At 44.7% G+C, this 72,089-nt stretch overlaps 1 pseudogene; it reads right to left on the minus strand.

Moving 5' to 3' along the window:
* Positions 1 to 2,696: 2,696 nt before the first annotated feature.
* LOC119921347 lies at positions 2,697 to 36,323 on the minus strand (annotated as a pseudogene).
* Between the last annotated feature and the right edge of the window lie 35,766 nt (positions 36,324 to 72,089).

Here is a 72,089-nt window from a genome sequence, read left to right on the forward strand (position 1 = left end):
TGTTAAGCTCTTACTATGTGACAAGCACTGTTCTAAGCACTAGGGTAGATACAAGATAATCAGTTTGCATGCAGTCCCTATCCCATATGGGGCTCACAGTCTTAATTCCCAGTTAACAGATAAGGTAACTGAGGGACAGAAAAGTGAGCCCCCTCCTTCCTCTCCCCCTCCTTCCCCTCCCCATCCCCCCCACGTTACCTCTTTCCCCTCCCCACAGCATCTGTATATATGTATATATGTATATATGTTTGTACGTATTTATTACTCTATTTATTTATTTATTTTACTTGTACATATTTATTCTATTTATTTTATTTTGTTAATATGTTTTGTTTTGTTGTCTGTCTCCCCCTTCTAGACTGTGAGCTCGCTGCTGGGTAGGGACCATCTCTATACGTTGCCAACTTGTACTTCCCAAGCGCTTAGTACAGTGCTCTGCACACAGTAATCGCTCAATAAATACGATTGAATAAATGAATGAATGAATGAATGAATGAAGTGACCTGACCAAAGTCACACAGCAGACCAGAGGCAGAGACAGGATTAGAACCCAGGTCCTTCTGATTCCTAGGTCTGTACTTTATCCACTATCCTGCAGCTTCTTTAGCTGCCCCATCTGCCCCTACACAAACACACGTATGCACACACACACACACACACACACACACACACACACACACACTCCACAGCCCCTTATGCAATTGAAAGAGTTGATTATGATGGCAATAATACTGTCTGTTACACCCTTACTGTGCGTTGACCACTCTTCTCAGATATGTATAATCACTTCAGATACAGTTCCTGCCCCATGTGGGACTCCCACTCTAAGAAAGGCAGTTTTCATTTAGTAAGAATTTTCTACTGCTCAAAATTTTGTAACTACGATTTCAAGAGAATTATTTCTCATCTGAAAATCCTTTCTGAATTGCTTATTATTTGAAAGTTGTTATTTTCAATACTCAATATTTTAAAGTCATTTTTAGTAACAGCATCTCTATGAAAATTCTCTCCCATCTCTTTCATGTAGGGGATATAAGCAAATTCATGGCGCTCAGTTTTATAATGAATTGTCATTACGATCCAATCTTGGTCTCTTGCTTTGATTCTGAAAAGTAATTCAATTGAATTTCACTGGAATTTCATCTTATAGAAATTGAATTTAATTTCCAACATTTAATTTGGTGTCTTTCAAAGCGTATTGCTTGGGATTAGTGAATGTTAAGTAGTTATATCAAATATCACAAACTCTTCTTGTTTCAGTGTTCCTGGTTGACAAACAGCTGACTTTTATTAAAATTCATAAGTGAAAATTTTGACCCTAAAACTTCCTAGGAAAATTCTAATGCCTTGACCAGTTCCTATATTATATTCACATACTCCATTATGATTTGGCTTAAAATTTTTCAATGTTAACATTTTTGTCTGTTTCTGTTTTTTTCCCACCACTGGAAAAATTTCAGGTCACTTCACCTGTGCTGAATTTGACCAGAAACTTTTTTGGCAGCCCTGAATTTCTGGTCCAGTCATCATCATCATCATCATCACCATCATCATCATCATGGTGCTTGCTAAGCATTTACTATATGCTAAACACTGTAATAAGTGATGGAGTAGATACAAGATAATCAGGGCCCACAGAGGGCTCATAGTCTAAGCAGTAAGGAGTAGAATTTATCCCCATTTTACAGATGAGGTACCTGAAGCCCAGAGAAGTGAAATTACTTGCTCAAAGTCACACAACAAACAAGTGGCAGAACCAGGATTAAAACTCAGGGCCTTCTGATTCCATGTCTGTCCTCTTTCCACTAGGCCGTACTGCTTCTCATGCTGGTCTGCCCTCGCACCCTGCGTGGACATACAAATTGATTAATTTAAGGCCGGACAACATAGTGCAATTGTCCCAGAAGTTGGAACCAATGCAGTAAGGATGTTGCCTTCCAGAGGTGTTCCAGACTGCCCTGCCTGTAGAGTAAGAGATATCCATCAATTCATAAGTCACAGGAGCAAGATGACTTTTCCCAAGGAAACTGCAGTGGGGTTACTGATAGTTGTGGAATTTATTAAGAATTTATTATGAGTCAAGCCCTAGGGTAGATACAGAAAAATAAGATTGGACACAGTCCCTTCCCACCTGGGGCTCACAGCCTAAGGGGAAAGGAAAACAAGTATTTAATCCCAATTTCATCCCTATTTTACAGATGATGAAACTGAGGCATAAAGAAGTAAAGTGACTTGCCCAAGGGCAAATAGCAGGTAAGAAGTGGAGCTGGGACTAGAGCCTAGGTCTTCTAACTCACATTCCTGTGCTCTTTCCACCAAGCTATGCTTATCCCTACCTTTTCCAAACAGTGGTAGGAAATTGGGCAGGCTTCTGTCACTCCATTTTACCTCAAACTGAGAGGAATATGTCTGGGCAGAAGGCAGAGATTGAGAGAAGATTTGAATATTCTGCTCCTTACTTGACTAGTGCCCTTTTCTGGCCCAGGATGAGATAACAAAGTTCTATTTTCATGTGAAATACCTAACTGACTGGAACATTTGGAAATGAGTGAAAATTCCTTTTGATGTGGTGCAAATTGTTGAGCATGGACTTTTCTAATTTCCTAGCTTCATTATCTGATCTTTATATTAAAAGGAAACAGTCCAGAGATGTTTTTAACAGGATTTTGGTATTATTATTTTTTATTGAACAGATTTCAGGATTTCAGGAGTTTGAAATGTAGCGAACAAGCAGTGAAAGTTCGTTCCAGGGCCTCCTTCACCTCCCAGTTCCTCAGACTATAGATCAGGGCATTCAGCATAGAAATCACCTGGATGTAAACACGGAGGTCATTTTATCTGTTTCAAATGAATGACTAGCTGGTGGCCACAAGTACATAAAAATCAGAGTCCCATAGAGCACAGTCACCCTCACTAGGTGGGAACCACAGGTAGAGAAGACTGCATCTGCCTTGGGCAGAACGGATCTTAAGGGTGGTAGACATGATGAAGATGTAGGAGACCAGGACAACGAGAAGGGAGAAAATCCAATTGAAAGTAGAATCCCCCCAAATGAAATATTCTACGACATGTGTGTCAGAGCAGGACAACGCCAGTATGGGTAGACTATCACAGTAGAAATGATCGATGATGTTATCGCCACAGAAGGGCAATCGAAACGTGAAGACTACCATAAATAGGGCAATAGCCAAGCTGTAGATGTAGGGAATGGCAACTAACAGAGTGCAAACTTTCTCTGAGACGATGAGCTTGTAGAGCAGAGGATTGCAGATGGCCGTATAGCGGTTGTAGGCCATTGCAGACAGGAGGGAAAGTTTGGTAATGATAAAAGTAATGAAACAGCAGAATTGCATGGCACAGATGTAGAAAGAAATGGATTTTCTCTCCTCCAGCAAATTGACCAGCACTTGCGGGCCCACAATTGTGGAATGGCCAACATCAACCAAAGCCAAGTGGCCAAGGAAAAAGTACATAGGAGTTTGAAGTCGAGAATCAGTCCTAGTCAGGAAGATGAGGCCCAGGATCCCCACGACTGTGGTACAATAGATAAGCAGAAACAAGACAAAGAGAGGGATCTGCAGCTCTGGAAGGTTTGTGAGCCCGATGAGAATGAACTCAGTTAGGAATGATTTCCCTCAGTCATGATTCCCAGGCTGGGTATCTGTAGCTAGAGCAAAGAGAGCAGTCTAAGTATTATCCTTCACGTTTTAGCTCACATTCATTCAGGAAGGAGAGGTAAAAGGCATTTCTTTAGAGCACCTTCAATTTAGATATCTTTTTTCACCTTAAAAGTCTCCAGACTGTGAACTCATTGTGGACAGGGAATGTGTCTGTTGGTTGTTGTATTGAACTCTCCCAAGTCCATAGTACAGTGCTTTGCACGCAGTAAGTACTCAATAAATACGACTGAATGATTGAATAATCCTTCTTGGATCTTAAACAGTTTGAGGTTCCACACCTTTTTATTTCACCTTGTTCTTTAGCAGGTTATGGTTAACATACAACAAGTATAGAAAAAATTAATGAATAGCTATCCCCACTCTGGTATATGATGTGGAAAAAATTAGGGGCCTGTGGTCAACAGGTATCAGTGGTAGCATTCACAGAGCACCCATTTGGTGTGGTTCACTGTATTAAGTGCTTGGGAAATGCAGACTATCAAAGTGACATGTTTCCTGCCCACAAAAAAGCTTACATCCTACTGGGGGAAGCAAACATAAAAATGTAAAAACAGGCACGGAATATTTTTTTATAATTTTGCATGCCATTTAAATTTATTAATAAGACAGCATTTCCTTTCTACTTTGATTAAGGCAGTTACTTTATATGCCTAATAGGTGGTCCTCAGAATAAACAGACATTTCTTCTTGAAAAATGTCAACTCATCAGATAATCAAGACTCTACTGACCTTGGTATCGAATAAATGCAGAGTTCATAACAGAATGAACATGGTTTTGTGAGTTCTTAGATGAGAATTCACCAATAAGAATAGATTCATCTCCCTTCTCATGTCCGACAATGATTCTCCCCCACTTCAAAGCCTTATTGAAGGCACATCTCCTCCAAGAGGCCTTCCCTGACTAAACCCTCCTTTTCTCTTCTCCCACTCCCTCCTGCATCACCCTTATTCCCTTTATTCATCCCAATTCCTAGCCCCACAGCACTTATGTACATATCTGTAATTCTGTAATTGAGAAGCAGTGTGGTTCAGTGGAAGAGCACAGGCTTGGGAGTCAGAGGTTGTGGGTTCTAACCTCGGGTTTGCCACTTATCAGCTGTGTGACTTCGGGCAAGTCACAACTTCTCTGTGCCTTAGTTACCTCATCTGTAAAATAGGGATTAAGACTGTAAGGCCCACGTGGGATAACCTGATTACCTTGTACCTACCAGTGCTTAGAACAGTGCTTGGCACATTCATTCAACTGTATTTACTGAGCTCTTACTGTGTGCAGAGCACTGCACTATGCACTTAACAAATGGCATCATTATTATTAATTCCCTTATATTAATAAGGGAAGCAGCGTGGAAAGAGCATGGGCTTTGGAGTCAGAGGTCATGGGTTCAAATCCCGGTTCCGCCAATTGTCAGCTGTGTGACTTTGGGCAAGTCACCTAACTTCTCTGTGCCTCAGTTATCTCATCTGTAAAATGGGGATTAAGACTGTGAGCCCCCAGTGGGACAACCTGATCTCCTTGTGACCTCCCCAGCGCTTAGAACAGTGCTTTGCACATAGTAAGCACTTAACAAATGCCATTATTATTATTATTATTATTATTATTATTATTATTATTATTATTATATTAATGTCCATCTCCCCCTCTAGATTCTAGGCTCACTGAGGGTAGGGGGATGTGATGGTTTATCATTAAGTTGTACTATCCTAAGTGCTTAGTGCAATGCTCTGCACATTGTAAGCCTCTAGAAATATGGTGGACTAACTCAAGTCTCAAGATAAATTAGATCCTTAGATGAGTGAATGTAAAGCACATGCAAAGGGCAGCCCATTTAGTTAACATTAGTGCTAATATGTGGGGTGAGCACAGATGTTTGGTGTAGGCATCATGCTGGTCAGCCTCTTTGGCAATCAATTTCCTCACTGGGGTACAGACAAGAGTTTCCCTTTAGAGATCCTTTGAGGGATGGTGGGGAGTGAAGTTAGTGACCACATGCCTCACTAAAGAAATAGGTAGCATCAAGACAGGGGGCAACAGTGGCTGCCCCAAAAAGCTTGCTAGGAATAGTTGAGCCCCAAGAACAGGGTTCCTTTTTATTGTCATGCCCTACTGGAAAGAGAATGGGCCTGGAAGTCAGAGGATGTGGGTTCTATACCTGGCTCCACCACTTGTCTGCGTATGGCCTTGGGCAAGTCACTTAACTTCTCTATGCCTCAGTTACCTCATCTGTAAAATGAGGATTTAGACTGTGAGCCCCATGTATGACAGGGACTGTGTCCAACCTGATTATCTTGTATCTACCCCAGTGATTAGAACAATTATTGAACATTGTAAGCACTTATCACTTATGAAAAATGTTATTATTATTATTATTATTATTATTATTATTATTATTGTTATTATTATCTACCAACCATAGCCCTCATGCTGACCTCTGTCCACCTTTTCTCAACCCATACATAACTTAGGCTTGCGGACAAGGGACATGCCTATCAATTCTGTTATACTGAACTCTCCCAAGCACTTAGTACAGTGCGCTGCACACAGCAGTCACTCAAGAAAAATACTTATTATTTTTCTTAAGCAATTATGCTCTAGCACTGTGCTAAGCATTGGGGTTGGTACAGTACAGTCAGATCGTACACAATCTCTTTTCCATATGGGGCTCACAGTTTATGAAAGGAGGAGGGAAAATAGGCATTTTATTCCCATTTTATAGATGAGAAAACTGAGACACAGAGAAGGTAAGTGAAGTTAAGTCTATTGTCACACATCCGGTAAGCGGTGGAGTTGGGATTAGAAACCAGGTTTCCTGATTCCCAGCCCTGTTCTCTTACCATTAAGCCATGCTACCTCCCTGCCCTAGAGCTGACACTGATCTTAGATATCTTGATTTGCCTTTACATCATTTCAGTCCCAAATAAAATCAAGGATTTCCAAATGACTTTAGGAGCATCTCAAAAAAATCCCCAGTGAGATTCATAGATAAAATAAAATCCACAAGCAGAAAAGCAATTCCATAGGCCACAAGGATTGGGTCTTCTAACTTTGTTGTACTCTTTCAAGTGATTAGAACAGTGCTCTGCTCAAAAGGAAGATAAGATTACCCTATCAGGACTGAAGTAAGGGGTGAAAATATGAGGGTCTAATGACAATATTAGAGGAAAAGACTGGGAGAGACAACATATATTAAGGTCAATTAGAAAAAGAAGACAATATGAAGTATTGATAATAATGGTATTTGTTAAGCACTTACTATGTGCTGAGCACCGTTCTAAGCATTGGGGTAGATACAAGATAATTCATTACCCCCAACCTCCCAAACCCCTGGTTTCAACACAAGGATTGAGAAGCAGTGTTTTCTAATGGAAAAAGCACAGGCCTGGGAATCGGAGTACATGTGTTCTAATCTTGGCTCTGCTACATGTCTGCTGTATGCCTTGGGCAATTCACTTAACTGCTTTGCACCTCAGTAATCTCATATATAAAATGGAGATTAAGACTGCGACCCCCATTTGGGACAGGGACTGTGTCCAACCTGATTACCTGGTATCAACCCTTGCACTTGACACACAGTCAGCATTTAACAAATATCACATTTAAGGATTTTAAGGTTGATTAAGTGATTAATCAAGTTGTACAGTAACAATAATAAAATACAATAAAAATATGGTATTTGTTTAGTACTTAGTATGTATCAATAATTATACTGTGTTGAGGTATATACAAGTTAATCAGGTTGGACACAGTCCCTTTCCCGAATGGGGCTTACAGTCTATGTAGGAGGGAGAACAGGTATTGAATTTCAATTTCAAAGGCACAGAGAAGTTAAGTCACTTGCCCAAGTTCACACAGCAGGCAATTGGTAGAGCTGGGATTAGAATTCAGGTCCTCTGACTCCCAGGCCCCTATTCTTTCTACAAGGCCATACTCATTCTCTAATATGTAAAATAAATACAATACAAAATATACATATAATGTACATTCACCCTGGGGGAAAATTCAGATATTTCTTACAATATTAACATTTAATATTTTATGATAAGCACTTGACCAAGATATCAGTAAACACTTGGGGGAATACTACTTTACTCCAATGCAATTGTTAATTATTTGATGGTAGAACTGTCAAATAGTACATAGTAAGTGCTTAATAAATATCATTAAAAAACAACTATTGCCCTGCTCAGAGGACACTTTACTAAAACACCTCTGTTTTCTTTCTCAAGCAGATGATGCGAACAGAATATATGGCAGAGAGAAACTATGTGACTGAGTTTGTTCTCTCAGGAATCTCAAACCATCCAAAATGGCAGATTCCTCTCTTCCTGGTGTTCCTAATAATCTATCTTATTACAGCAATAGGGAATCTTGGGATAATCACGATTACCAATATAGATTCTTAATTCAGTTCTGATGCATTTTGCTTCCGGCATTTGGCTTTTATCAGTCTAGGTAATTCCACCGCCATTGCCCTGAAAATGTTGGTGAACTTCTTAGCAGAGAATAAAACCATTTATTATTATAGTTCATGGAAAAAATAAATGTAGCCCCAAAGATAACTCTGAGTGGAAATTCTGGTTTCTTCACATCTAACATTTTAGAATCAGATTAATTTGAAGACTTTGAGCATCAAATGTTGTGTTTGGCTCAGGGACTGGATCCTGAAAGGCTGTGGGGCATAACACTGTTCAAACATGGGGAAAAGAAATAGTAAAGAGAGACCAAGTATGACTTCAGGAACCTGAGAGGTAGGTTAGCAGGGAAAGGGGCCACCTGCTGGTCCCGAATGTGGAACAAGCAAACCATGTCTCCTAGTTCCACTTCACTAAAGGGAAAAAGGGGAGGGAAATAGATGGATGAGGGAGGAGGGGGTTTCACCAAAGCACTGAACCTGAAAAGATCAAGGACAGAAATAAGTGGGGAAGGTTAAGGTGATAGTCTCTTGGTGGAGGCGGTACTAGGCCCACATTTTGGGGGGCTACACATGAGCTGAAAGGCCCCATACATAATTATTCAGCTCAGGAGTGGGGACATAGCAATTCCTTTTCCTCTCCTCTCCTACATGAGGCTATTCCATCCACTCCTAGCTCTGAAAAGGGGCCAAAGGAGAGGAATATTGGCAGTGTGTACTCAAAGTTTCTCCCTGACTACCTGGAAAAGCATCCTTTAATATGGTTATATGTGGCTGTATGGATTTTCAGATTGATAATATGTGCCCTTATTAGTATGAAACTTGCCTATTTCAAGATTTGAAAATAGGATTTATTTTAAGGGTGAACAAATGTCTGGAGTATTTGATTGAACTATGTGCCGAGGATGAGATTTTTATTAATGGTTGTGATCATTCCCATGATTCCTTTCTGCTATTTTTATTGTAGTAGTAGTTGTAGTGATAATAGAATTTATTAAGCAGTTAGTGTGATTGTGCTTGAATATTAATGTTAATGTGTTACTATTCAGATTCGATGAGGTTACGAAACTTCACATTCCAGCAATATTTGTATTTTGGGAGCATATTTTGAAAGTGTCTGGCCAAGACTATGTCCACTTTGGCTAAGTGAAGTAGAGTTTTAAATTGATATTATCATCATTATCATTATCACTAGCAGAAGTATAAGGATATCTTCAGCATTTACTGGCACTGAACAAAGACTTTGGGAAAATGCAGTAGGGCTTAAAGACATTTCCTGACCTTGAGAAGCTTATGAGCAGACTCATATTGTCAAATTTACATTCAGCCAAAGAGTAAAGAACGTTGATGTAAACTTAGAAAACAAAAGCCATTAAGTAACTAGATGAATAGATAATAATAGTCATGTTAATTCATTAGAAGTGAGGTGACATGCCCAGTTAGATGTTGAATTCGTTGGTAAACTCTCCTAAAGAAGGTGAATTTTTGAGAGGGAGATACACGGTTTAGTTGATTGGCAGGAGGAGAAGTATGATGAAGAATGGAAGGTTTGAACAGCAGATGTGAGAGAGGAGTGAGCTAGGCACAGTTAATCACATAATAATAATAATAATAATAATAATAATAATAATAACACTTGTTAAGAACTTACTTTATGCCAAGCACTGTTACAAGCATTCGGGTAGATACAAGGTAATCAGGTTGTCCCATGTGGAGCTCCCAGTCTTAATCCCCATTTTACAGATGAGGTAATGGAGGCACACAGCAGGCAAGTGGCAGAGCTGGGATTTTAACCCACATCCTCTGACTCAAAAGCTCATGCTCTTTCCATTAAGCCATGCTGCTTAGTGAATGAAGGATGTGTGAAAAGGCAAATATCTCTCCAGTAGCTAAGGAGACCTTCCTAACTCTCAACCTCCAGTGCTCCAGGGGTAAGGGAGTCCAGTGCCGCACTGTTTGAGCTTTTCCTTGCCTACTGCTACTGCTTTTGTGATTCTTCCAAGCCTAGTATTCCCATCAACTAGTTCCCATCTGTTGTGAGAAGGTCCAGGAAGAATAGTTCTCACTGATAATCACTAAATAATGAGATGGGGTGACTTTAATGAACAGCAAGAGATCAGGCAATTTTCTATTGATTTTGAAATATTCAATCAATCAATCATATTTATTGAGCACTTTCCACCTGCAGAATACCGTACTAAGTGTTTGGGAAAGTACAATATGAATCACTAAGTGCTTGAGAACCCTGACTGGCTCCTTTTGTTGTTTCCCCCATCCCAGCCCCACAACACTTATTTCCATATCTGACATTTATTTGTCTGTATTGATGTCTGTTTGACCTCTCTAGATTGTAAGCTAATTGTGTGCAGCAAATGTGTCTGGTTATTGTTATACTTGGACTCCCTTACCACTGGGACTCTAAAGGTTGAGGGTTAGGAAGTTCTCCTTAGATACTGGAGAAATATTTGCCTTTTCACACATCCTTCATTTCTACAAGAGAAGACTTAGGAGGGAATGTGTCTCTTACGTTCTTGTGTTTCAACTCTAACCAATACTTGGTACAGTGCCCCCCACACAGTAAGTGCTCAGTAAATACAATTAGTTGACTGACGGATTGGTGTCCAGTAAGATGAGAGGGAGAGCAGAAGCCTTTAATAATAATTATACTATTTGTTAAGTTCTTACTATATACCAAGCATTGTATGAAGCACTGGGGTAGATACAATTTAAGCATAATGTACAAGGTTCCAAGGTAACTGAGTCACAAGGAAGTTAAATAATAGCAATAACAATGGCATTTGTTAAGCACTTACTATGTGCCAAGCACTGCTCTAAGCACTAGGGTAGATACAAGGTAATCAGGTTGTCCCACGTGAGGCTCACAGTCTTAATCCCCATTTTACAGATGAGGTTACTGGGGCACAGAGAAGTGAAGTGACTTGCCCAAAGTTACACAGCTGACAAGTGACAGAGCCGGGTTTAGAAGCCATGATCTCTGACTCCCAAGCCCATGCTCTTTCCACTAAGCCACGCTGCTTCTCATTGACTTGCCCAAGGACACACAGTAGACAGACAGGTGTTGGAGCTGGGATTAGAATCAAGTTCCTTCTGACTACCAGACCTATTCTCTAATAATTAGGCCAGTATGGTTCATTGTTATTTCTGACCCCTACATGGGAACAATTCTACTGAATTGATAGAGAAGCAGCATGTCTCCGCCACTTGTCTGCTGTTTGATCTTGGGCAAGTCACTTCACTTCTCTGAGCCTCAGTTACCTCATGTATAAAATGGGGATTGAGACTGCGACCCCCATGTGGGACAGGGACTGTGTCCAACCCAATTCCTTTGTATCCATCCCAGCACTTAAAACGGTGCTTGGCACAAAGTAAGCATTTAAAACATACCACAATTATTATTGTTATTTTGCCAGTTTCTTATTGATAATTTTGATTTGATCCATGAGGTTCTCCTCAGTACTCTTGGTGCCCAAAGTCAGATCCTCCCAAGATATTCCTAATTTCCTGGCCATGTCTTCATCTACAGTGCAAAATAGAATATAGATCCATTATCCAATTAATTTGTCCCTTATAGCTAGAATCTCTCACTTCAGTGAATTTGCCCTGAAACATCAGGCTCCCCAAACTATCTCCACTGAACTTTACTCATGTAAAAACAGGCTTCCAATTACTTTCCACTTATCCTATCCATCATGCAACATAAAGTAACTATTCAGGGAACCCAGATTGACATCATTATGCTTTCAATTCCAGTTGAGATTTTGTGTAAGTAGCTATCAATAAGAACAAAAAGATCTTCATGTAGAGACATACACTCAAATGCTCTAAAATACTAACCATTCTTTTCTCCAAATGGAATTCCAAATGAGAAATTTGGTCATTCATTTAGATATTACATATCTCACTTTCCACAAAATCTACAGTTGCCCAGCCTACCTGTAGAAAAGAGGAACCAAAATCACAGGGCAAGGAAGAGCTATGGGTGGTTTGTGTCTTTATCACTTATATGTATGTACATATATGTGCATATGTACATCACTTATAAACGCTTAGTTCAGTGCTCTGCATACAGTAAGCGCTCAATAAATATGACTGAATGAATGTGTACTTGTGTATACATCACTTACCTAGCACCGAGGGATCAATACACATAAATGCCTCAGGGGACACATTCTGCTCCTCTAATGCCACCATGCTCACTGTACCTCCATTTTATCAATACTGCCTCCCTTTCAAAGCCTTACTGAATGTATATCATGTCCAAAAGACCTCCTTGACTAAGCCCTCCTTTCCTCTTCTCCCACTCCCTTCTGCTTTTCCCTGAGTTGTGTCCCTTGATTCATACTCCCTCCTAGTTCCACAGCACTTTTGCACACATATGTAATTTATTTATTCACGTTAATATTCTGTCTCCTCCTTTAGACGTTAAGCTTTTTTTGAGCAGGGAATTTGTCTGTTTACTGTTACACTGTACTCTCCCAAGAGCCTAGAACAGTGCTCTGCAAATATTAAGCACTCAATAAGTACAATTGAATGAATAAATGAATAGGAGAGCAGCCAGGTGCAGGAGGAGGGAGCAATTTGATGAAGGGGTTTAAACCTGATGGTGAGGAGTTTCTCTTTGATGTGGAGGGGGATGGGCAACCACTGGTAGTTCTTGAGTGGGGAAACACAGCCTGGGCGTTTCTGTAGAAAAATGATCTGGGCTGCAGGCTGAAGACCAGCCTGGAGTGGGGAGAAAATGGAGACAGGGAAGTCAGTGAAGGTGCCCACCTTCTGGCTCTCCCAGTAATCTCGCAGAGCTCTTTTTAGGACAAAAATTGGGTGGTCGATGTGAAAGTGGTTTGCAAAGATGAAGGCATTCTACAACTTCCCTATAGCATCTGATTGCCTTCGCTGGGCCACAGCTATCAAAAGGATCTTTTTCCCCTCATCAGTTTGGAACCGACTCTTGACCTGCCTTACTCCACTTTGTTTTCAATCGCCCTTTTGCTTTAATCTATCTTGTTTCCCTAAATCATGCTTCAGCCACACCTTTCCCCAGCTGTCCATTTCAACCACAACCTGTCCTCAGTTAAAATTGGAGCCACACTAAATTGTATTCGGTTCTGTTGTTGGGGTGCAGGAACACTATGCCTATCACACACTATCACTAGCTACCTCTTCCACCTTACAGAGGGGAGGTTGAGCACTCTTTTACAGCAACAGACTATGTCTGTCCTCACACATACAGATATTTATTAAATATTGCAATAAAAAAACTCTTGTGCTATGTTGCTGCAATATGTTTTTGTGGTTTTTTGTTTATTTGACACATGCCAAGCACTGTACTAGACCCTGGGGTAGATAGAAGACCATCAGGGCCTATACGAGGCTCACAGTCTAAAGAGGATGGGGAACAGAGATTGAATCACCATTTTGCAGATGAGAAAATGAAGGCCCAGAAAAATGAAGTGACTTGCCCAAGATCGTACGGCAGAGAAGTGGAAGACCCAGGATTGGAACTCAGGTCTCTGGTTCCCAGGCTTGAACTTTTTCCATTAGTCTAGGAGCACTCAAATGGAATTCTTGAAGGGTCACGTTTCAGTATGTTGACGGATGCCCTACCCTCAGACATAAAAATGCCAGGGTGGGTGACTTCATTTTGCCATTGATGATGATTCCTCTTTTGACTGCCTAGAGATGGAAGTTCCTACGTTCCCAGAGGGATTTAGGGAGAAACCCAGGATTAAATGGGATCTGTGGTCTCTCAAACCAGTGGATTACTTTCACTCAATAATGTGAATAAGACTCAAGTCAATCAATCAATCAATCATTGCTATTTACTGGGCGCTTACTGTGTGCAGAGCACTGTACTGAATGCTTGGGAAAGCATGATATAACAATGTAACAGAGTTTGTAGACACTTTTCCAGCCCACAAGGAGCTTGCATTCTAGATTGGGAGATAGATATTAATATAAATAAATAAGTGACAGATATGAACATAAGTGCTGTGGGGTTGATAGAAGGGTGAATAAAAGGAGCAAATCAGGGAGACAAAGAAGGGACTGGGGGAAGAACAAATGAAGGCTTAGCCAGGGAAAGGCCCAAAAGGCTTCTTGGAGGAGATGTGACTTCAGTAAGTCTTTGAAGGTGGGGAAAGTGATCGTATATTTAGTATGAAGAGGTAACGCATTCCAGTGCAGAGACAGGACTTGGGAGGGAAGTCATCAGAGAGATAGAAGTAATCGAGATGCAGTGATTAGGTTGACATTAGCAGAGCAGAGTGTGCTGGCTGGCTTGCAGGAAGAGAACAGCCAGGTGAGGTAGGAGGTAGCGAGTTGTCTGAGAGCTTTAAAGCTGAAGGTGAGAAGTTTATCTTTGATATGGTGGGCACAGGAGATGGGGGACGAGAAACCACTGGAGGGTTTTGAGGAGTGGGGCAATGCAGACTGAACCGTTTTGTAGAGAAATGATATGGGTAGCAGAGTGAGGTATGAACTGTAGTGGGGGACATAGGACACAGAGAGATAAAAATTAATAATTATAAAGTAACAATAATAATAACAATGGTATTTTTAAGCGCTTACTATGGCCAAGAAGTGTTCTAAGCACTGGAGCACTTTTCTAAGGTAATGAGGTGCTTGATGCAGTAATCAAGGTGGAATAGGTAAGTATTTGAATCAGCCTGGGAGCAGTTTGGATGGAGATGAAAAGGCTGATATTTTTTATATTATGAAAGTTGAACTGTTAGGATTTGATGACAGGTTAAATGAGAATTCAATTAAGAATTAAATGTGGGTTGAATGAGAGAGATGAAGCAAGGATAATGCCAGGTTCATGGGCTTGAAAGCTTTGGAGGATGGTGGTGATGTCTACAGTGATGGGAAAATCAGGAGGAAGACAGAGTCAGGGTGGGAAGATAAGGAGTTATGTTTTGGACATGTTAAGTTTGAAGTGACAGCAGGACATCTAAGGAGAGACGTCTTGAAGGCAAGCAGAAATGAGAGAAGGCAAAGAGGGAGATAAATCAGGGCTGGAGAGGGAGGTTTGGAAATCATCTGCCTAGAGTTGGGAGATGAAGTTGTGAGAGTGAATGAATTCTACAAGGGAGTGGGTGTAAAAGGAGAAAGAAGGGAATCAAGAACTGATCCTTGAGGGACCCCCTCAGTTAGGTGGTGAGAGGAAGTGGAGGAACCCACTAAAGAGACTGAGAATGAGTGTTTAGAAGTATGGGAGGAGCACCAAGATAGGACAGTGTCCGTGAAGTGAAAGTAAGATAACGTTTCCAGGAGAAGGAGGCAGTGCACAGTGCCAAAGCATCTGAGATGTTGAGGGGGATAAGGATGGAGTAAATACCCTTGGATTTCCCAAGAAGGAGATCATTTGTGACCTTAGAGAGGATGGTTTCTCTGGAATGTAGAAAGCAAAGGCCAGATTGAAGGGGTCTGGCAGACAATTAGGGGAGACAATCCTCAAGGGGTTTAGAGAGGCATGCCGAGAGGGAGATGGAGTGGTAACTGGAGGAAACCATGGGGTCAAAGGAGTGTTTTTTTTTAGAATAGGTACAGCATAGCATGTGGGGTCTTCCCAACATAGACTCTAAGCTCGTTGCAGGCAGGGGTCTTTTTACTGACTCCTTTGTCATTCGTTCATTCATTCAATTTTCATTCTGAAGTTCTTACTGTGTGCAGACCACTGTATTAACTGATGGGGAAATACAATAGGACAATAAACTGACACAATCCCTGCCCACAACGAATTTACAGTTTAGAGTGGATGGACACATACATTAATATAAACAAATAAATTGCAGATGTGTACATAGGTGCTGTGAGTTAGGAGAAGGGATAATAAAAGGGAGTAAGTTAGGGCGATGCAGAAAGGAGTGGGAATAGGGAAAAGGGGGGCTTATTCAGAGAAGGCCTTTTAGAGGAGGTAAGCCCTTAATAATGCCTTCAAGGCACGTAGGGAGCGGGGGAAGGCGATGAGACAAGCAGTATGTGCACACAAACCGTACCCAACGTCTCAAGGCCAAACAGACTCAACAACAGGAGATAAAGAGACCAGGGCAAGAAAAACAAGCTTGCACCTGCAAGGCTCGGAGGCAACCTCAAGGCCGTATCCGCAGCCAGCGATGGTTGGCAACGGGTGGCTGGGGGCGAGCCAGAGCAAACCCTTCGTGACTGGACAGAGCTGTTGTTAGGCTAGTGGCTGGAGGGTGGTCAAAGCCTCGATACGCCATCCCCCGAGAAAACCCTGCCCCCGGGCAACGGGGGGTATAAGAGACGAACAAGACAAAGGGGGTGCACGTGCGCGCCCACTCTGTCGCCTCTCTCCCTCTCTCTCTCTCTCTCTCTCGGTCTCTCTCTCTTTCAACCATGTAACCGCTGATAGCAAATAAACGGCAACCAAGCTTTGAACCTCTGGCTGACTCTTCCTGGTATGAACGCGCGGGCCACGTCCGGAGACATCCGAAGACCCGGAGAGGGTAAGAACCCGAGAGTTGCCCCTGAAACCACGGGGAGCAACGAAGGCAGGAGAATAATTGTCTGTCAGATTTGAGGAAAGAGGTTGTTACAGGCCAGAGGCAGGACATTGGTGAGGAGTCAGTAATGAGGTAGACAAGATCGAGGCACAAGATCAAGATCGAGCGTTAGCATTAGAGGAACGAAGTGTGCAGATTTGGTTGTAATAGGAAAGTAGTGAGATGTGGGAGGAGGAGGCAAAGTGATTGAGTAATTTAAACCCAATAGTGAGGAGTTTTTGTTAAATGCAGAGGTAGATGAGCAACCAGTGGAGTTTCTTGAAGAGTGGGGAAACATGTCCTGATCGTTTTTACAGAAAAATAATCCAGGCAGCCGAGTGAAGCAGGGACTGGAATGTGGAGAGACAGGAGGCTGAGAGGTCAAAAAGGAAGATGATACAGTAATCCAGGCAGGATAGGATAATTGTATAAACATGCTGGCAGTTTGGTTGGAGAGGAAATGGTATATTTTAGCGATGGTGCGAAAGTGGGGCTGACAGGATTTAGTGATGGATTGAATATGTGGTTGGATGAGAGAGAGGAGCCAAGGATAACGCCAAGGTGATGTGCATATGAGACAGGAAGGATGATGGTGCCATATATTGTGATGGGAAAGTGAGGAGCAGGGTAGGTTTTGAGTGGGAAGATAAGGAGCTCTATTTTGGACATGATAAGCTTGAGGTGACAGGAGGACATCCAAGTAGAGATGTCTTGAACGCAGGAGGAAATGTGAGACTGCAGAGAGGAAGAGAGATCCCTCCCAAGCATTCAATACAGTGATCTGCACACAATAGATGGTAAGCTCCATGTGGGCAGGAATCACATTTCCAAAGTCTCTCTCATCCTGTACATTCCAAAGTGCTTAGTACAGTTCTCTGCACAGTGAGCATGTGATAAATGCAATTGATTAATTGATTGAATGGTAGTAGTAATAGGCTTCATCCCTTTCCATTTTCTGAGAAGAATTTGGAGATGCTTCTCTTGAGCACAACTGCGTTCCATTCATAAAGGAGAGGTTCACATACCTCTTTGGTGCCTGTTCAAAATTATATAAAAAGCAGCATAGTCTGGATGAACCTGAGAACTGATGAAAGTATTTCTTCCAAAATACCTACGACTCGCTGTTGTCATTTTCTGGGGTGTGGTCCGAGACATAAACCTTTGGACTCTGTTGGATTCCTAGGACATTATCTTGTGGGTCAGAAAGCAAGATCTGGTTAATTTTTAATTCTTTTAAATGGGATAAGATTACCTTCCTATTATTAAAAACAGAAACGTTTCGTTATTTGTATGTACTTTTAAGCACTTAGTGACGATATCATCATCATCAATCGTATTTATTGAGCGCTTACTATGTGCACAGCACTGTACTAAGCGCTTGGGAAGTACAAATTGGCAACACATAGAGACAGTCCCTACCCAACAGTGGGCTCACAGTCTAAAAGGGGGACAAAACCAAACATACTAACAAAATAAAATAGATAGAATAGATATGTACAAATAAAATAAATAAATAAATAAATAAATAGAGTAAAAAATATGTACAAACATATATACATATATACAGGTGCTGTGGGGAAGGGAAGGAGGTAAGATGGGGGGGATGGAGAGGGGGACGGGGGGAGAGGAAGGAAGGGGCTCAGTCTGGGAAGGCCTCCTGGAGGAGGTGAGCTCTCAGAAGGGCCTTGAAGGGAGGAAGAGAGCTAGCTTGGCGGTTGGGCAGAGGGAGGGCATTCCAGGCCCGGGGGATGACGTGGGACGGGGGTCGATGGCGGGACAGGCGAGAGCGAGGTACGGTGAGGAGATCAGTGGTGGAGGAGCAGAGGGTGCGGACTGGGCTATAGAAGGAGAGAAGGGAGGTGAGGTAGGAGGGGGCGAGGTGATGGACAGCCTTGAAGCCCAGGGTGAGGAGTTTCTGCCTGATGCGCAGATTGATTGGTAGCCCCTGGAGATTTTTGAGGAGGGGAGTGATATGCCCAGAGCGTTTCTGGACAAAGATAATCCGGGCAGCAGCATGAAGTATGGATTGAAGTGGAGAGAGACATGAGGATGGGAGATCAGAGAGAAGGCTGATGCAGTAGTCCAGACGGGATAGGATGAGAGCTTGAATGAGCAGGGTAGCAGTTGGGATGCAGAGGAAAGGGTGGATCTTGGCAATGTTGTGGAGCTGAGACCGGCAGGTTTTGGTCACGGCTTGGATGTGAGGGGTGAATGAGAGAGTGGAGTCGAGGATGACACCAAGGTTGCCAGCTTGTGAGACGGGAAGGATGGTAGTGCTGTCAACAGAGATGCGAAAGTCAGGGAGAGGGCAAGGTTTGGGAGGGAAGACAAGGAGTTCAGTCTTAGACATGTTGAGCTTTAGGTGGCGGGCAGACATCCAAATGGAGATGTCCTGAAGGCAGGAGGAGATGCGAGCCTGGAGAGAGGGGGAGAGAGCAGGGGCAGAGATGTAGATCTGGGTGTCATCAGCGTAGAGATGATAGTTGAAGCCGTGGGAGCAAATGAGGTCACCAAGGGAGTGCGTGTAGATCGAGAACAGAAGGGGACCAAGCACTGAACCTTGGGGAACCCCCACAGTGAGAGAATGGGAGGGGGAGGAGGAGCCTGCAAAAGAGATTGAGAAAGAACGACCGGAGAGGTAAGAGGAGAACCAGGAGAGGACGGAGTCTGTGAAGCCAAGGTCAGATAGCGTGTTGAGAAGAAGGGGGTGGTCCACAGTGTCAAAGGCAGCTGAGAGGTCGAGGAGGATTAGGACAGAGAGGGAGCCGTTGGTTTTGGCAAGCAGGAGGTCATTGGTGACCTTTGAGAGGGTAGTTTCCGTGGAATGTAGGGGACGGAAGCCAGACTGGAGGTGGTCGAGGAGAGAGTTGTTGTTGAGGAATTCTAGGCAGTGAGTGTGGAAAACTCGTTCAAGGAGTTTGGAAAGGAATGGTAGGAGGGATATGGGACGATAACTAGAAGGTGAGGTGGGGTCAAGAGAGGGTTTTTTTAGGATGGGAGAGACATGGGCATGTTTGAAGGCAGAGGGGAAGGAACCAGTGGAGAGTGAGCGGTTGAAGATGGAAGTTGAGGAGGGGAGAAGGGATGGAGCGAGAGATTTCATGAGATGAGAGGGAATGGGGTCAGAAGCACAGGTGGCCGGAGTAGCACTTGAGAGGAGGGAGGAGAGCTCCTCTGAGGACACTGCTGGGAAGGATGGGAGAGTAGCAGAGAGTGTTGAGAGCCGGGGGGATGGAGAAAGGGGGGAAGAGACTTTGGGGAGGTTGGACCTGACGGATTTGATTTTGTTAATGAAGAAGGAGGCCAGATCGTTGGGGGTGAGGGAAGGAGGAGGGGGAGGAACCGGGGGCCTGAGAAGGGAGTTGAGTGTACGGAAGAGCTGGTGGGGGTGATGGGCATGGGTGTCAATAAGGGAGGAGAAATAGTTTTGTCTGGCAGAAGAGAGGGCTGAGTTAAGGCAGGAAAGGATAAACTTGAAGTGAACGAGGTTGGCATGGTGTTTAGACTTTCGCCGGCAGCGTTCGGCAGCTCGAGCATAAGAGCGAAGGAGGCAGACAGTGGCAGTGATCCAGGGCTGTGGGTTAGTGGTACGAGAGCGGCGAAGGGAAAGGGGAGCGAGTGAGTCTAGCTGAGTGGAAAGGGTAGAGTTGAGAGCAGTAATCTGATCATCAAGACTGGGTAGAGAGGAGAGGGCAGCGAGGTGGGGTGTGAGGCGCTCCGAAAGATGGCTGGGGTCCAGAGAGAGGAGATCTCTGTGAGGGAGTAATATGGATTTACAGGGGAAAGGAGTGTGAGTGAGGAGACAGGTGAGAAGATTATGATCAGAGAGAGGGATTTCAGAGTTGGTGAGGGTGGACACAGTGCAGCGGCAGGAGATGATGAGGTCGAGGGTATGACCAAGTTGGTGAGTGGGTGGGTGGTGACGATAGATAGATAGATAGATAGATAGATAGATAGATAGATAGACAGATATAGATGTATATTGATGTATAGCTATATAGACATATCGTTTTATGTATATAAATATATTCCTTAGCCATATGTTCAGCGACTGAAATTCTGGGGGACAGAGCAGCGAGGGAGATATCTGGCAGCTATATTCAATTGTTTTAAATTATTAATAGGCTATAAAATGGTTTCGAGGATAAAATTCGTCTGCCTCTAGCTATCTCACAGGAATGCTTAGGTGGGGTGTGATAATAATGATGACATTCTTCAGAGGAAGAGAGTCATAATAATCTGATGATATACAAGCAAAATTGTCCACTTCATGAATTCTGGAAAATTATCCTAGCCTTGGAGAGAGAGTCAACTAGCCCTTACTCTTTTTGCATCCTTGTTGTGTTTCTGGGTCTCTCCAGAATGCCATTCAATTTCAAAGCCTTATTGAGGTTACCTATCCCCAAGGGGCCTTCCCTAATTAATCCCTCTCTCTTCTGTGTCACCTATGCAGTTATATCTGTACATTTTGAATGCTTCATATTCAGCCCATCCTCTGCTCCACAAAACTTATGTCCATATTCTTCATTTATTTATTTATATTAATGCCTATCTCCCCCTCTAGGTTTTAAGCTTGATATGGGCAGGGAAAATGCCCAGAGCATTTCTGTAGAAAGATAATCTGGCCAGCAGAGTGAAGTATAGACTGAAGTGGGGAGAGACAGGAGGTTGCGAGATCTAGTTGCTAAGCACTTATTACATGCTAAGCACTCTACTAGTCTCTAGGGTAGATAGAAGATCATCAGGTCCCACATGAAGCCCACAGTCTACATAGGAAGGAGAACAGGGTTTGAATCCCCATTTTGCAGATAAGGGAAATGGGGCTCAGAGAAGTGAAGTGACTTGTTCAAGATCAAACAGCAGAGAAGTGGTGGAGCCAGGATTAGAACCGAGGCCCTGTGAATTCCGGGCCCAGGGTTTATCCACTAGGCCACATTTCTTTCTAAGCCAATCTAATGGAATCCTTGAGGGGTCAACTTTCACCATGTTGACCGATGCCCTACCCTCAGACTTCATTTGGGTGACTTCATTTTGCCGCTGTGATGATTCCTCTTTCATTTTCCCAGAGACGGAAGCTCCCGTGCTCCCAGAGGTATTTAGAGACAAACCCAAAATCAAATGGAATCTGTGGCTCCTCAAACCAGCTGATTTCTTTCCAATGATAATGAGAATGAGACTCAACTTGATCAATAATAAATCTTATTTATTGAGTGCTTATTGTGTACTGGGCACTGTATTGAGCACTTAGGTAAATACATTATAACAATGTTACAGTGTTAGTAGTCACATTCCCTGCCTAACATGAGCTTATAATCTAGAGGGGGAGACAGACATTAATTTAAATAAATGAATTATAGAGGTGGACATAAGTGGTGTGGGGCTGAGTGAGGGGTGAGTAAATGGAACAAATCAGGGTAATGCATAAGGGATTGGAGCAGAGATAATGAAAGCTTAGTCAAAGAAGGCCTCTTGGAGGAGATGTGCCTTCACTAAGCCTTTGAAGTTGGGGAGGACATTTCAGTCTAGTGGCAGGGTGTGGGTGAGAGGTTGGCAGCAAGATAGATGAGATCGCGGTAGAGTGAGAAGGTTGGCATTAAAGGAGAGGAGTTTGTAGGGGATGCAGCATGGCCTAATGGCACAAGCGCAGGCTTGGGAGTCAGAAGACATGGGTTCGAAGCCCAGTCCCTCCACTTGTCTGCAGTGTGACCTTGGGCAAGGCAGTTAACTTCTCTGTCCCTCAGTTACCTCATTTGTATAATGGGGATTAAGCCTGTGAACACCACTTGGGACAGTGCTTGGTACATAGTAAGTGTTCAACAAATACCATTATTATCATTGTTCTTATCATTTATTGGCTGGGCCATAGGAGAAAAAAAGCAGGATGAGTTAGGAGCAGGTGAGCTGACAGAGGTCCTTAAAGCTGATGGTGAGGAGTTTCTCTCTGATACAGAGGTTGATGGAAAATCCCTTGAGGGGCCGAAAGAGTGGTGAGACTTGGACACAACAGTTTTGTAGAGAAATGAGGGACTTGTAGATGGACTGGAAGCAGGGAGGTCAGTGAGGAGGTTGATGCAGGTTGATGCAGTAGTCAAGTTGAGACAAGTTTAATGCTTGGATTAGAGTAGTAGCAATTTGGATGGAGAGGAAAGGGTGAATGTTAGTGATGGTGTGAAGGTTGAGCTGACAGGATTTGATGACATGTTGAATATATGGGTTGAATGAGAGAGAAGAGTCGAGGAGAACACCAAGGCTATTGGCTTGGGAATCTGGCAGGATGGTTGTTCTGTCTCTAGTGATGGGAAAGTCAGGGGGAGGATAGGATTTGGGTGAGCAGATGAGGGGTACTGTTTTGGACATGTTAGCTACAAGGTGACACCCAAAGAAAAAGTCCTGAAGGCAGGTGGAGATGTGCGATTTCAGATAGGGAGAGTGATGAGGACTGGAGAGGAAGATTTGGATATTATCATGAGTCCTGTGCCCTGCTTTATGTGTTCCAAACAAGCCCCTCCACCCGAGCTGGAAAATTCACTATCCTAACCACCCTCAGTGGTCGGGAGTCTCCTAAATGGTCCAGTGCATCTGAGATGGATCCTAAACAAATGTAATGACCAGGAATTTCCTAGACTGAGCACTCTGTGACTAGTTTAAAATGAAATCAAACCACCACTGTATATACTAGAAAATTTTATTCAATTCTCAAAGGTTAAATTGAAGGGGGAAACGCATACATGCGTGCGCGCGCGTGGGCACACACCCACACGCACGTATGCACACACGCATGCATGCACAAAAAAACCCACCCCAAATATTAACGATTTGTCCGACTTTTTGTCCCGTGTTCATGCAGATGGTCTTACATTGGAGTAGTTCATAGAGTCTAGCTGACTTTTGCAAACCTTCCTCGTTCGTGATGGCTAGGAGTGGCTGCCTGGAATCCTGATGCAACTTTTACTTGGTTGGTGGCGGCCAGCCATAGGCGAGGCGGCGCAAGTCGTAGGTGGTTCAGCTGTTCTGGTTCATGATCTCAGCTCCTGGCGGCCATGCTGGTTAATAGCAGGCATGCCATGGTCTCATTCGTAGCTCAGGTTGACCATGCTGGATCGTTTAGCTGCTCTGGCTCATGACTCAAAATGACTGCCTTTTATCTGCTTCTGCCTCGGATGTCATGGTAGTTCCTGATTCATTGCCTTGGGTATTGCAGAGGTTCTTGATTCGCTGTCTCCGGCATCATGGTGGTCCTTTGTTGCTCCAAGCCCATTACTGGATAAAACAGGGAGAGACGACTACTTCTTATTCTGTGTCCAACCCATGGACTGGTTTTTAGCAACTCTCTGACCTAAAGCAAAACCGCCTAATTGCTTCTCCAATTCCTTCTTCGATTTGGCTGTTCATGGGGTCAAAAAATATTAACTTCTAAAATGGCTTCTTGGCCAAGAAAATGGCTTCCCGTGGGCTCACTACAGATATCTTCTACATAGAGGTGGTAGTTGAAGCCATGGAGCGATGGGTGTAGATGGAAGAGGGTGAAGATGGAGAACTGAAGGGGACCCAGAAATGAACCTTGAGCGACTCCCATGGTTTGGGGGTGAGTTAGGAAGAGGAGAAGATCATGAAAAATACTGAGAAAGAGTGGCCAGGGAGATAGGAGGAGAACCACGAAAGGACACTGTGAGTGTCAAGGTCAGGTTGGATAATGTTTCCAGGATAAGGGGGTGGTCAACATTGTCCAAGCCACTGAAAAGTTGAGGGGGATAAGAATGGGAGTAGAGATCTTAGGATTTACCAAAAAGGAATTCATTGGGGACCTTAGATAGGGTGGTTTCTGGGGGAAAAAAGAAGGCAGAAGCTATATTGTTGGGAATAAGGGGATAATTGGAGGAAAGAAAGTAAAGACAGTGGGTGAAACAACTTGCTCAATCAGTTTGGAGAGAAATGGTAGGAAGGAGATGGGATGATAACTGGAGGGAGTTGTGGGGCCAAGGGAGGGGATTTTAGAATGGTGGCATCATGAGTCATGATGTCTGTGGTCTTCAAATGATAGGGTCTAAGTTTCCTGTGGTCAAAGATCTTGTCTACTGATACTGTTGTCCTCTCCCAAGCACTCAGTACAGCAGTGCCCTAGACACAGTAGATGGTAAAGTCCTTGTGGGCAAGAATCAAATCTCCCAGCTCTGTTATGCTATATGTTCCAAAGTGCTTAGCACTTACTGTGCACACAGTAAGCATGTAGCAATTGTCACTGATTGATTGATTGATTGGTATTAGTACTATGTGGCAGACCTAACATCTGGCCCATCAATTACTGGGCCTAAGTAGTAAGCCAGGCCTTCCGTGCTCACAGGAAGACCTACAAGGAACTGAGAGGAGAGCTTTGGACAGGCAAGAGTTACTTGTTATCTGCCCTACGGCCTTGCATAGACGGGTGTTGCTTGTTACTGGTTTTGAAGGTTACAGAATGGCTGTGTTAGTTATAAACACAGCAACATGGAAAAATACAGAATGTGACTGAAAGATATAAAAGTCTTGGTGCTTAACCCAATAAACAGTCTCCTTGTCCACCTTGAGACTCTCCTGGCCTGCATTCTTCCATTGCGAGTGCCCGTCTCCCCACTGCGCTGGACACGTGGAGGCAGACGGCAACAGATGGCGCCCGAACAGGGACAGGGACATGAACCCTGGACCCTCAGACTCAGCACCGCAACCCTCACAGAACAACTCATCACTGCGCAGTGACTCACTAGGGAACCGAAGAGGTGAGGGCATTTAAGTTTACTTTCATTTTTAAACACCAGGCTTACAGCAGGGAAGAAAATGGGACAAATTCAATTCCGTTCTCGGGATCATTATATCCAATTACTTAAGGATGTTGTAAAGGATCGTGGGTTGATTATCACCACTGCCCAGATTGAACAATTTTTGGAATGCGTGGAAAAATGCCGCCCTTGGTTTCCAAAGGAAGAAAAGTGGAATCCTTTCACTGAGCCAGCTCCTTCCGCACCACCACCTCCACCACCCCCTCCATGGGTCCCGAACCAGCACAAACACCTCTGTAGCGAGCGATGGGGGCTGCTATGGAAGGGGGAGAGGAGATACCTATTGAATTATTGATGGGTTTCCCTGTGATGGAGCAACCTGACCCTGCTAATTCCTGGTCAGTTAATACGTACCCACGAACTCTTGAATTTCAAACTATTAAAAGAAGTGAAACAGGGTGCTGTGACATATGGGCCTACCACTCCTTACGTGCTAGCACTCATAGAAAGTATTGCTTCCTCAATCCTTTGCTCGTATGATTGGCAAACCTTAGCCAAGACTGCCCTGGATGGTGGAGACTATTTGCTTTAGAAGGCAGAATTTTTTGATTTGTGCGTGGAGCAAGCGCATCGCAATGATTGCGCCCGACCTCCAGTTCAAATGACTTTCGAGATGCTTACAGGGAGCTACAGACTCGTGAAAGCTTGTCCCAGCCCCTACCCAACGGGGTACTGATTACATGGAAAACTGTTTTTATGGCGCTGCGGGTGCTGCATCCCGCTGAACGGGTGTACAGGAGGGGCCGGCGGTGTGTGACTTGGGGGCAGGGAGTGATCAAGAGGACACCCTGTCCTTTGAAGTTTTGCCTCCAACAGAAGAATTGGAGCCGGTGTACGCTACTGTTCCGGATCCCGAGGACTTGAATCGGGACCAGGATCATAATGACTCTGGTGATCGTTCTGACTCTGGGACTGCAGACCCGAAGGAGGGATCTGATCTGTACCCGCCTTTGGCCCCTCTTACAACGACGGCTGCTGCCGCACCCACAGCAAAGAACCTTTTTCAGGCCCAATGCCTGCAGGCGGTATCCCGTTCATCGATCGTTCCCCCTTCCCCCCCTTGCTCCCCCTTTGTCTGCTGCGCTGCCGTATGTATATGCTGTGCCTGCTACGGCGCAGCCTGCCTAGACCGGGGCCCTTTAGGGCTGCTGGCAGGAGGCATTGCGCTGAGGGGATGTACAGCTTCTGCAAGCGATGCCGGTGGTGTATCTTCCCGGGCGGCCGGCTCAGTATGACTCTCTCCCTTATGAGTTGATTAAGCAGTTGCGGAAAAGTATTCGTGATTATGGGTTACAGTCGTCCTATACAATGAATCTAATAGTGGCCACTACCAACCCCGAAATTGGCTGCTTTACAAGTGATAGTCGTGGAACAATTAGCGGCGGGGCATATTGAACCCTCCGATAGCCCTTGGAATTCCCCTGTCTTTGGGATAAAAAAGCGCTCGGGGGCCTGGAGGATGTTGACCGATCTCAGAGAAATAAATAAGACAATGCAGCCGATGGGAGCGCTGCAACCTTGGCTCCCGAACCCGGCTATGATCCCTAGGAATTGGCCGATATTAGTAGTAGATATTCAGGATTGTTTTTTCCCTATTCCGCTCCACCCGGACGATTGTATTCGATTTGCGTTTTCAGTCCCTGTGGCCAACAGGACTCAACCTACTGCGCGATATCATTGGATGGTCCTCCCCCAGGGAATGAAAAATAGCCCCACAATGTGCCAGACTTACGTTGCACTTCTGATAGCGCCGCTCCGCGTCAAGCATCCTGAGGCATATATTATTCACTATATGGATGACATATTATGTGCTTGCGCCACCGCAGCCCAACTACATGGTCTGGAGGGCTGCGGGTTGCACCCGAGAAAGTCTAGACAAAGCCCCCGATCACCTATCTGGGACATATTTTGACAGATCAGACAGTGTCCCCTGTGACCCCTACCTTGGATGTTTCAAAATTAAAAACCCTTAATGATTTCCAAAAATTACTGGGGGAATTAAACTGGGTGCGCCCTTATCTTGGAATCCCCACCGATCAATTAGCTCACCTTTTTGCTACCTTGCGAGGAGCCCGGGAGCTCTCTTCCTCCCGCTCCCTTTCACCACAAGCCGCCCAGGAGTTAGACCAGGTAGTCAAAAAATTGGCTCAGGCTATGGTGGACCGTGTCACCCCAGGGATACCCTTATCTGCCGTTGTCGTTCCCACCTCTGTCATGCCTACAGGGGTTATGTGTCAAGAACAACAATTGGTTAAGTGGATGCATTTGCCCACTCAGCCCCACCACTCTGTTTCCCCATATCCGACTTTGGTAGCCCAGTTATTGGGTCGTTTAATTCGGCGCATTACCGTCCTTTCTGGGACTGGACCCTCTGCATTATACCAACCATATACTTCAGATCAACTTGCCACACTTCTTGGCAACAATCCCGATTGGCAGATCCTTTTGGCAATGCATAGCCGGGCTTGGGTTACTGGTCTTCCAGATATTCCACAATTAAGGTTTTCTCACGTTTTGCATGGGTATTCCCCTGCATCACTGTTCTGGACCCAATACTGGGGGCTACCACAGTTTTTACAGACGGAACGAAAGGCCGAGCCGCCTATTATTGTCCTCCTGAAACTTCCTGCGTTATCCCCATTCTGTCCCATTCCGCTCAACACGTGGAAATTGTAGCTGTGATGTCAGTCCTTCGCGATTTCCCTCAATCACTTAATATTATCTCAGATAGCCGGTATGCATGCTTTGTTACTCTTCACATTGAGACTGCTGTGCTCTGGTTTTCCGAGGCAGCCATTTTTCCTTTGTTCCGGGAACTTCAAGCAACGATTCGTGCTCGTTCTCATCGTTTTTATATTTCTCATATTAGGGTGCATTCGTCCCTCCCCGGACCATTGGTTGAAGGTAATGCTTGTGCGGACCTACTTGCTAGGGAAATTTCTGACGCACCAAGGGCGATTGTTTTTGTTGCACCACTGTTGGCTCCGGCTCTTCTCCCTTTAGACGCTACAGCCACCACCTCGCAAGCCCACCGGCGCTTCCACCAAGGGGCGGGAATTTTGCGCCGTCAATTGTGCATTTCTTGGGAAAGCACGCGGGCTATTGTGAAAGCTTGTACCTCCTGGGTTACTACATTACCTGCGGCCTCTGAAGCCACGAATCCCCGTGGTCTTGCGCCAAGAAAGCTGTGGCAAATGGACGTCACACATTACCCTCCCTTTGGCAGATTTGCTTTTATTCATGTTACTGTTGATACCTGTACATTATTTACTTTTGCGTCGGCTCACACTGGTGAATCAGCCAAACATGTTATGGATCATTTATTTCTTGCTTTTGTCTTTATGCGAATTCCACAAGTATTGAAAACCGACAATGGCCCCGCATACACTTCTAAGGCGTTCCGGTCTTTCTGTAATACTTTTGCTATCCGCCTTGTTTCGGGTATTCCATACAATCCCACGGGTCAAGCCATTGTCGAAAATCGTCATCGTTGGCTCAAAGCCTTTTCAGAAAAACAAAAGGGGGAGATGAACTGACCTCGCCCCATAGACACTTACAATCCACTATATATACCCTTAATTTTTTAACTATGGATGACAAAGGTCTCACCCCCGCTGAAAAATGGGGTGGTAGGGAAACTAAGGAACACCCAGAAAGAGTAAAATGGAAGGGCCCCCTCACGCGAAAGTGGCGAGGGCCAGATCCCTTATTAACGTGGGGCCGAGGGTATGCTTGTGTCTTTCCAGAAACTGAGGACCGCCCGATCTGGATACCTACAAGGAACATTCGTCGCATCCTTTCTACAGTGCGTTCTCCCTCACCCTGCGTACTTCAAGAGCTGACCGAGAACCAGGACACAGACTCCGCGACTGTTCCTCCAGAGGATCAGCAGTCCAGTTCCCCAAAATGATGATTGCTTTCCTGATCCTCGCTTTTTCCACCGTTGTGATTACTGAGGACTATTGGACTTTTGTCCCATACCCTCCGTGGGTGCGGCCCGTTACGTGGCAGGACCCGGTGGGAGATATTCTCACTAATGCTTCTGATCTTGTGGGGGGGGGTGCGATTCCATGGGAAGGACCAGGGGAAGAGGCACTTGTCAATGTCTCCCTCTTTGCTACTCGCACTCCTATATGTTTCTCTGCAGCTCCGACCCCAAGTCCGTGTCTGTCTCTGCTCCCCCTCACTACTTGGGCTCAAGAAAGAGAATTGCATGAACCTCAGCCCCGTTCGGTGTACTGTGGGATTACCCGTTTGACTGCTGTATCCCGTCGTTTGGGAACCTCACCTTCGGTACCCGAACTTCCTTCTTGTGTGTTTACCAGCTCGTCTTGGCCGCCATCAGAGTCTGTTTTGCCTCTCTGGGAAACGTGCCGACAACCCTTCCCCACGGTTATTCATTTGTCCTCTCACGTATTCCCAGCCACCTTACTGAATTGGGGCGGACATGACAACCTTACTTATTTATCCCCTTTATATGGTTATCTTGGGTTTCTGCCCACGGATGCTTTCCAGGCTTTAGGTTCCTCTCGTGCCGGAACTTCCTCCCCTTTGTACCTACACCTTTGGTGGGCTTTTTTTGCTTTGGGTCCAATCACACTTGCTTTTGCTCGATTACAGGTCCCTTTCGATTCTATCCCAGTCCATATGGAAGAACGGCAAATAAGAGCATGTATACCCTATACATGCCACCGCAAGCCTTCCTTGTTGGCTACCCATCCCTTATCCCCTTCCCTTCCCTCTGGAATATTACATGTGATAATTGTAGACTTATCCAATGCATATCCGCCCATGATGCCACTGCTACTATTCTTATAGTAGAACAACCTCGTCATGCTATACTACCCACCTCATTATCCCACCCTTGTGCTGAGTCCCCTGCGGATTCTCTCCTGCAGATGCTAGCTGATCATTTTCGTATTCCAAAACGGTGACATCGTCGGTTTGTTGGATTGTTAATTACTGGGTTTATCGTTTTGGCATCCCTTATTATTGCTACCACCTTATCCTCTATTACCCTGCATACTGAAATAACACGGGCCTCCTTTGTTAATTCCCTTGCAAGAAATGTTTCTGATGTTCTGCAAACACAGTTACGATTAGATAAAGCCTTTACCGCTCACCTCTCTCTTCTACAGCAATCTCTTATAGAATTAGGAAATGAGGTTGATGCTCTGCGCACTCAACTTTCTTTTCAACGTTGTGATTATCGTTACCCTCATATCTGTGTGACCCCATATTATTATAATGCCACATTTCCCGGGTTTTCGTGGTCCGCGATCCGAAATCGGCTCCAAGGAGCCTGGCATTCTTCGAATGTCTCCCTTGATTTGTCACACCTTGCCTTACTCTCCGATGCTATGCAAAATACTCCTCCCTTGACCATTCCTGTCGATATTGCTTCACCGATCATTTCTGCCCTTGAGGCAGTTAATCCTTTTAATTGGCTCTCAATGCTGCTTCATAGTCTCCCATATATTATTTTGTTGATCTTGGCCCTGTTTTGCCTTCCCTGCCTTCCCTGACGGCTATCTGTTTTCCTTCACCCGCTTCTTACTCAACTACACACTTTGCAATTGTTTCAAAAACAAAAAGGGGGACTTGTGGCAGACCTAACATCTGGCCCATCAATTACTGGGCCTAACTAGTAAGCCAGGCCTTCCGTGCTCACAGGAAGACCTACAAGGAACTGAGAGGAGAGCTGTGGACAGGCAAGAGTTACTTGTTATCTGCCCTACGGCCTTGAATAGACGGGTTTTGCTTGTTACTGGCTTTGAAGATTACAGAATGGCTGTGTTAGTTATAAACACAGCAACATGGAAAAATACAGGATGCGACTGAAAGATATAAAAGTCTTGCTGCTTAACCCAATAAACAGTCTCCTTGTCCACCTTGAGACTCTCCTGGCCTGCGTTCTTCCATTGCGAGTGCCCGTCTCCCCACTTCACTGGACGCATGGAGGCAGACGGCAACAGTAATAGGTTTCATCCCCCCTTCCATATTCTGAGAGGAATTAGGAGAAGTTTATCTTGAGCACAGCTGAGTTCCTTTCAATAAAGAGTCGTTAACATACCTGTTTGGTGTCTATCCAAAATTTTGTGGAAAGCAGCATAGTCTGGATAAACCACAAACCTGTCAAAAAAATTTCTCCCAACCATCAGTGACACGTTCCTATTTTCTTCTGGGGGCTGTTCCAAGGCATTGTAAATGTAAACTTTTGAACCCTTTGCGACCCCTAGGTCTTTATCTTGAGGGTCTGAAAACATGATCCGGTTAAGTCTTGGATTATCTGAAGTGGGGTAAGAGTATCTTCATTTGAAAAAAAATTAAAAAAATTAATTATGTGTATGGTATTTTTGAAGCACTTACTCTCTGCCAGGCACATGCATTCCTTAGATATTTAGTTCATCAATTGGGATGGCAGGGGACTGAGCAGTGAGCTGAAAACCTGGGTGCTATCTTTAATCATTTTATATCATGCATAGGATTTAAAAGTTTTTAAGATGGAAAGAGCAAGGATAATAATGATAATGATGATAATAATAATGGCATGTGTTAAGCGCTTACTTTGTGCCAGGCAGTGTACTAAGTGCTGGGGTAGATACAGAATGATTGGGGTGGAAAGAGTCCATGTCCCACAGTCTTAATCCCCATTTTACAGAAAAGGTTACTGAGATACAAAGAAGTGAAGTGACTTGCCCATGGTCACACAGCAGACAAGTACAGAGCTGAACTTAGGACCCCGGTCCTCTGACTCCCAGGATCATACATCTGCCTCTAGACATCTCACAAGAATATTTAGGGTGCATGTGATAATACTGACCACACTCGTCAGAGGAAGAAAGTCATAATAATCTAATCGTGTGATATACAAGCCATATTTTGCACAACAGAAATTTGGAATATTATAGGAGTTTCTGAGATGGAGCCAACTTGTCCTTGCTCTTTCTACCTCCTTATTCTGTTACTGTGTCCCTCCAGAATACCATAAACTTTCAAAGCCTTACTGAGGTCACATCTCCTCCATGAGGTCTTCTCTAATTAAACCTTCTCTTCTGCTATTACCTCTCCCTTCTATGTCACCTAAGCACTCATATCTGGACCCTTTAAACGCTTGATATTCACCCCGCAATCTGATATACAACATATGTCCCTAGTCATAATTTATTTATTTTTATGAATGTCTCTCCCCCCAGAGATGGTGCACTTTTTACGGGAAGGCAACATGCCTACCAGTGCTGTTGCATTAGAGTCCCCCACATGCTCAGTATATTGCTCTGCACCTAGGAAGTGCTCAATAAATAGCATTGATTGATTGATTGATTAACTGCTAGTAGTAGTAGAGGAGAAGAAGCATGACCTAGTGGACAGTGCACACGACTAGGAATCCAGAGACCTGGGTTCTAATATCCACTCTGACCCTTGCCTGCTGTGTACTCTCAGATGCAGGACTAAATCAGTCAGCCAGTCAGTCAGTTGTATTTATTTAGTGCTTACCGTGTGCTGAGCACCATACTTAGAACTTGGGAGGGTAAAATATAACAACATAACACACACATTCCCAGCTGAAGATTGATAGATTAGTGATATTTATTGAACTCTGTGTTCAGAGCACTTTACTAAGAGCTTGGGAGAGTACAATAAAACAGAATTAGCAGAAACGTCCCATGCCCATAACGGGCATACAGTCTCCAGTAGGAGACAAGACTTTAATATGAATGTCATAATTGAAATATATGGACATAGTACTGTGGGGTTGGGGATGGCACAACTATTAGTTCTCCAGAGTTCCCATATTAAGGTGTATAGACAGTGCATCTGGGGAAAAGAGGGCTTAATCAGGTAAGGGAAGAAGTGGGGCGGGTAGGGCCTAGGGGAACTTTTCGGAACCTGAGCTTCCTTATCTTTAAAGTGGGAATTCAATAGCTGATCTCCCTCCTGCATGGACAGTTGGTGAGTAGTTGAGCCTGGGGATCAGAGAGGTGCTTGCATAACATGTGTTTATTTGGCAAGAGGAAGTGGCTGTGTGACCCTGTTCCATCTGCCTTCACCTACTGAGGGGTTGGTTGATAATCCACTAATGAGCTGTTTCCTGGAATTGACACCTACAAGCCAGAAGAGGTAATTCTACTCAGAGATATGGAGGTCACGTCTGGTGGCTAGGAAGTGCCTGAGACACATAATGCTGCATTCTAGATCCCCAGGGGTGAGTCTGTCTGTGTCCCCACCCCTCTGGAAGACAGAGCGGAAGGGCAGGGGAATGATGGGGGACGGGGAACACAATGCCACTGAGAGGCAGGAGCGGTGTCCATGAATAATGCACCTTCTCTCTTTCCTGCCTCTACCCCCTTGCGCTAGGCCCATACTTTAACCCCTGAGACAATGGATGAGGCACCTAGAGTGGTGGTTTATTGGGTCATCTCGAAGACTTAGCCTAATGAAGAGGTCTTAGCTCAAAATGCACGAATCGTTTGTGGAAATGTGAGTCCCACTGTACCTATCCCAGTGCTCAGCACAGTGCTTGGCACGGTCTAAGCACTTAGCATATCTCATAGATATTATTTTCATTATTAAGACAGCAATGACTCAGTGCCCTGGTTCAGTCTGTTTTCTAATCAATCGATCATGTTTACTGAATGCTTACTATGCAGAAGCCTATACTAAGTGCTGGTGAAAGTCCAGTATAGCACACGTGGTAGATATGTTCCCTGCCCACAAGGAGCCTGCAGTCTAGAGGGGAAAACATTAATATAAATTAATACATAAATAAATGATGGCTATGGACATAAATGCTGTGGGGGTGAGGAAGGGGGGAATAAAGGATGCAAAGGTGACAGAGAAGGGAGTAGGAGAAGAGGAATTGAGGGCTTTAGGCCGGGAAGCCGTCTGTGAGTAGATGTCCATTGGTATGGTTTGGCAAGTAGGGAGACTAATTGTCTGTTGGATGAAATGAGGAAGGGCATTTTAGTGCAGAGGCAGCATATGAGCAAGCGGTTGGGGGCAAAACAAGTGTGATTCAGGTGCGGTGAACAATTTGGCATTGGAGGAGGGACATTTTGCCGGCTGGGCTGAAGTAAGAATGTACCACATAGGGCTGGAAGGATGGACTGAAGTACTAGGGGTGAGTTGGATTTGGGAACGGGGTGGGAGTTCAAGATAGATTGTACCACTGAGGGCAGGGAATGAGTTCCAAGTGGAAGCTATTACTAGGGGGAGGAGGTGGATGTTTCAGGGAGAGTGGACCACAACGGAGGGGGTGTACCTACAGGGGAATGGACCACAGGTGGTGGTGGCAGGAGATGGAGCTCTAGCCAGCGTGAACCCCTAGGGGCCGGGGGAGATAGACTTCCAGGGGACACAAACCACTTCTGTGGGAGGTGGGAGGAGCGCGGGGGTAGTGGTGGGGGAATGGAGTTCCAGAGAGCGTGAACCACTATTGGAGTGTGGGATGGATTTAGAGGGGAAAGAAAAACCTCTAGGGTATGTATAGAGTGAATCTCCAAAAGAAGTGAACCACATGGAGGGGTGGGGAAATGTACATGGACAGTGAACGCTAGAGGGAGGAGAATAAGGTTCTAGGTGGAGGGTACCACTAGAGGAGGGTGATGGAGTTCCAGAAGGAATGAACTACTTGGTGTGACGGGAGAGGGAATTTCTTGGGGAGTGAACCACCTAGGGGTGAGGGTGAATGGAGACTCACGGGGAGCAGAACTTCTCCCTCACCTCTCTGCCTCTTGGATCTCCCCGCTCCAGCTCAGACTTCACTCTGCTGCCCTGATCATTCTTTTTCTAGAAAAAGTTCAATGCACTTTTCCCCATTCCTCCGGACCCTCCAGTGGTAGCATGTCCCCTTCCACAATGGACAGAAACCTGTCACCATCCTTTTTAAAGCCATCTGTCAACTCATTGCCTCCTAACTCAGCTCACTGTTCTCCTACTAAACCCAGCCCGCACACTTCCTTACTCTAATGCCAATCTACTCACTCTTCCTCCATCTCGTCTATCTCACCACCGACCGCTCACCCACGTCCTGCCACTGGCCTGGAACTCCCTCCAGCTCCGCACGCACAAACCACCCCTCTCTCCACCTTCAAAGACTTATTAAGGTCAAATCTCCTCCAAAAGACTTTCCCTGATTAAGCCCTCCTTTCCCCGGCTCCCTCTACCATCTGCATCTTCTATGCACTTGGATCTGTGACCTTTGGACATTTGATATTCACTCCCCTCAACCCCACAGCACATATGTACATATCTTCAAATTTTTTATTACAAAGGACTTATTTAATCATGTTAATGTCTACTTCTCTAGCCTAGCCCGTTGTTGGGTAGGGACCATCTCTATATGTTGCGGACTTGTACTTCCCAAGCGCTTAGTACAGTGCTCTGCACACAGTAAGCGCTCAATAAATATGATTGAATGAATGAATGAATTACACGAGTGTCTGCTACTTTAGTTGTAGCATGCTCTCCCAAGTGCTTAATACAGTGCTCTGCAGATAGTAAGCACTCAATGAATAGCATTGATTGATTGCCTGATAGTAGAAATAGTAGCAGTAGTAAGTAGTAGTAATAACAATAGCTTTAGGAATACTAAAAGTGGTAGTAGCAGTAATAGTAGTAATGAGAAGGGTTCTCAATCTACAACAACTTCCATGGGAACTTACTAGCTCACATGGCTTCAACTACTACCTCTATGTATTTGGTTCTTAAATTTACAGCTCCAGCCCTATCTCCCCCTCTGCAGTGTTGCCTTCAAAACACTCCCACTTGGATGTCATTCCATCGAAGCACGCAATTATCTTACCCCTTCCTACCTCACATCGGTGCTCTCCTACTATAACCCAGCGCAATCACTGCACTTCTCTAATACTAACCTTCTGACCCTACCTTGATCATGTCTATCTTGTTGCTGACCACTCGCCCATGTCCTGCAATGATTCTTCCCACCTTCAATGCCTTATTGAAGGCAAAACTGCTCCAAGAGGGCTTCCCCGGCTAAGTCATCCATTTCTCTTCTCCCACTGCCTTCCACATCATCTTGACCTGGACCCTTCATTCACTCCCCCTCCCCCAGACCCACAGCATTTATGTCAATATCTGTAATTTCTTTTATTTGTGCTAATGTCTCTCGACCCATCTTGAAGGCAAAGTCGTTCTGGGCAGGGAAGGTGCCAGTTATATTGTTCTATTATACACCCCCAAGCACTTAGGTACAGTGCTCTGCACATAGTAAGTGCACAATAAATACCAGTGATTGAATAGTAGTAATGAGAGTAATACTAATGAGAGTAGTTGTTATGATAATAGTAGTAATAGGAGCAGTAGTGGTGTAAATAACACTAGTAACAGTACCAGTAATAATAGTAGTAGTGGTAGTAGTAATACCAATAACAGTAGCAGTAATAGCCATATTAGGAGAGGTAGCAGCTGGAGGTGTGGTAGAGGAAGTAGTAGTAATTGCTTGGCATAATGGACATTACAGAGAAGTGAGAGTCAGGAGTCTGGGGTTCTAATCCAGGCTCTATCACTTGCCCACTCAGTGACCTTGAATATGTTGCTTAACTTCTCTGTATCTCAGCTTCCACATCTGTCAAGAGGGATTTCAAATCCTGTCCTTCCTCCTCTTTAACCCTCGAGCTCATTTCTATCTTCCTCAGTGTTAGTGCCTTGCTTGGCCTACCCTAAGCGCTTACCACATCCCAAAGATATTATTGGTGGCTTGGTGCTCTGTTCTGGTCTGGTTCCCGAGCAAATGGGGTAGACGAGAAGTGAGGAGGGGAGGAAGGGTCCAGGTAGGAAAAGGGAAATTCTCCAGGATGCCTCTGCCCAAGAGACGACTGTTGCCCCTCCCCAGGCCACACTAGCTGTTGGCTGCTGGGACCGAATCACTTTATTATCAATATAAGAAATGATGATGGTAATAATAATAATAATAATAATAATAATAATAATAATAATAATAATAATAATAGTAATAATGATTATGGTATCTATTAAGCACTTTCTATGCACCAAGAGCTGGGGTAGATGCATGATCATCAGGTCAGACACAGTCCCTAACCTGAATGGGGTTCACAGTCTTATTCCCCATTTTACAGATAAGGGAACTGAGGCTTAGATAAGTGAGGTGACTTGCCCAAGGTCACAAAGTTCACCAGTGGTGGATCCGGGATCAGAGTCCAGGTCCTCTGATTCTCAGGCTTGGGCTTTTTGGGCACAATTCAGGTAAGGTGATGCCCCGCCCACTTATGACAAACTCCATCCCCATCAGAACACCTTCCTCCTGCCCCGCCCCCACCGCACCAAGCCCCTCCTTCAATAATGGTGCCCATGGCAACGGAAACTGCTCCCTCCGGCCCGCCCCGCCGGGCCCTGTCCTTCTGAGCGAGCCAAATGAGCAGCCCATTTGCTAAATCCAAACCTGTGTATATTGAGTTTTCCCATCTAGCACAGAGTCTAGAACTTTTCCAGTCCCCGAGTGGAAGCGTTGGTTTGTTTGAGGGCGGGTTGATCTCCGTGACTGTGGGAGACCTGGTAGAAGGCTGGAAATAGGGGACTCAAGGCCGGGGTGGGGTCCACGGGCTAGCAGGTTGGGGAAGGTCTCGTTTCGGGTCGTCCTGGGACCTGTTATCTAAAGGTCATTGCTTCCTGTGCAGGAGTGGCAGGGAGGGGAAGCCATCGGTGGAAGTGCTTCCTATGGGCAGAGCATGGCACTGAGCGCTGGGAGAGTGCTTCTGGCTAGGAATCAGACCCAGCCCCTGCCCTTTGGAGTCTCCCAGTTTAACGGTGTCAGGAGGTGAAGGGACCTGGGCCAGACCCTCGGGAGCGACGAAACGATAAATCACAACACAGTGTCAAATCCCCATAGGGGCCAATGCGGTGGGAAGAAAGAGAAAAGTGCAGGAGAGCGAGGAGCCACCGCCCATCTCCACTAATGGCAGGTTTACCAACCGTTTTATTTCTTTCCAGAGCCGGCACGGATCGAGACTGGCAGGTCCACAGCCAGCAGAGATTCTGCTTCTGCCGGTGGGGGAGACGGTGAGTCTGAGGGGTAGACAAGGCCTGGAGCTGCACCGGAAATGGAACCAGAAGGAAGGGCGGGAGGGAAAGAGGGAGGGAGGAAAAGACCACGTGACAGACAGGGCACATCCCCTTCAACTAATACAAAAGTACTTACTGCGTGCTGAGCCCAGAACTCAGCGCTTCCCGGGCCTCCTCGGACACCCTCAGCTGTCAGGGATCCTCGAGAGAATCGACCTGAGGGGAGGGTGAGGCCCAGGGGAGAATAACAAGGAGAAGGGAAAATGTGGGGAGAGATAGTTGGGAGAGGGTTAGACAAGGGCAGTGTCCGACAAGGGAGAGTTAGACAGGAGAGAGTGTCGGGGGAAGAGACACACAGGCGAGAGTCAATTGGGGAGAGCTCTAAAAGGGAGAGTCACATGGAGGAGATTCAGGCTAAGAGAAGAGTAAGAGTTGGGTAGGTCAGACAAGGAGAAGGTCAGACAAGGGGTGAGTCAGATGGGGAAGAGTGACGGGGGAGAGTCAGAAGGGTGAGTCATTGGGAGGTCAGCCACAGGGGAGCCATGAACTGTAAATTTTCCCTGCATCCATGAACCCCAAATGCTCCCTGCAGTTGCAAACCCTCATGACTCCCTGCACCAGTGAACCTGAAATGCTCCTTGCAGCTATGAAGCCTAACTGCTCTCTCTCCCTCCCTCCAGGTTCGTAACTCCTCCTGCCTTCAGGACATCTCCATCTGGATTTCTGCCCACCATCTAAAACTCAGTATGTCCAAGACTGAACTGCTTATCTTCCCCCCCAAACCCTGCCCTCTCCCTGACTTTCCCATCACTGTTGACAGCACTACCATCCTTCCCGTCTCACAAGCCTAAAACCTTGTTGTCATCCTTGACCCCACTCTCTCGTTCACCCCTCACATCCAATCCATCAGCAAAACCTGCCGGTCTCACCTCGACAACATCGCCAAGATCTGTCCTTTCCTCTCCATCCAAACCGCTACTCTGCTTGTTCAATCTTTCATCCTATCCTGACTGGATTACTGCATCAGCTTCCTCTCTGATCTCCCATCCTCCTGTCTCTCCCCATTTCAATCTATACTTTATGCCACTGCCAGGATCGTCTTTGTTTAGAAATGATCTGGGCATGTTACTCCCCTCCTCAAAAATCTCCAGTGGCTACCAAACAACCTACGCATCAGGAAAAAACTCCTCACTCTTGGCTTCAAGGCTCTCCATCACCTCGCCCCCTCCTACCTCACCTCTCTTCTTTCATTCTACAGCCCAGCCCACACCCTCTGCTCCTCTGCTGCTAACCTCCTCACTGTGCCTCGTTCTTGCCTGTCCCGCCATCGAACCCTGGCCCACGTCCTCCCCCTGGCCTGGAATGCCCTCCCTCTGCACATCTGCCAAGCTAGCTCTCTTCCTCCTTTCAAAGCCGTACTGAGAGCTCACCTCCACCAGGAGGCCTTCCCAGACTGAGCCCCCTTCTTCCTCTCCCCCTTCCCCCTCCCCATCCCCCCCGCTTTACCTCCTTCCCATCCCCACAGCACCTGTATATATGTATATATGTTTGTACATATTTATTACTCTATTTATTTAACTTGTACATATTTATTCTATTTATTTTATTTTGTTAATATGTTTTGTTTTGTTGTCTGTCTCCCCCTTCTAGACTGTGAGCCCACTGTTGAGTAGGGACCGTCTCTATATGCTGCCAGCTTGTAGTTCCCAAGTGCTTAGTATAGTCCTCTGTACAGAGTAAGTGCTCAATAAATGCGATTGAATGAATGAATGAATGAATGAAATGCTCCCGCAGCCATGAGCCCCTGAAACCGAAACGCAGCATTTGTATATGGCAGCCCGCTGCCTGCTCATCTGTCCTGAGCAGGCTCTGGTCAGGTCACAAACTCCTGACTAGCTCACCAGACCCTGGACACGAGGTTGTCATTCAGGACCCGGACACTCTGAGCCCATTTGCTTCCTTCCCTGGAGTGAGCGCGGTCCCCCAATTTTCAAATCACAGGACCATGCTTTATTTCCACTAGACCATGCTCTAAACTTCTCATTGATGAGAAACATAAAAGCCCATCCCTGCAAATGACAGGTTTCGTAAGACATTTTCTAATGGAGCCCTCACCTCCTCAAAACACCCATCATGAGTGAATGAATGAATCAATGCTGTGAAAAAAATGGTATTGTACACATTACAAAAATTGATAGATTTTACGTTTCTCAAAAAAAAGCAAGTGTGATTACTTTTCTAATGACAATAATGATGGTGATTATTGTAGTAGTTGCTAAGCACTTATTATGTGCCAAGCACTGTACTAGGCTCTGGGGTAGATAGAAGATCATCAGGTTCCACATTAGCCTCTCAGTCTACACAGGAGGGAGAACAGGGATTGAATCCCCATTCTGTGCAGAGAAATGAAGTGACTTGCCCAAGATCACACAGCAGAGAATTGGTGGAGACAGAATTAGAACCCATTTCCTGTGGCTCCCATGCCTGGGGTCGAACAACTAGGTAACATTGCTTTCATCAGAAGTGAATCTAATGGAATCCTTCAAGGGTCAAAGTTCATCATGTTGACCAGTGATCTACCCTCAAAAATATAGACCATGGGGGGACAGTGTGGATAATAATGACAATAATGCAAATGGTATTTTCTAAGCACTTACTATATGCTAGGCATTTACTAAGTGCTGGGGTGGATACAAGCAAATCGGGTTGGACACAGTCCCTATTTCACAAGGGCCTCACAGTCTTAATCCCCATTTTACCGGTGAGGTTATTGAGGCCCATTGAAGTGACGGTCTCTTGTCAATTTTGTCGCTGATAATGATTCCTCTTTCATTTCCCCAGAGATGGAGACTTCCATGGTCCCAGAGGGATTTAGGGACAGACCTGAAGTCCAATGGGATCTGTTGCCCCTCAAACCTGCTGATTCTTTTCATACGACAATGTGTGTGATAGCTCAGTTTATCAATCAATAATTACATTTTATGTATGGAGTACTTACTGTGTGCAGAGCAATGTACTGATCACTTAGCTGGGCACACTACAACAGCGCAACAGAGTTGGCAGACACATTCCCTGCCCAAAATGAGTTTATAGTCTAGAGGGGAAGACAGACATTAATATGAATTGATCTCCTTCTCGCCAAGTCCAACAGCCTCTGCTCCATCCTAATCCTAATCCTCCTCTACCTTGGCTTCAGTAACACTGTCCTCTCCTGGTTCTCCTCACCTATTTGGCTGCTTATTCTCAGTTTCCTTTTCGGGCTCCTCCTTTCCCTCCAAAAGTTCAGTTCTGGGTCCCCTTCTATTCTCCATCTACACCCACTCCCTTGGAGAACTCATTTGCTCCCATGGCTTCAGCAATCACCTCTATGCAGATGATTCCCAAAAATACATCTCCTGATCCCTTTCCCTCTCTGCAGTCTCGCATTTCCTCTGGTCTTCAGGCTAACTCTACTTGGATGTCCTCCCATCACCTCACCTCAGGTTTAACATGTCCAAAACAGAGTTCCTTATCATCCCACTGAAACTCTGTCCTCACTCCGACATTCCCTTCACTGTAGATGGCACCACCATCCTTCTTGTCTTCAAGGCCTAGAACCTTAGTGTTATCCTGGACTCTTCACTCTCATTCAATCCACTTATTCAACCCATCACTAAATCCTGTCGGTGCCACCTTCCAAACATCGTTAAAATCTGTCCTTTCTTCTCCATCCAAACTGCTACCATGTTAATCCAATCACTCATCCTGTCCGACCTGGATTATGGCATCAGCTTCCTTGCTGACCTCCCAGCCTCCTGCCTTTCCCCACTCCAGTCCATACTTAATTCTGCTGCCCGAATGATTTTTCTTACAAAAACATTCAGGACAAGCAGCATGGCCTAGTTGCAAGACCAAGGGTTTTCGGGTCCAAGGTCATGGGTTCTAATCCCAGCTCTGCCACCTATCTGTTGTGGGACCTTGGGCAATCACATAACTTCTCTGTGCCTCATTTCCCTCATCTGTAAAATGGGGCGTACATCTGTCAGTCTCATGTGGGACAGGTACTGTGTCCAACCTGATTACCTTGTTTCTACCCCAGTGCTCAGAAGACTGCTTGGCACATCGGAAGCATTTAACAAATACCATCACTCTTATTATTAGTCTCCACCACTCAGAACCACCCAGTGGTTGCTCTACCTTCTCCACAGCAAAGAAAAACTGCTCACTCTTGGCTTTAAAGCACTCAGTGATCTTGTCCCCTCCTACCTCACCACACTACTCTCCTACTACAATCCAGGCCACACGCTTCGCTCCTCTAACACCAACGTTCTCACTGTGCCTCGATCTCATCTATCTCACCGCAGACCCCGTGCCCATGTCCTACCCCGGCCATTAAATGCTTTCCCTCCTCAAATCCAACAGACAATTCCTCTCCCTCCCTTCAAAGCTTTATTGAAGGAACAAATGGGGTTGCACGAGAGGTGAGTGAAGGGAACAAATCAGGGTGACACAGAAGGGAGTGGGAGAAGAGTTAATGCTGGCTTAGTCAGGGAAGACCTCTTGGAGGAGATGTGACTTCCAGGAGGTTTTGAATGGAGGGAGAGTGATCGTCTCTCAGCTATGAATAGGAGGGGCATTTCCCGGGGAAAAGGCAGGAAATGAGTGAGAGAATGGTGGTTAGGAGAATAGAGATATTTGTTAAGCACTTACTTCGTTCCAGGCATGGCACCAAGTGCTGGGGTAGAGACACGGTAGGATATTCGGGTTGGACACAGTCCCTGACTCACTGTCTTAATCCCCATTGAACAGATAAGGTAACTGGGGCACAGAGAAATGAAGTGACTTGCCAACGGTAACACAGCAGACAAGTGGCAGAGACGGGATTAGAAACCAGGTCCTCTGACTTCCGGGCCTGTTCATTGGCATCTAGCTATGTCAAAAGAATACTGAAGGTAGGTGTGACATTACAGATGACATTCTTCAGAGTAAGAAAGTAATTCTGATCTCATGATGATATCCATGCAAGATTTTACACTTCTGAAATTCAGAAAATGATCCGAGTCTTTGAGTGAGAAACAACTTGTCGTGGATCTTTGTGCCTCCTTAATGTGCTTCTATGTCTCTCCAAAATTAGCCCGCACTTTCAAAACCTTACTGAGGGCACATCTCCTCCAAGAGGGCTTCTCTAATCAAATCCTCTATTCTCCTACTCCTTCTCCCTCTGTGTCACTTATACAGTCATATTTGAACCCTCCTTGAATGAGTCGTCTACACGTGCTGCCTTGAATTCCTCAACGCCAACTCTCTCCTCGAACCCTCCAATCTGGCTTCCGTCCCCTACATTTCACGGAAACTGCCCTCTCAAAGGTCACAAATGACCTCCTGCTTGCCACATCCAACGGCTCCTACTCTATCCTAGTCCTCCTTGACCTCTCAGCTGCCTCCAACACTGTGAACCACCCCCTTCTCCTCAACACACTATCCAACCTTGGTTTCACAGACTCTGTCCTCTCCTGGTTTTCCTATTATCTCTCCGGTCATTCATTCTCAATCTTCTTTGTGGACTACTCCTCCCCCTCCCATCCCCTTACTGTAGGGGTTCCTCAAGGATCAGTTCTTGGTTCCCTTCTGTTGTCTATCTACACTCACTCCCTGGTGACCTCATTCGCTCCCACGGCTTCAACTATCATATCTACGCTGATGACACCCAAATCTGCATCTCTTCCCTTGCTCTCTCTCCCTCCCTCCAGGCTCGTATCTCCTCCAGCCTTCAGGACATCTCCATCGGGATGTCTGCCCGCCATCTAAAACACAACATGTCCAAGACTGAACTCCTTATCTTCCCTCCCAAACCTTGCCCTCTTCCTGACTTTCCCATCACTGTTGATGGCACTACCATCCTTCCTGTCTCACAGGCCTGCAACCTTGGTGTCATCTGCTCTCTCGTTCACCCCTCACATCCAAGCCATCACCAAAACCTGCCGGTCTCACCTCTGCAACATCACTAAGATCAGCCCTTTGCTCTCCATCCAAACTGCTACCCTGCTCGTTCAACCTCTCATCCTATCCCTACTGGATTACTGCATCAGCCTCCTCTCCAATCTCCCATCATACTGTCTCTTCCCCTTCAATCCATACTTCATGCCGCTGCCCGGATTGTCTTCGTGCAGAATGGCTCTGGGCATGTTATTCCCCTCCTAAAAAATCTCCAGTGGCTACCAATCAACCAACACATCAGGCAAAAAATCCTCACCCTCGGCTTCAAGGTTCTCCATCACCTCGCTCCCTCCTACTTCACCTCCCTTCTCTCCTTCTACTGCCCAGCCCACAATCTCCGCTCCTCTGCCGCTAATCACCTCACTGTCCCTCGTCTCTCCTGTCCCGCCTTCGACCCCCGGCCCACGTCATCCCCCCGGCCTGGAATGACCTCCCTCTGCACATCCGCCAAGCAAGCTCTCTTCCTCCCTTCAAAGCCCTACTCAGAGTTCACCTCCTCCAGGAGGCCTTCCCCTCCTTCCTCTCCCTCTCCTCCCCTCCTCATCCCCACTGCCTTACCTCATTCCCCTCCCCACGGCACCTGTATATATGTATATATGTTTGTACGCATTTATTACTCTATTTATTTTATTTGTACATATTTATTCTATTTATTTTATTTTGTTAATATGTTTTGTTTTGTTGTCTGTCTCCCCCTTCTAGACTGTGAGCCCGCTGTTGGGTAGGGACCCTGTGTATATGTTGTCAACTTGTACTTCCCAAGCGCTTAGTACAGTGTTCTGCACACAGTAAGAGCTCAATAAATACGATTGAATGAATGAATTAATTAATGAATTCAGGGGGAGCAGTGTGGGGCCGGGTACTTTCTGAAAGGTAGAAGCCCCGCCCCTCCCTATCCCCCCTCCCCCCGACCACCACCCGGGCACCCAAACTCAATCATTCCCGACCCCACCCCCCATCTCCATCAGTCAATCAAATGATCGTATTGATTGAGCATTCACTATATGCAGAGCACTGTACTAAGCAATTGGGAGAGTACAACACAACAGAATTAGCAGACATGTTGCTTTCCCCTAATGAACTTTCAGGCCTTCCCCTTTCCCATTACCCTGTCCTCCACTCTGCCCTCTCTCTCCCTCCCTTCTGAAGCCCCCTGCCCATTCTCCTACACTCAGGGTTTAAATTTTTCAAATAAATGTGAGTTAGTGGACTTTGATGATGCCACTGTTGCTATCGAGGCTCATCTTGACTACATCAGAACTAACAGCTTGGAAGAGCCACACGGTATCGATTTTCCCGGTCAATCTGAGACAACAAAGCACTTGCCCCCCTGTAATACAATCATAAGGTTTATTTAACCCTGCATCTTACACTTTTTTTCAGTAATTAAATGACAGAAGAGCAGGGGAAATATCTGTTCGGTGTCACGACAGCTTTCCCTACCAGCTCAAATAAGTGCTCTTAAAGTAAGTGTCTGTCATTTTGGTTTCAGCAAAATCAAGAAATCACGTGCTGAGTTCTCTTTAGGCTAGTACAAGAGATGGAAAGAACTATTGAGTTAAGACTTCATCCTTTTTTTCTTGGATAATCAAAAAAGGGTAGCAGTGTTGCCTAGTAGAAATATCAGAGGACTAGGAGTAAGAAGACTTGGGCAGCAATGCACAGAGTAAGTACTTAATGAGTACTATTATAATTGCTATTATTAAGAATAATAATCCTCATTTGACAAGTTAAGGAAACTGAGGCACAAAGAAAGTAAGTGAATTGTCCGAGGTCTTACAGCAATCAATTGATAGGCCTAGGGTTGGAACACAGACCCTCTGATTTCCATGCCCTTGATTTTCGACTTGGCCAGGCTGCTTCTCATATGCCTGTGAGTATAGCTCTCCTTTGTTTTTGAAGATAATGTCACTGAAGGTGAAATTCCATCTGCAAGAGAAGACTATCAAAGTGTACTATGGAAGGAATAATTTCAACAAACTAGTTCTTGAATAAGCAGTGAAACTTAGGACCCAGGTAGACGTTTGTCATATGCCTCTGTATTAATAGCAACACTCCAGGAATAAATTGAGCCCATTCAGAACTACAAGGCAAGCATTTAGATGACAAGAGAATGGATTTTTATCAAATCTGGGGCTTTCATAATAAAATAAATAAAATCCACAGTGAACAATTTACAAATGAAATACATGAAATTGAATGTCCTTAGGTCATGTATTGGGAAGCAGCATGGTTTAGTGGAAAGAGCATGGTCTTGGGAGCCAGAAGACATGGGTTCTAATCCCTGCTCCACCATATGGCTGCTGTGTGGCCTTGGGCAAGCCGCTTCTCTGGCCCTCAATTACCACATCTGTAAAATGGCGATTAAGATGGTGAGCCCCCAGGTGAGACAATTTGATGACCTTGTATCTATCCCAGTGTTTACAACTGTGCTTGGCACATAATAAGCGCTTAACATATACCATTATTTCTGTCTTTTTGATTAGATGTTTATAAACCCATTTGCTTGACAGTATTTTAAGTGAACGTTTTTCAATCGTTATGAAACCCCAGAAGGCTATAAACTCCAAGTTAAACTTAAACACATGGTAATTCAGATTAGATTAGCATTCTGAGATGTACTCTTTGAACCCAAAATGCATAGCCCTACTTTCTAAAAGGGTGGTTGCTATGCTAAGTGGCCTTATCAAATTGAAAGTTTTATTTATTCTTGAAGCTTATCAACAATGTTAGATGAACCATATCCATTCAATGTAACACTAATTATTGATGATACCTAATCGATTCCAAGGGGAAAGTGTTACTGAAGCAGAACAGAGAATATCTTTTCTTTTCCTAATACATTATTTTGTGATATTCTGACTCCTTCTAGTGGCTCTCCATACCCTTGAAAATGATTTGATATAAGTTCCAATGATGCTGTGGAAGAAAAAAGAAGATTTGGATTAATTCTTACCCTAGGACTCCATTGTCCTGGAAGGTTTAGTATTTCTTAAGTAGAACATATTTCACCTAATATAGTAATAATAATAATGATGATGCTGGTGATGATGGTGTTTGTTAAGCGCCTACTATGTGTCAAGCACTGTTCTAAGCCCCGGGATAGATACAAGTGAAGGGCTCACAGTCTTAATCTTCATTTTACAGATGAGGTGCCTGAGACCCAGAGAAATTAAATGACTTGCTCAAGTTCACACAGCAGACAAGTGGATGAACCAGGATTATAACCCAGGTGATTCTGACTCCCAGGTCCGGGCTCAATTCACTAGGCCATGCTACTCTCAATCCTCTAAACCATGCCGCTTCTCAGTATGTGAAGTTATTCATTCATTCAGTCGTATTCATTGAGCACTTACTCTGTGCAGAGCACTAAACTAAGTGGTTGGAAAGTACAGTTTGGCAACAGATAAAGACAGTCCCTACCCAATAACGGGCTCACAGACTAGAACGGGGAGACAGACAACAAAACAAAAGAAGAAGGCAGGTGTCAATACCATCAAAATAGATACATTAAATTATAGCTATATACTATCATTACTAAAATAGAGTAATAAATATGTACAGTTATACCCAAGTACTGTGGGGAGGGAAGGGGGAAGGGCAGAGGGACAGAGGTGGGGAGGGGAGGAGGAGCAGAGGAAAAAAGGGGGCTCAGTCTGGGAAGGCCTCCTGAAGGAGGTGAGCTCTCAGTAGTGCTTTGAAGGGAGGAAGAGAACTAGTTTGGCAGATGTGTGAAGGAAGGGCCTTCCAGGCCAGGGATAGGTGTGGGCAAAGCACTTGGGAGAATACAATGCAGTAAAGTGAGTAGACACACTCCCTACCCACAAGGACCTTACAATCTGGACGGGGAGACAGACATTAAAGGAAATTACGGACGGGTACCTAAGTCCTGGTACACGCTTATGCACATCTACATACATATGTATATAATATATGTAGATGCATGAATTTTTTGGTGGCTAAAAGTAGCCAAGTGTTTTAGAATTGTTTGTGACTACCTCTTCCAGGAAATTTCCCAGTTGAGGAAAACACAACAAAGGCAGGATTATTTTATCTAGGCAGACTGGGATGAACAGAGAAGCCACAATGTTTAAAAGGCACATCTTGTCAAATTTAAACAATTAGTGATATTTATTGAGCACATACTGAAAGCAGAGTACTCTACGAGGTGCTGGGGAGAGTATAATACAATAGAGTTGGTAGACACGATCCCTGCCTTCACAGAGTTTACAGTCAAGCATGCACATAGGTAAATGCTTAACATCTAATTTAATTCTTGAGGGCACTGGACTTTCTCTCTGAGGTGCATTGCTGCTTTCTGGCTGCTCTGTTTGATAGCCAACAGATAAAATGTTATTTTTAATTCTATTCATAATAATAACAACAGCAATAACAGTGTCATTTATGTACCAAGCCTAGTGCTAAGACAAGATAGTTGAAAGATATTTAATGCAGTCTTTCACCACGAGGGCTTTCCTGATTAATTTCTAATCTCCCTACCTAATATCCCTCGGAAAGCCACTTCAGCTCTTGTTTGCCACCTAAGACCTCGTGTCCTCACAAAGAAGAGGGTCTTTTTTGTAGTAATTGTTAAGTACTTTCTATGTGCCAAGCACTGTTTAGAGCACTGGGGTGGATACAAATTAATCAGGCCAGATGCTATCCTGGTCTCACATCTCTAATTAGGAAGGGGAACAGATACTGAATCCCAGTTTTGCATTTGAGGAAACTGAGGCATGGAGAAATTAGGTGACTTGCCCAAGGTCATACAGCAGGAATTGGTGGGGCAAGGATTAGAATCCAGGTTCTCTGATTCTCAGGTTCTCTTTATATTAGGTACCACTGATTCTTGATCTTCCTGTTACTGAGCTCCATCTTCCACCCAGCCTCCAGGAATTGTGGGGGTCCCCAAACACCCCACACCTGGGCCTTCAACCTTCTGCCCTAGGGCCAAATGTGAAGTTGGCTTTGCAATGCAAGAAGTGCCGAGACCAGGCTGGTTAAGTAAGTGGGAGAGCTGGGGGCTTCAGGGCAGTTGTATTTATTGAGCACTCTCTTGTGTGCACAGCCCTCTATTATGTGCTTGGGAGAGTACAATACAACAAAAAACGTCATTACGGGAGGAAATAGGCTTACCAACTCTCTTGTGTTCTACTCTCCCAAGCATTTACTACAGTGCAGTGTTCTGCACAAAGTAAGCGCTCCATAAATACCATTGATGATGATTTCATCTTTTTGAATAACCAATCATTTACTACCAAAACCGTCTTTTCTAAATTTTGCAATTTTCAGGTTCACATAAGGTCAGTTTCCAGAAAAGGTCCCTGAACGAGGTAAAAACAAAGCCATGTTTACAGGGCTTGTCTCAGGTGTTTTACAAATTCATGACCTATTTGATGAAGTAATGGGAAAAATCTAATTTTATTTGCAGTCTTCCCCATCCCTTTGAATACCTAAAATATAGTTTCATCAATTTACAGACTACTTTCTGTGTGTGTGTGTGTGTGTGTGTGTGTGTGTGTGTGTGTGTGTGTGTGTGTGTGTGTGGAGTACTGTGCTACCCACTTGGGAAAGTGCAATACAACCAAGTTGGTAGATGCAACTCCTGCCCACAGGGAGCTTACAGTCTATAGGGGAAAACAGACATTAAAATAGATTACCCTGTAGGGGAAATAGTAGAGTATAAGCATATTGACCTAAGCACTGGGGAACCAGAGTGAGTATCAAAGAGCTTAAAGGCTACACAGACAGGCATGAAATTGATGCAGAGGGAGTGGCAGAGAGGGTCTTAGCCTACAAACATAGATTTGGTAATCAACTGTGTGAGAGATGGTAGTTGAAGGTGTGGGAGTGAATGTGCTTAAGGCCTTTGCTCTGTTGCAGGAGGACTGCACTTTGGAGAAGGATCTAATTGCAATTGGAAACTATATTATAAGATCCTTGAGGGCAAGGATCATATCTATTAACTCTATTGTACTTTCTCTAGTGCTTAGTTTAGTGCACTGAGTGACTGAATGGTTGGAAAAGCAGTCTTCTCATCCAGATATTTCCTCTGATGAATTGCTGTGTAGAAGGAAGAAACCGTTGTCCATCCATCAGCAAGACTGATTGAAGCATAGACAGAGCCAGATCTAGTCTGCTGAGAGACACGAAGAGAAGAATGCCACGATCCCCGCCCTCCTCCACTTCTATGCTGTCTTTATTCATATTTCTATATTCATATAATATAATTGTATTAATTTATTAGAATAGTGCTCTGCACATAGTAAGAGCTTCATTAATACCATTGACTTATTGATTGATTGATTGGCCCCTGCCCTTACAATCTAGTCAGGATGCTGCTTTTCTTCCATATCTTCTCCTCTATCTAACTTTTCCATCACAGAGAAGAAGCATGGCTTAGTCTAAAGAGCGTGGGCTGGCAGTTAGAGGACCTGGGATCTAATCCCAGCTCTGCCTTTTACGTGCTGTGTGACCATGGGCAAGTCACTTTTATGACAGCTTTTCCCACCTTCCTGCTGGACCTAGCATGGAGTGCTAGTGTCCAGGAACAGCTCCGGCCTTAACTACCCCCGTCCATCATGCTGGTCTCTCAGAAGAGGAAATCCTCTGGGGGTGCACATTGCTTGTTTCCACGAAAACTTGTCCTGCAGGGGGTTGACTGGATACATGCATTACAGCAAGGGAACTCTGAAACCTACCTCCCCGGAATCCTCTAGGGAACCCTCTCCCCCATTCACTCACTAACTCAATCAATCAATCAATAGTATGTTTTGAATACTTTGTGCAGAGCACTTATCTCTTGGTAGAGTATCATAGAGTTAGTACAGTTAATAGTTACAAGCCCTGTCATACAGTGTATTGGGAGTGACAGACACTAGTATAATGAGCAGGTTGGGAGAAGCAACAGAGTTTAAATATGTGTTTGTGTATAGATATATTTGCATACACACAAACGCACAAACACACATAAATACACACGCTGGAGTAGCAGCATGGTCCAATAGAAAGGGCACAGGCCTGGGAGTCAGATGACCTGGGTTCTAATCCCGGCTCTGCCACTTGTCTGCTGCATTATCTTGGACAAGTCACTTAACTTCTCAGCACCTCAGTTCCCTCATATGCAGAATGTTTTGTTCTGTTGTCTCTCTCCCCCTTCTAGGCTGTGAGCCTGTTGTTGCCAAATTGTACTTCCCAAGCGCTTGGTACAGTGCTCTGCACACAGTAAGCACTCAAAAACTACAATTGAATGAATGAATGAATGAATAATTGTTAATGTTCTCCTTGACTTTTTGATGGTATTTGTTTTGTGTTTACTATGTGTCAGACACCGTACCTAGTACTGGGGTAGAGTACAAGTTTATCTGGTTGGCCACAGTCCATGTCCAGCATGGGTCTCACAGTCATAATCCCGATTTTACAGATGAGGTAGCTGAGACGCAGATAAATTATGTAACGCCGAAGGTCATGCAGCCAACAAGAGGCAAAGCCTGGATTAGAACCCAGGTTCTCTGACTCCCAGGTCTTTGATCTTTCCACTAGGCAACACTGCTTCTCAGTTGGGAGCCTCATGTTGGACAGTGACTGTGGCTTTTTAACATCCTAAATATTCCCTAGTGCTTGGTGCATAGTAGGCATGTAATAAACATCATTATTACCTTATCAATAACTCTTGAAAATGTCATTTAATGCAATCCTCATGTCTGAAGACAACTCACATGGGGACATGAGTGTTGTACATCAGATTGCAGCCACCTTGGTCCTTTGTCCTCATGCCAAAAGTTGTTCAAAGCAATAGAGTGCCAACATGGCCTTTTCTAAGGGCCTACACCTGAGAACATTCAGGGTTTAATTTATCAGTTTCTTTTTCTGCCTGCTCACAAGATCTTTTCTTTCACAATTTTTTTCCTAGCTAATTGTGTATGTGTAGGTGTGTCACATCAACTGGTGCTCGTTAGGACACCTGACTCTACCCAAAGCATGACACATTCTATTAGGGTACCAATCAGTCAATCAATCAGTGAAATTTGTTAAGCACTTACTATTTGTAGAGCACTGTACTAGGCACTTAAGAGTACAATGCAATAGAAATAGGGGGCTCGTTCCCTTCTGATCATGAAGTTACAGTCTAGAAAGGGATACAGAAATTTACATGAATCGCCATTAGTAATTGGATCTGGCACATAATAGTAATAATGATCATAATAGTGTTAAGTGCCAAGTACTATCATAAGCACAGAGGTAGATAAAAGAAAATCGGGCCAGACACAAGTCCCTGTCCTGCATCGGACTCTCATTCTGAGGGAGAACAAATATTCGATCCCCATTTTACAGCTGAAGAAACAGAGGCTTCTCAATTTGAGACATTTATGTAAGTGTATGTAGATGTAAATCCCCTCCCCATCCCTGTGCATTTAAGAGATGATGACTTATTTTATTCCATGCCTAATCAAATCACCCTTTCAGACTTTCAAAATGGGCATTTACCATTCTACTTCAGTAATCTGTGTATTTCACTGTTAAGACAGAGCTTGCTGCAGTCCATTGGATTGGACTCCGAAGACCCACTTCTTTTAGTTAGAACCTCATCTAGTCCAGTATTATGTTAAAGCTGAATATTAAGATATTACACTTAAATTACAGAAAAAATGATTCGGTGAGACAAAATGGACATCAGAGAATGTTGTGGTCGCATCATTTTCAGCTCCCTCTTGGAAGGAGATCGGCAAGCAGATGGTTCCATTCAAATTCCAGGCAAAGCAGGTAAGGGAGCCGTATTATGAACCAATGGTCAGACCATGGTGTTTCTGCAGTCCCAGAATTGCACTGAGAAACAGTGTTGCCTACTGGATAGAACAAGGGTCTGGACTTGGTTTCTAGTCTGGGCTCCACCACTTGTCTGCTGTGTGACCTTGGACAAGTCACTTAATTTACCTGGCCTCAATCACATCGTCTGTAAAATGGGGATAAAGACGGTAAGCTCTATGAGGGACCAGAACTGTGTCCAAACTGGTTAGCATGTATCTACTCCAATACCCAGAAGCGTGTCACAAATAACATTAAAAAACCCAAAATGAGACTTCAGACATTGTAGGATTAGTGGAAAGAACACATGACCTTCTGCCTCCCAGTTCCTTGTTCTATCTACCAGACCATGTTGTTTCCCATAGATAAAATGGATGTGCTAATAGCTGCATTACTAGGGACAGTGAAAGACGATTTCTTGGAATCAAATTTAAGGTCTAATCAGTGAGGTCAGATTTAACAGCCTGCAAAGGAAAAGCGACAACCAGGACCACACTCAGTGCAGGGGCACATGGAAACCAAATACAGGAAAACGCTCTCCTTTCAGAGAGGCTTGTGGTGCCGGATTACAAGGAGATCAGCCTGGGCATTCCCGGTCCCAAACAGGTTTATCCTGCTGGCTCACTGCAGAGGGAGAGGTCACACACCCCGGGAGGAGTTTTATGCTGAGAGAAGCAAATATCCAGAAAGGAGGGGATTGTGTGTATTTAAAGATCCCGGAGGAACACACTGACACTTGTGACACATGTACAACACTTGCTATCTACCCTGTGGTACTTTCCATTCACTTGGTCCCATGCTCAGGACACAGTTTGCTCTGGGGACCATTCATGTAGGGTTTATATCAACTACCTCTCCTGGACTCTCAAATGATCCCTAAACAGTGCTCTCCCCAAAGTAAGTGATCCATCGACTAGTGTATGTCAAGTACCAGGAGAGGAAAGTGTCCATGAAATCAATGTTGAATAATGATTCCTGGAGAAGGAGGTGGTCCACAGTATCAAACGCAGCTGAGTGATTGAGGGGGATTTGGATGGAGTAGAGGCCTGCAGAATTGGCACGAAGGAGATTCTTGGTGACCAGGTGTGACCTCCCTAAAATCTACCCTGCTCCTTCCTGGTTCCTTGCTTCTCATGCCCCTTTGTCAACTCTTCCATTTATCCCAGCAGTATCTCAAAAATTTATCTCTCATCTCCTCTCAAAATCCAACCCCTCCACCTGAGCCTTACCCTATCCCTTAGCAGCTGGTCAAAACACTTACCCCTCCCTTCTTCCCTCCCTGACCACTATCTCCAGCTGTATGCTTTCCAGTGGCTTCTTCCTCACTACTTTCAATCATGCTGATGTCTCCCCTAACCTAAAAATAACCCCTCCCTTGACCCCTGGGCTCCTTCCAGTTATCTCCCCAGCTCCAGTATACCATTCCTTTCCAGCCTCCTTGAGCAAGTTGTCTACACCCACTCTCTCAAATTCCTCTCCTCCAATTCTCTCCTTGGCCCCCTCTAATCTGGCTCCTTCACTCCACAGAAACCACCTTCTCAAAGGCCTCCAGTTATCTCTGACTTGCCAAATCCAATAGCTTCTACTCCATCCTACTCCTCCTCGACTCTCAGCTGCCTTCAACACTGTGGACGATGATATTGTACTTGACACAATATCAAGTACTGTAGCTGGGAGAGCAACAATATCATTTGCCACGGAAAATGGCTCTAAGCCTCAGATACATATGCATGAGAATTTTGTGTATTCTTGCATTTGAATTTCAATTTTACAACCGGCAAGACAAGGACATCAGGGGAGGTCATTTGATATCATTTGAGGGTTCCAGTCAAGCAGGCAAGCAAAGAAGCATAGAGAAGAGACAGATAGGAAGGAAAGGCACAGGCGCAGGAGTCAGAGGATCTGGGTCATAATTTCGGCTCCACCACGTGTTGGTTTTCCGACCTTGGACAAGGTCTTTTAAATTGTTTCTAGCTCAGCAACCTCACTGGTAAAACGGGAATTAAAACTTTTCATTTCTTGTGTGACATGCACTGTGTCCAACCTAATCGGGTCATATGTGCCCTAGCTGTAGTACAGTGGCTGGAACATAGTAAGCTCTTAAGAGAAACCATAATGAAATCTATGGCTTTTTCCCTCTAGACACTAAACTGATTCTCGGTAGGTAACGTGCCTACCAACTCTGATGAATTGTACACTTACATGTGCTGTATACCTTAGGAACATGTGCAGTAGAGCATGAAAGACTGCTCTACTGTCCAACTGTCTACTGTCAACTGTCTACTGTCTACGGCTCTACATGTCCAAGACTGAACTACTTGTCTTCCCTCCCAAACCCTGCCCTCTCCCTGACTTTCCCATCTCTGTTGACGGCACTACCATCCTTCTTGTCTCACAAGCCCGCAACCTTGGTTTCATCCTTGACTCCGCTGTCTCGTTCACCCCTCACATCCAAGCCGTCAACAAAACCTGCCGGTCTCAGCTCCGCAACATTGCCAAGATCCGCCATTTCCTCTCCATCCACACCACTACCCTTCTCATTCAAGCTCTCATCCTATCCCGTCTGGACTACTGCATCAGCCTTCTCTCTGATCTCCCATCCTCGTGTCTCTCCCCACTTCAATCCATACTTCATGCTGCTGCCCGGATTGTCTTTGTCCAGAAACGCTCTGGGCATGTTACTCCCCTCCTCAAAAATCTCCAGTGGTTACCAATCAATCTGCGCATCACGCAGAAACTCGTCACCCTCGGCTTCAAGGCTCTCCATCACCTCGCCCCTTCCTATCTCACCTCCCTTCTCTCCTTCTACAGCCCACCCCGCACCCTCCACTCCTCTGCCGCTAATCTCCTCACCGTACCTCGTTCTCTCCTGTCCCGCCATCGACCCCCGGCCCACGTCATCCCCCGGGCCTGGAATGCCCTCCCTCTGCCCGTCCGCCAAGCTAGCTCTCTTCCTCCATTCAAGGCCCTACTGAAAGCTCACCTACCCCAGGAGGCCTTCCCAGACTGAGCCCCTTCCTTCCTCTCCCCCTTGTCCCCCTCTCTACCCCCCATCTTACCTTCTTCCCTTCCCCACAGCACCTGTATATATGTATATATGTTTGTACATATTTGTTACTCTATTTATTTATTTATTTATTTTACTTGTCCATATCTATTCTATTTATTTTATTTTGTTAGTATGTTTGGTTTTGTTCTCTGTCTCCCCCTTTTAGACTGTGAGCCCACTGTTGGGTAGGAACTGTCTCCATATGTTGCCAACTTGTACTTCCCAAGCGCTTAGTACAGTGCTCTGCACACAGTAAGTGCTCAATAAATACGATTGATGATGATGATGATGATGATGATGAAAGGAATTTAGACTACTATGCCTAGGAGAAGGAATTTAGCCAGAAGTACCAATGATCGCGGGAGTCCTGGTTCCTCATAAGTGGCAAAAGAGCATCCGAACCATGAACAACCACTATTAACTAAGGCTGTCGTGAGATTCAAGGACTCACAACATAGTGACAGGGAAGAAAAAAAGGCAGGTACCATATTTTGTTGAACAGGAACACTCATGGAAAAGCAGAACAAAGGCTAAATTGATAAGTGAGAAAATCCCCAGGAATCAAGAAAACAAGGAAGGGAGGGAGAGAGGAAGGAAGGAAGGAAGGAAGGAAGGAAGGAAGGAAGGAAGGAAGGAAGGAAGGAAGGAAGGAAGGAAGGAAGGAAGGAAGGAAGGAAGGAAGGAAGGAAGGAAGAAATAGAAAGAAACAATGAATAAAAGAGAAAGAAAGAATTAATGAAAGGAAGAAAGAAATTAAGAATTAATCAGTTGTATTTTTTGAGTGCTTATTATGTGCAGGGCACTGTGCTAAGTGCTTTGTGAGAAGGACATAACAATAAAACAGACAAATTCCCTGCCCAGATTGAATTTACATTCTAGGCATTGATATAAATAAATACATTAATGATGGGTAATAAGTGTTATGAGGCTAGGATGGTAGTGAATAAAGTGAGTTGATCAGGCTGGCGTAGAAGAGATTGGGAGAAAAGGAAATAAAAGTTTCATCAGGGAAGGCCTCTTTTAGGAGATGTGAATTCAAGAAGACTTTGAATTCTAGGAGAGTAAGTGTCTGTCGGATCTGAAAGGAGAGGACGTTCCAGGCCAGAGGGAGGGCTTGGCGAGATGTTGGTGGTGAGATAGGTGAAATCGAGGTTCAGTGAGAAGGATGGCATTAGAGGATCAAGTGTGCGGGCTGGGTTGTAGTACGAGGCTATCGAGCTATAGTGGGAGCAGGCAAGATGATTAAGTGCTTTAAAACTGACAGTAATGAATTTCTGTTTGATATGGAGGTGAATGCACAGCCACTGGAGGTTCTTGAAGACTAGTGAAATATGGACTGAACATCTTGGGAGAAAAATGATCTGGGTAGCAGAATAAAGTATGGATTGGAGTGGGGAGACAGATGAGTCAGGGAGGTGTGCAAGGAGGCTAATAAAGGAATTATTCGGGGAGTAATAAGATAAGTGCTTGGATTAACGTGGTAGCAGTTTGGATGGACAGGAATGCACGGGTTTTAGCGATGATGTGAAGGTTGAGCTGATTGGTTTTAGTGACACGTTGAATATGTCAGTTAAATGAGTGGGGTCAAGGATAAAGCTAAGGTTATGAACCTGTGAGAGAGAAAGGATGATGGTGCTGTTTACACTGATTGGAAAGTCCGTCATATTGGACTCTCCCAGCTGCTTAGTACAGTGCCTTGCACACAGTAAATGCTCAATAAATACCACTGATGCATTAACAAGCTCTTCAGTAATCAGGGATGTAGAAACAAGATCATCAAGTCAGACACTGACCCTGTCCAATGTGGGGCATATAGTCTTATTTGGAGGAAGAACAGTGATCGAAACCACATTTTATGGATGAGTAACCCGAGGTTCTACAGATGAGGAACCCGAGGTCCTGAGAAGTCATTTTGTTATGGTATATTCTTAGTATATGCCAGGCACTCTATTAAGCAGGAACTTTATTAAGAGAAGCAGCATGGCCTAATGGATAGAGCACAGGCCTGGGACTGAGAAGGACCTGGGTTCTACTCTAAACTCTACCACTTGTCTATTGTGTGACCTTGGGCAAGTCACTTCACTTCTCTCTCTGCCTCAGTTCTCCCATATGTAAAATGGGGATTGAGACTATGAACCCCATGTGGGACAGGGACTGTTTCCAACATAATTTGATTGTATCCACCCCAGGACTTAGTACAAAAGTCACAAGGTTTTGTTTTGTTTTTATTAAGCCCTGGGTCAGATGCAAACATCACATAGGACACAGTCCCTGTCAAATGTGGGGATCATTGACTTAATCCCCATTGCACCGATGAGGTAACTGAGGCACAGAGAAGTGAAATAACTTTCCCAAGGTCATGCAGCAGAAAAATGGCAGAGCCAGGATTAGAACCCAGGTCCTCAGACCCCCAGGCCTGTGTGCCATCACTATACTATACACTGGGGTAGATCTTTATTCAACCAATACTTTCATGCCAGGTTTCCCCACTCCTCAAGAAAGTCCAGTGGTGCCCATCCACCTCTTCATCAAAGAGAAAGTCCATTGGCTTTAAAGCCTTGCATCGTTTTGCCCCTTCCTAGCTCACCACATTGCTGTCCTACTACAGCCCATCCCCCACACTCTGCTCCACTAATGCCAACACGCTCACTGTACCTCCATTTTATCTATACTTTCCCCCCTTTCAAAGCCTTATTGAAAGTTAGCATGTTCAAGAGGCCTTTCCTGACTAAGCCGTCCTTTCCACTGCTCCCTTGTCCTCCTGCATCACGCTGAGTTGTGGCCCTTGATTCATCCTCCCTCTCAGGTCCACAGCACTGATGTACATATATGTAATTTATTTATTTATATTGACGTCTGTCTCCTCCTCTATACTTTAAGCTTGTTGTGTGCAGGGAATGTGTCTGCTTATGGTTATACTGAGCTCTTGCAAGAGCTTAGTACAGTGTTCTGCACATAGTGAGCACTCAATAAGTACAACTGAATGAATAAATGAATAGGAGAGCAGAGAGGTACAGTAGGAGGGAGCGATGTGATAGAGGGGTTTAAACCTGAGGGTGGGAGTTTCTCGTTGATTTGGATGGGGATGGGAAACCACTGGTAGTTCTTGAGGTGTTGGGTAACATGGCTTGGGAGTTTTCATAGACAAATGATCTGGGCAGTAGAATAAAGTACGGCCTGTAGTGGGGAGAAATCTGAGGCAGGGAGGTCAGTGAGGAGGCCCAACTTCTTTCTCTGCCAAATATCTCGCAGAGCTCTTTTTAGGACAAAACCGAAAGTAATAAATAGAGTAATAAATATGTACAAACGTATACAAGTGATGTGGGGAAGGGGGTAGGGCAGAGGGAGGGAGGGTGTGATGGGGAGGGGAGTAGGAGGAGGAGAGGAATACGAGGGGGCTCAGTCGGGGAAGGCCCAGGCGTCCTGGAGAAGGTGAGCTCTCAATAGGGCTTTGAAGGGAGGAAGAGGGTTAGTTTGACAGATGTGTTGGAGGGAGGGCATTCCAGACCAGAGGTAGGACGTGAGTCAAGAGTCAATGGTGGGAGAGGTGAGAACAAGGCACAGTGAGGAGGTTAGTGGGAGAAGAATGGAGTGTGCGGGCTGGGCTGTAGATGGAGAGAAGGTGAGCTTGGGGGGGCGAGTTGATGGAGGGCCTGGATTCTGTTGATGGGGTGAAGGAACACCACGCCCACCACAGACTATCATTGGCTACATTTTCCACCTTTCAGAAATGGGGTTGAGCCCCTTGCCATGCCAACATACTATGTCTGTCCTCACTCAAACAGATTTTTATTAAATATTGCAATGAAAAACTTCTTGTGCTATGTTGTTGCAATTTGATTTTTTTTTTTTTGATTTGACACATCCCAAGCACGGTACTAGGCTCTGGGGCAGCTAGAAGATCATCAAGTCCCATCTGAGTATCACAGTCTGAGGAGGGAGAAAATGATTTGAATTGCCATTTTGCAGAGAAGGGAACAAAAGGCCCAGAGATGATACAGCAGAGAAATGGCAGAGCCAGAATTAGAACCTAGGTCTCTGACTCTCGGTCCCAGACTCCATCCATAGGCTAGAAGCTGTTCTAATTGATCCTTGAAGGGTCAAAGTTCACCATGTTGACCGATGCCCTACACTCTGAAATAGAAATGGAGGTGGGAAGTTTAGATGACTTCACTTTGCCATTGATGATGATTCCTCTTTCCTCTGCTCAGAGACAGAGGTTACCAGTTTCCCAGAGGAATTTTAAGAGAAACCCAAGATCACATGGGATCTGCGGTACCTCAAACCAGTGTATTACTTTCAATTGATAGTTTGAACAAGACAAATCGATCAATCAATCAATATATCAGTCCTGTTTATTGGGTGGTTACTTTCTGCAAAGCATTGTACTGAATGGTTGGGCAAAAATTATATAACAATGCAACAGAGATGGTAGACACATTCCCTGCCCAACAGGAGCTTAAAGCCTTGACGGGGAGACAGATATTAATATAAATAAATGACAGGTGTGGAAATCAAAGCTGTGGGGCTGAGAGAGGGGTGAATGATAGGAGCAGATCAGGGTGACACAGAAGGAATTGGGAGAAGAGCAAAGGAAGGCTTAGGAAAAGGCCTCTTGGAGGACAAGAAGCCTTGTGCTTTCAATAAATCTTTGAAGGTGGGGAGAGTGACTGTCTGTCGGAAATGAAGAGGGAGTGCATTCCAGTGCAGAGGCAGGACTTGGGAGAGAAGTCATTAGGGAGATAGAAGTGATCAAGGTGCAGTGAGTAGGTTGACATTAGAGGAGCATAGTGTGGAGCAGGAGAGCAGCCACATTAGGTAGGAGGGAGTGCGCTTTCCGAGGGCTATAAAGCTAACGGTGAGAGGTTTTTGTTTATTTGAGGGTGTGGGGGAGACTGGAAACGACTCGAGGGAGTTGAAGAGTGGGGAGATGTTGACTGAACTGTTTTGTAGGGAAATTATCTGGGCAGCAGAGTAAGGTATGAACTAGAATGGGGAGATTTAGGAGGCAAGGAGGTAGTGAGGAGGCCGATGAAGGAGTCAAGGTGGGATAGATAAGTGTCTGAATCAGCATCAGATGGATTACTGTATCATCCTCCTCTCTGATCTCCCATCCTCCTATCTCTCCCCACTTCAGTCTATACTTCGCTCCGCTGCTTGGATTATCTTTGAACAGAAATACTCTGGGCATGTCAATCCCCTCCTCAAAAATCTCCAGTGGTTGCCTGTCAACCTATGAATCAAGCAAAAACTCCTCACTCCCGGCTTCAAGGCTCTCCATCACCTCGCACCCTCCTACCTCATCTCCCTTCTGTCCTTCTACAGCCCAGCCCGCACACTCTGCTCCTCTGCTGCTAACCTCCACACTGTGCCTCATTCTCGCCTGTCCCGCAGTCGACCCCCGGCCCACGTTCTTCCCCTGGCCTGGAATGCCCTCCCTCCACACATCCGCCAAGCTAGCTCTCTTCCTCCATTCAAAGCCCTTCTGAGAGCTCACCTCCTCCAGAAGGCCTTCGCAGGCTTCCCTTCCCCCTTTTCCTCTTCTCCTCCACATTGCCTCCCTCTGCGCTATCTCCTTCCCCTCCCCACAGCACTTGTATATATTTTTACAGATTTATTCCTCGATTGATTTTACTTGTGCATATTTACTATGCTATTTATTTTGTTAGTGATGTGCATATAGCTAGACTGAGCCCCCTCCTTCCTCTCCCACTCCTCCCCCTCCCCATCACCCCCACTTTACCTCCTTGCCCTCCACACAGCACCTGTGTGTATGTATATATGTTTGTACGTATTTATTACTCTATTTATTTATTTAACTTGTACATACTTATTCTATTTATTTTATTTTATTAATATGTTTTGTTTTGTTGTCTTTCTCCCCCTTCTAGACTGTGAGCCCACTGTTGGGTAGGGACCGTCTCTATATGTTGCCGACTTGTACTTCCCAAGCGCTTAGTACAGTGCTCTGCACGCAGTAAGTACTCAATAAATACGATTGAATAAATGAATTTGTAATGTATTTATTTATATTAGTACCTATCTCCCCCTCTAGACTGTAAGCTTCCTGTGTGCAGGGAAAATCATCATCATGATCATCAATCATATTTATTGAGCGCTAACTGTATGCAGAGCACTGTACTAAGCGCTTGGGAAGTACAAGTTGGCAACATATAGAGACAGTCCCTACCCAACAGTGGGCTCACAGTCTAAAAGGGGGAGACAGAGAACAAAACCAAACATACTAACAAAATAAAATAAATAGAATAGATATGGACAAGTAAAATAAATAAATAAATAAATAAATAGAGTAATAAATATGTACAAACATATATACATATATACAGGTGCTGTGGGGAAGGGAAGGAGGTAAGATGGGGGGATAGAGAGGGGGACGAGGGGGAGAGGAAGGAAGAGGCTCAGTCTGGGAAGGCCTCCTGGAGGAGGTGAGCTCTCAGTAGGGCCTTGAAGGGAAGAAGAGAGCTAGCTTGGTGGATGGGCAGAGGGAGGGCATTCCAGGCCCGGGGGATGACGTGGGCTGGGGGTCGATGGCGGGACAGGAGAGAACGAGGTACGGTGAGGAGATTAGCAGCAGAGGAGCAGAGGTACGGGGTGGGCTGTAGAAGGAGAGAAGGGAGGTGAGGTAGGAGGGGGCGAGGTGATGGAGAGCCTTGAAGCCGACGGTGAGGAGTTTCTGCCTGATGCGCAGATTGATTGGTAGCCACTGGAGATTTTTGAGGAGGGGAGTAATATGCCCAGAGCGTTTCTGGACAAAAATAATCCGGGCAGCAGCATGAATTATGAAGTGGGGAGAGACACGAGGATGGGAGATCAGAGAGAAGGCTGATGCAGTAGTCCAGACGGGATAGGATGAAAGCTTGAATGAGCAGGGTAGCGGTATGGATCGAGAGGAAAGGGCGGATCTTGGCAATGTTGCAGAGCTGAGACTGGCAGGTTTTGGTGACGGCTTGGATGTGTGGGGTGAATGAGAGAGCAGAGTCGAGGATGACACCAAGAGTAGAAAATGTCTACCAACTCTATATTGGCCTGAGCCAAGCACTGCTCTGTACTCAGTAAGCATGCAATAAGTGCCATTAATTGATTGATTAATTGATTTCCAGTAGTAGTAATAGAAGTTAAGCAGCATGACCTAGTGGACAGTGCACACAGCTTGAATACCGGACACCTGGATTCTAATCCCCACACTGACCCTTGCCTGCTGTGTGATCTCAGATACAGAATTTAACATCTCTGAACCTCAGCTTCCTCATCTGTAAAGTGGGAATTCAATAGTTGCTGACCTCCTGTGAGCAGGGAATGTGTCTGTTTATTGTTATATTGTACACTCCCAAACATTTCGTATAATATTCAACATACTGAATGTGCTCAGTCAATATAAGTGAATGAATGAATGGTCAGTGGATGGCTGGGCTGGGGATCAGAGAGGTGTTTTGAAAAGAAAAGGATTGTTTGCAAAGCAGATGTAGCTGAGAAGCCCCATTTCATCTACATCCACCTAGCAAAGGGGTTGGTTTAAAATCTGCTAATGGGCCACGTCTTCAGATTGACATCTGCCAGTCAGAAGAGATGATGCTATGCAAGGAAGGGAGCTCGTGTCTCGTGTCTGCTGGCTAGGAAATGCCCGAGACACATAAAGCTACAACCTGGCTCCTTGAGGGTGAGTCTATCTGTGTCCTCAACCCTCCTGGAGACAGAGAAGAGGGGCCGTGGAAGGTGAGAGGGGCGGGACACGGCACCGCTGAGGGAAGGACAGATTAGCAATGATCTACTTCTTGCCATTCCTGCTGGGCTCTACTCCATCCTCATCCTGCTTAACCTCTCAGCTGCCTTCAAGACCATCGGCCACCCCCTTCTCCTGGAAATATCCAACTTCTGCTTCCCTGACACTGTCCTCTCCTGGATCTCCTCCTGTCTCTCTGGCCACTCACTGTAAGTGTCTTTCATGGGTTTTTCCTCTTCCTCTCACCCCTAACTGTGAGGGGCCCTCCCCTTTTATTCTTTACCTATACCCACTCCCTTGGAGAACTCATTTGCTCACCTGGCTTCAACTGCCACCTCTATGTGAATGATTCTCAAATAGCCCTCTCCAGCTCTGATCTCTCTACCTGTCTGCAGTCAGGTTTCTCCTGACTCCTGTTTTTAAGACACCTCCATGGGGCTATCCTCCCATCATCTTAAAGTTACCATATCAAAAACAGAACTTCTTTTCTTCTCAAGCAAATCAAATCCTGTCCAGGCCCTCTTACTCCCAGGCCCAGGCTCTTTGGCCACATTTCAGGGCCCTCGTTCAGGTCATGTCCTATCCATTCATGACAAGCTCTGACCCTACCTCATCTCGTCCTTAACATTGGTGCCCGTGGCAACAGAGCCCTCTACTTCTGTCCCCTGCCCCACTGGGCACTGCCCATCTGGGAGAGCCAAAGAGGCAGCTGTGTGGCTATTAGGTTCGAATGAGAACGAATCTGGTTTATCTAAACCTATACATATTGATGTTTCTGAGTTTAGCACAGAATCTATAACCCACTCCGGCCACAGTGAGAAGCATCTGTGTGCTTGGGAGCAGGGGGTGTCTCCATGGTTCAGGGGAAGCTGGCAGAAGGCTGGAAATGAGGGATTTCAGGATCCAGTCCCTGAGTCAAACACAACATTTGATGCTGACAGTCTTCAAATCAATCTGATTCTAAAATGTTAATGTGAAGAAACCAGAATTTCCACTCAGAGTTATCAATGGGGCTATATTTATTTTTTCCATGAGCTATAATAAGAAAAGGTTTTATTCTCTGCTAAGAAGTTCGCCAACATTTAAGGGGCAATGGCGGTGGAAGTACCTAGATTGAAAAAAGCCAAATGCTGGAGGAAAAAATACATGGGAGCCTTTAGTCGGTACTCTATATTGGTAATCGTGATTATCCCAAGATTCCCTACTGCTGTAATAAGATAGATGATTAGAAACACCAGGAAGAGAGGAATCTGCCATTCCGGACAGTTTGAGATTCCGAAGAGAACAAACCAGTTGCATAGGTCAGGTTTATCTCTGCCATATATTCTGTCTGCATCAGCTGCTTGAGAAATGAAACAGAGGTGTCTTTGTAGGCAAGTGTCTTCTGAGCACGGTGATAGTTGTTTTTTAATGATATTTATTAAGTGCTTACTATGTACTGTTTGACAGTTCTACCATCAAATAATTAAGATTTGCATTGGAGTAAAGAAGTACTTCCCCAAGTGTTTACTGATACTTTGGTCAAGTGCTTATCATAAAATATTAAATGTTAATGTTGTATGAAATATCTGCATTTTCCCCTAGGGTGAATATTCCAGTGTTCATCTATATTAACACGTACATTATATGTATATTTTGTATTGTATGTATATTACGTATTAGAGAAGCAATGTGGCCTTGTAGAAAGAGTAGGGGCCTGGGAGTCAGAGGACCAGAGTTCTAATCCCAGCTCTATCAATTGCCTGCTGTGTGAACTTGGGCAAGTCATTTCACTTCTCTGTGTCTGTTTCAACTGTGAAATGGAAATTCAATACCTGTTCTCCCTCCAACATAGACTGTGAGCCCCACTCGGGAAAGGGATTGTGTCCAACCTGATTAAATTGTGTCTACCTCAACACTTAATATACTTATTGTTACATAGTAAGTACTATAGAAATACCATATTTATTCATTGTATTTTTATCATTGTTACTGTACGACTGGATTAATCACTAAATCAACTTTAAAATCCTTAAATATAGTATTTCTTAAATGCTGACTGTATGACAAGCACAAGGGTAGATACCAGGTAATCAGGTTGGACACAGTCCCTGTCCTACATGGGGCTCACAGTCTTAATCTCCATTTTACATATAACTGAGGTGCAAAGAAGTTAAGTGAATTCCACAGGTCACACAGCAGACATGTAGCAGAGCCAGGATTAGAAGACATGTCCTCTGATTCCCAGACCTGTGCTTTTTCCATTAGAAAACACTGCTTCTCAACCCTTGTGTTGAAACCAGGGGTTTGGGAGATTGCGGGTGACAGAGCTCTCCCAATTTAAATCCATATGCACATCCTTCCGTAAATGGGGCAACCCATTCTCCACCTGTCCTGGGGCAGAATCAGTTTCATCAGGTCAAGAAAAATTCACTAAGTTCACATCGACAGCTTGCATTGTTACGCTCTGAACGTGTCTTTGATTTGCATCTCCTTCAGAGGAAAGTGGAGTTAAAGCCCATGCAGAAATCTAAGCCGTAAATCACTTTCTTGTGTGTATATTTCTGCAAAACTGGAGAGCTGATGACCTAAATATAAATAACCAGTTACCTAGGTTTAAGGAAAGGGAATTACTGTTGAGATAAATTTAAAGAGTGTGTGGACAAAAATTCACCCAATGCTTGGAATGACCTAAAAAATTAGCTGTTGCCATCTGAACTTTCAATTAGCTGAACTAGACTGGATTAAAATTAGATCACATAAGAAATATCATCCTGTTCATAAAGTTCTATCTAAACAATTATTATGAAATTTGTCATGATGATATTTTTAAAACAATTTCTGTGTGCCAAGCATTGTTCTAAGCTCTGGGGTAGATACAACTTAATCAGGTTGGACCCAGACCCTGTACCCCATGAGACTTTAATTTATGTAGGAGGAAAGACAGATATTTAATCCCCATTTTACAAATGAGGTCACTGGGTCACAGATAAGTCAAGTGACCTGTCCAAGGTCTCCCAACAGACAAGTGGCAGAAGCAGGAATAGAACCCAGGTCCTATGACCCCCAGGCCTGTGCTCTTCACACTAGACCATGCTAATCCTCTATTATTTATCAGTGTTTAACATCAACAGGATTTAGCTTTTTCAGAATTAGTAAATTTGTTTCAAAGTTTCTTTTTCCAAGGAGTTTCCACAGAACCTCAGGTTCCAAGGAGGTTCAATATCCAGCACTAACTGCTTTAAGGCATTGTGAGGCAGGGTGGTCTAGTAAAAGGAGCACAGGGCTAGAAGCCAAAAGACTTGAGTTCTAGTCCCAGTTCTGCCACTTGCCTGTTGTGTGATCTTGGTTGGTCAAGTCCTTTAACATGTTTGGGATTCAGTTTCCTACTTTGCAAAATGGCATTAAGATGTCTGTTCTCCCTCCCTCTTATACTGGGAGCCATGTGTGGACTTGGTTCATAGAAAGCTCTTAATAAGTACCAGCATTATTATGGCACTGGTTCTGGGGAGCATATGGCTAAAGTTTTTTTTTTTTTCATTCTTGAGCACAGCACATAGGATATACAATAAGCACTCAAAAGAGGACGGACCTGGGATTCAGAGGACCTGGGTTCTAATCCTGGCTCTGCCACTTGTCAGCTGTACGACCTTAGGCAAGTCACTTAACTTCTCCGTTCCTCAGTTATCTCACCTATAAAATTCGGATTATGGCTTTGAGCCCTATGAGGGACAGGAACTGAATCCAATACCATTCAGAAATATACCAACTGATTGATTGAGGGGATGCACAGGAATCATAGACAAATGGGAAAACAAAGGGGGAAAGCAGGAAGTTGGAAGAGTGCAAAACACTGTACTAAACACTTGGGAGAGTGGAGAGTACAATATAACAACAGACAGACACATTCCTGCCCACAACGAGCTCACAGTCTAAAGGGGGAGACAGACATTAATATAAATAAATAAATAGATAAATAAATAAATACATAAATAAAATAAGCCCCATGTGCGACATGGGCTGCATCCAACCTGATTAACTTGTATCTATCCCAGCCGCTTAGAACAGTGTTTGACACACAGTAAGTGCTTAATAAATGCCATTAAAAATCATTTGGTTCTGACACGTTGTTATGGATTAAAACACAGGTTTTAGGGACCAACTGATTAGTAAGTCTGGACTGCCATATGTACCTAAATCACCTGGATGTCTCCCAGTCAGTTCTTAAATCACTGACTTTCAGCAGCATTGAGTAGCACAATTAGCACTGGCTGAGGAGTCAGAGGACCTGTGTTCTAATCACAGCTCCTTCACTTGCCTGTTGCGTGACCTGGGACAAGTCAATTCACTTTTTAGTGCCTCAGTTTGGGGCATAGGTAACACAGCAGACAAGTGGCAGAGCTGGAATTAAAATCCAAGACCTTCTGACTCCCAAGCTGGTGTTCTATCCACATTCTCTATAGGGTCAAAGACACAAATTACTCAAAACTTCAGCAAGAATTCTCTTGGTTAACCTTGAATAAAGTGTCTCCCTAAATGAACAACCAAAATGGAAACTTGGACAACTTTCTGGTTATCACAGGTTTTTGCTGAATTAAGTGAGTTGGTTTAGTGTGGAAAATAAGCCTAGTGGTCCAACCTACCACTGGAGGAAAAGCTGCTTTTCTTCACTCAGGTGGTTCTCGTTGAAATGTTCCAGGGGTTTTTGTTTGCCCCCATTTCCCATGGGATATACAGAAGGCTAAGGATTTCGGGATGCAAAGAATCCCTTAAATGAGTGTCATCTCCAGAGAGAGGATGGAAATTGTTTCCTAATTAAACAGCACTACCTTGTAATAACCCACCAATAAAGATTCATAATTACTTAAAAGTTGAGGACCAGAGAATCGGATTTTTTGTACTTTTTGTAAGAAATTCAACAATAAAGGCCAAGTTGGAGAAGGGAGGGGGATTCAAGGGCAGTGTGAAGTAGACAGGGCAAATTCTGTTCTGGTGAGAAAAAAAGTTGTTTCTTAGTCTGAATAGCTATTAACAGCAAACAAATGCAGTCAACAAATGCTCAATTTTTGAATTTACATGTAAGTTTAATATTTAAAGCAAGTGGGTGTTGTGTCTTTGTTTTTATAAGTTCAATGGTAATTGATAATGAATGATGATGATCCAGAGAAATTGATGATGATGGGCCACCAAACTGAATATTTTGGATCAATAAATACTCCTTTTCCTCAATAATAAGTCTGGTATTTTGGTTCATTCATTAGTAACAATAATTGTGCCAAGCACTGTATTAAGTGCTAGGGTAATTTCATGATAATGAGGTCTCACGTGGGGCTCACAGTCTAAGCAGGAGTAGGAACAGGTATTGAATCCCCAATTTATAGATGAGGAAATTACCCTACAGAGAAATTAATGACTTGCACAAAGTCTCACAGATGGAAATGGTGGAGTCAGGATAGGAACACAGATCCTCTGACTCCTAGGTCCACGCTCTTTCCATTAGGCCATGCTTGTCCCTTCTTCATTATACTAGAAATTGATTCAGCTTTCCATTTCTCAAGGATGGTCACAGCCTATAATGACTAGTTTTGGAGGTGTCACATTCCATTTATGAAACACAGAAGAAAAGTTATGCCTTCTGAAATGGATCAGTTTGAAATTAGGTTTCATTTTCAGAAGAAATACCTGGTATTTCCTATCTTCATGGGACAAAACAAACCTTCAGCCTAAAGAAAAGATTAAGTTCTATACAGAAAGAGTGGTCCTGTAGGGACATTTTAGCCCTGCAGGCTGATTCAAAGCAAAGAAACTGGAAACCTATTAAAGTTAATGGAGATTAGTCAAGTGCAATGTTATGCAGTTCTTATAGCTGTGACTATTCTGCAGGGATTTGACAGGTAATAAAGTCCAAAATGAGAGTACTTGGTTGTAACCATGGAGGTATCCTGCAGTGTCATTCATTCATTCAATCATTCAATCGTATTTATTGAGCGCTTACTGCATGCAGAGCACTGTACTAAGTGCTTGGAAAGTACGATTTATGATTATTCTAACTAGGTATATATACAACTTTAGATGTAGAGAAGCAGCGTGGCTTAGTGGAAAGAGCACCGGCTTGGGAGTCAGAGGTCGTGGGTTAGAATGCTGGCTCTGCCACTTGTCAGCTGTGTGACATTGGGCAAGTCTTTGGGCCTCAGTTACCTCATCTGTAAAATGGGGATTAAGACTGTGAGCCCCACGTGCGACAACCTGATGACCCGTATCTACCCCAGTGCTTAGAACAGTGCTTGGCACGTAGTAAGTGCTTAACAAATACCAACATTATTTAGTATTCTTATTATCTTTAGGTCAGTATACCCCTGGTGGAAAGCCATGTAAATTCATTTCTGGGGATTACATAGGCCAAAACCTTTGGAAATATGTATACTAATATATAGCACTACATTATATCTAATGACACCAATAACACACACTTGCTTAGGAACCTGTATTTACAAAGCCTCCATTACAGAAAGACCTGCTCTTGCAGCATTGTCTTGCTACCAAAACAATTGTATGACTTAAATGCAAAGAAGATGTAAACCAATCAATCAATCAATTGTATTTATTGAGTGCTTACTGTGTGCAGAGCACTGTACTAAGCGCTTGGGAAGTACAAGTTGGCAACATATAGAGACAGTCCCTACCCAACAGTGGGCTCACAGTCTAGAAGGGGGAGACAGAGAACAAAACCAAACATATTAACAAAATAAAATGAATAGAATAGATATGCACAAGTAAAATAAATAAATAGAGTAATAAATATGTACAAACATATATATATATATATATATATACAGGTGCTGTGGGGAAGGAAAGGAGGTAAGATGGGGGGATGGAGAGGGGGACGAGGGGGCTAAGTCTGGGAAGGCCTCCTGGAGGAGGTGAGCTCTCAGTAGGGCCTTGAAGGGAGAAAGAGAGCTAACTTGGTGGATGGGCAGAGGGAGGGCATTCCAGGCCTGGGGGATGACGTGGGCCGGGGGTCGATGGCGGGACAGGCGAGAACGAGGCACGGTGAGGAGATTAGAGGCAGAGGAGCAGAGGGGGCAGGGTGGGCTGTAGAAGGAGAGAAGGGAGATGAGGTAGGAGGGGGCGAGGTGATGGAGAGCCTTGAAGCCGAGGGTGAGGAGTTTCTGCCTGATGCGCAGGTTGATTGGTAGCCACTGGAGACTTTTGCGGAGGGGAGTAACATGCCCAGATCGTTTCTGAACAAAGACAATCCGGGCAGCAGCATGAAGTATGGATTGAAGTGGGGAGAGACACGAGGATGGGAGATCAGAGAGAAGGCTGATGCAGTAGTCCAGACGAGATAGGATGAGAGCTTTAACGAGCAGGGTAGTGGTTTGGATGGAGAGGAAAGGGCAGATCTTGGAAATGTTGCGGAGCTGAGACCGGCAGGTTTTGGTGACGGCTTGGATGTGAGGGGTGAATGAGATTGTGGAGTCGAGGATGACACCAAGGTTGCAGGCTTGTGAGACGGGAAGGATGGTAGTGCCGTCAACAGAGATGGGAAAGTCAGGGAGAGGGCAGGGTTTGGGAGGGAAGACAAGGAGTTCAGTCTCTTAGGGATTGTGTGATGTCCTTGGAAGCCTCTATGTCATTTGTAGGACTGATTTCTTCCACCCCAGTCATAGGTCCCCCTTCACCTGGGTGCTGCTTCCGATTCACATTAGACACTTTTGAAATCTTAACCCCACTGCATCAATGCCATTGCCACCATTTCCTCTGATATTGTCCCCTCTCCACTACTCCTCTTATTTTTATTGGCCTAGTACAAACAGTTAATCAGTGATATTTAAGGAACCCTTGGTGCTTGCAGAGCATTTTACAAAGCTCTTGGGAAAGTTCTCTCAATAAACTCGTTGTTGTGTCCGTTTATTGGTATATTGTATTCCCCCAAGCACTTGGTATAGTGTTCTGCACACAGTAAATGTTCAATAAATACAATTGAATAAATGGACTAAGCCTTCCTTTCCTCTTTTCCACTTCTTTCTACGTCACCCTGACTTGTACCTTTTGTTCATTCCCCCTCACA

Source organism: Tachyglossus aculeatus (assembly GCF_015852505.1).
Source record: "Tachyglossus aculeatus isolate mTacAcu1 chromosome 12 unlocalized genomic scaffold, mTacAcu1.pri SUPER_6_unloc_2, whole genome shotgun sequence".
NCBI classification, from domain to species: Eukaryota; Metazoa; Chordata; class Mammalia; order Monotremata; family Tachyglossidae; genus Tachyglossus; species Tachyglossus aculeatus.